This window comes from Somniosus microcephalus, unplaced genomic scaffold (assembly GCF_052327205.1).
Source record: "Somniosus microcephalus isolate GS21.2 unplaced genomic scaffold, FLI_Smic_1.0 unresolved_chr8, whole genome shotgun sequence".
In the NCBI taxonomy this organism is placed as follows: Eukaryota; Metazoa; Chordata; class Chondrichthyes; order Squaliformes; family Somniosidae; genus Somniosus; species Somniosus microcephalus.
This window is the reverse complement of record NW_028225186.1, coordinates 36,365,286-36,437,374: the sequence shown is the minus strand read 5'-3', so window position 1 is coordinate 36,437,374 and position 72,089 is coordinate 36,365,286. Positions and strand designations below refer to the sequence as shown.

The window sequence follows — 72,089 nt, the reverse complement described above, 5'->3', positions numbered from 1 at the left end:
ACAGACAGCTCAATTCACAGACTCAGAAAGTTCCATTCACAGAGAAAGGGAGCTCCATTCACAGACCAATATATCTCAATCCACAGACTCAGAAGACCCATTTCTCAGAGCCAGACAGCTCAATTCACAGACCCAGACATCTCAATTCAAATACCCAGACTACTAATTTCACAGACTCAGATATCTCCATTCACAGATAACTCCATTCGCAGACTCAGAATGCTCCATTGACAGACCCAGACATCTCCATTCACAGACACAGACAACAGATATCCCAGACCCAGAGAGTTCCATTCACAGACTCAGACAGCTCCATACACAGACTCCGATAGCTCATTTCACAGAACCAGGCAGCTCCACTCACAGTCTCAGAAACCTCATTTCACAGAGACAGGCATCTCCATTCACAGACACAGACAGCACCATTCACAGACACAGACAACTCCATTCACAGACCCAGACAACGCTTTTCACAGACAAAGACAGCTCCATTCAAAGAATCAGGCAGCTCCATTCATAGACCCAGACAAACCATTTCACAGATTCAGATATATCCATTCACAGACCAAGACAACTCAATTCAAAGAGCCTGAAAGCTCATTACACAGACCCAGTCAGCCCCATTCACAGCCCCAGACAGCTGCATTCACAACCCCTGACAGCAGCATATACAGACCCAGACAACTCAAGTCAGAGAGGCAGGCAACTCTTCTCACAGACCCAGACAGCTCAATTCACAGACACAGACAGCTCAATTCAAAGAATCAGAAAGCTCCTGTCACAGATCCAGACAGCTCCATTCATTGACCCTGACAACTAAATTTCACAGACTCAGACAGCTCCATTCACAGACCCAGACATCTCAATTCAGATGCGCAGACAGCACCATACACACTCAGAAAGCTAATTTCACAGACTCAGACAGCTCCATTCACAGTCTCAGAAAGCTCATTTTACAGATCACGACAGCTCGATTCCCAGACTCAGATTCCCATTCACAGAGCCAGACAGTACGATGCACAGACTCAGATAACTCATTTCACAGGTCCAGGCAGCATAAAGGCTCCAGACCAAAAGTTGGAAAGTGGGGTTAGGCACAAACACGATGGCCAGAATGGGCTCCTGTGCAGCAAATTTCTAAAATTATATGGTTATGTTGTACACGATATTCCTATGTTGCGATCCCAATTATTATTGACACAGTTTTAATCATTTCAAATCCAGCGCAGGACTCAAAGTTCTCAAAAATAACACTCGTGTACACATACATAGAGAAAACAATTAACAGACTTAAAACCGAATATGCTTCTGGATACTGAAACCGGAAACATACATCAAACAGACATTTTTACAGAGATTTACAAACAAAACAAATGAAGTAGAAACATTCTTAGCATTCTTAATGTTAATCAATCAGCTATTTACACATCCACACACACTGTCCTACACACTAAAACCACAAACAACAGCCTTTGCCTTCTGTTACAGGACTGATGTTAATCTTTGTTTCTAACCCATTTCTTCCTTCTACCTCACTATCTTTAGCCGATCTTCTAACATGTGCACCTACTCATCAGCACATGTTCAAAGTGCGTGGTCTGTTGGACAGTTTCCGGGTGCTTGGTCAGTTTCTGGACAATTGCTCATTTGCTTGCTGCTTGGTAAGATTTTGGTCGGTTTCCGGGAAATCAGTTATGTGATCGTCAATTGGTTAATTTCTCAGTGATCAGTCAGGTTGTGGTAAATAGGTCAGTTTCTGGGGACTCGGTCAGGCTGTCATCAGTTAGTCAGTTTCTGGATGGTAGTCAGGTTGAGTGCAACTGGTCAGTTTCTGAGTATTCGTTCATGTAGTGGCCAAATGATCGGTTTCTGATTGCTCGATCAGCTTCTTGTTAGCTGGTCAGTTTCTGTGTGCTTGGTCTCGATGTGGTCGTTTGGTCAGTTTCTGTGTGCTCAGTCACGATGTGTTGAGTTGATCAGTTTCTGTGCATTTTGTCAGGTTGTGATCAGCTGGGCACTTTCTCTGTGCTCAGCCAAGATATTGCCAGTTGCTCATTTTCTTGGTGCTCGGTCAGGTTGTGGTAATAGGTCAGTTTATGGGTGTTCGTTCAGGTAGTGGTCAATTGGTCAGTTTCTAGCTGTTGGGTGATGCAATAGGAACTTGTCTGGATGTTCCATCAGATTGTGGTCAGTCGGTCACAGTATGGATGTTCGGTCAGTTGTTCAATTTCTACTGCTTAAGCAATTTCGAGACAGTTGATCAGTGTCTGGACATTCCAGTTAGTGGACAATTGGTCAGTTTCATGGTGTTCGGTCAGTTTGTGGTCAGTTGACCAGTTTCTGGGCGCTCGGTTAGTTTGTGATCAGACTTTCAGTCAATCGGGGCTTGGTTAGATTGTGGTCAATTGATTAGTCTATGGGTGATCGGTTTGGTTGTGGTCTGTTGGTCAGTTTCCGGGTTTTAGTTCAGGCTGTTGTGTATAGGTATGTTTCTGGGTGTTTGGTAAGATAGTGATCAGTAGGCCAGTTTCTGGGAGCCCAGTCAGGCTTCATTAGTTGGTCAGTATCTTGGTGCTCGGCAGTTTGTGGTCAATTTGCAAGATACTTGGTATAGGATTAGATTTGGTCAGTTAGTCAGTTTGTGTGCGCTTTTTCAGTTAGTGGGTCTTTTTTCTGTTTGGCAGGCAGTGCCTAATGGTTTACCGCAGGAATCAGTGCTTGGGCCCCAGCTATTCACAATATATATCAATGATTTGGATGAGGGAACCAAATGCAATATTTACAAGTTTGCTGATGATACGGAACTTGGTGGGATTGTGTGTTGTGAGGAGGAAGTCAAGAGGCTTCTAGGCGATTAAGACAAGTTGAGTGAGTGGGAAAATACATGGCTGATGAAGTATAACGTGAATAAATATGAAGTTATCCACTTCGGTAGCAAAAACAGAAAGGCAGAGTATTATATAAATTGTGATAGTTTGGGAAATGTTGATGTACAGAGAGACCTAGTTGCCCTGCTACACCAGTCACTGAAAGCAAACATGCAGGTGCAGCAAGCAGTTAGGAAGGCAAATGGTATGTTGGCCTTCATTGCAAGAGGGTGTGTGTACAGGAGGAAAGAAGAATTACTAGTTATACAGGGCCTAGTTGAGACCACACCTGGAGCACTGTGTGCAGTTTTGGTCTCCTTACCTAAGAAAGGATATACTTGCCATAGAGGGAGAGCAGCGAATGTTCAGCAGACTGATTCCTGGTATGGCAGGACTGTCATATGAGGAGAATGGGTCGACTAGGCCTGCATTCACTAGTGTTTAGAAGAATGAGAGGGATCTCATTGAAACGTGCACAATTCTGACAGGGTTAGACATACTGGATGCAAGGAGAATGTTTCCCCTGGCTTGGGGTCTAAACAAACAGTCAGAGTCTGAGGATACGGGTTAGGATATTTAGGACTGAGATGAGGAGAAATGTCTTCACTCAGTGAGTGAAACTGTGAAATTCTCTTTCACAGAAGGCTGTGGATGCCAATTACTGAATAGATGTAAGATGGAGATAAATAGATTTCTAGACACAAAAGGCATCAAGGGATATGGGCAGAGAGCAGGAATATGATATGGGGCCAGAAATTCCAGGCCAGAAGCGTGAGTACGGTCGGGTTACTCACGCATCTGGCCGTTGGAAATGCCGGCGTTCAGCAGGAACAGCGCATGCGGGGAACGCCGGCATTTCCAGACCCGAGGTCTATTCACAGCGCATGCGGCTGCACAGGCAGCGCTTGCGCAGTGAACTTTGTAGATTTCACTGATGGATTCAGTGAGGGTAAGTCCCTAGAACTTGCACTTAAAAAAAGCAAGTGTAAAGTTTTTCATTGGCTGGGGAAGGAGATATATTTTATGGAGGAGCTTATGAAATGCAATATTTAGGTTTGGGAAAGGGAGGGAAGTTATTTTAAGAAATTTTAACTAAGTTTTAAAAATTTTTTTTTTTTTTTTAAACGGGTTTTCAGAACGGTAGGTAGAAGGAGCAATTGTGGCTGTGTGAATGGAATGTGAGAATGAGTTATGTATGTATGTCCACATATATTCCTTTACGTATATGTATGTATGTTTTATATTCCTTTACTAATGTGTATGAATGTATATTTTTAATTATGATTTTCCAATAAGTTACTTTCTCTGAAAGTCATAATTAAATAATACATTCATACACATAAGTAAAGGAATATATACATAACACGCAAAGGGATATATACAGACATACATACTTTCAGAAGCTCCACGATAAGAAATATCTTCCTCCGCAGCCTCTGGAGCAACTGTACCCATGCTTTTCTCATGTGTAAGTTGTAATGACTGGACCTCACTGAAAGCATTAATGAAAGCGGCGAATTATACTGCGCACGCTGTGCCTGTGCAGTCGCACGCGTTCTGCCTCTGAACCCCTTCGTTCAGAGGACAGGAAATGCCGGTTTTCCCCACATGCACTGTGCATGCTGAAAACCGGCATTTCATCCGGCCAGATGCGTAAGTACCCCGACCGTACTAGCGCATTTGGAAGGGAATTACTGGGCCAACATTTTACATGTCAATAAAATAAAAAATTTAACAATTGCACAACTTGCCCCCTCGCATCTGCGACTGAGGGTCCAAGGAGGTGCATTGCGCAAGAGGCCATCATCGTACGTATCCTCACACTGTTCCCTTTGGGGAACTGTATGAAGTGGTGGAAGGATTTATGGCCGTGATTAAAGCTCATTCCATGACCGCAACCATCTTTGAACCAGCCAATAGGGTGGTTAGTCCTATGGCGGGTGTGTTTTACGGGCTCCCACAACTCATGTGAGGGGGTGGGGCCACCAACACCCACGGACGCAAGCATCCCGCTGGATGTCCACCCAGAATTTAAAGTTGGAGCTCCGACTCCACTTGCTGGGACTGTCTGGAGTGCGGTTCAAAACCCTACTCCTTCTGGCCCAGCGGCGGGGATGCTTACTGCTACGCAAAAGGCCCACTCCGCACAAAAGGTGACACCCATACGTTTCCTGCGCCTTATCCCTCCCCGTGACTGGAGCCCTATGCTGCCATTTCACGTTGCTAATTGGATTGGGCCTTTGTCATAGCGGTAGGATCCCCGCCGCTGGGCCAGATCAGGGTAGGGTTTCGAACCCCGCTCCAGACAGTCCCGGCAAGTGGAGTCGGAGCTCCGGCTCTAAATTCTGGGTTGACATCCAGTGGGATATTTGCGTCCGTGGGTGTGGGTGGCCCCCCCTCCTTGTATAGCTTGTGGGAGCCCGTAAAACCCTCCCACCATAGGACTAACCGCCCTAATGGCTGGTTCAAAGATGGTTACGGTCACGGAATGAGCGTTAATCGTGGCCATAAATCCTTCCACCACTTCATACAGTTCCCCAAAGGGAACAGTGTGAAGACACGTATGACGACGACATTGCTAAATAAATAAATGGAATTAAAAAAATTCTGTTAGGGCTTTTAAAAGTCTTTAAATTGCTTTAATTCTCTTTAAAACTACTTCAGATTACTCAAAATAATGTAAACATTTAAAAAAGTTTATGAAAGTTACCAAAATATTCAAAAAACTTCCAAAAACCTATTTAAACTGCTGCTTTGCATGTAAAAATGGTTAGCAGCTTGACAGAAACATTGGGGGCGTGTCCAGTGAAACTGAGACCTCAAGGGGCGCGTCTCACTTGCACTGCATGCTCCTGACTTCGCGCTGGCTGCACTCCTGGGCGGCGTGACGTCATACGCTGCCCGGGATTCTTCTTCTGGAAACACCAATTTCAGGCGTCCCTGGAGCTGATCGGCAGTAGTGCGGGATAAGTGTAAATACGGGGCTTGCACGCGCTGCAAGCCCCGTTCTGGAATTTCTGGGCCATTGAGACAGCAATAGCAGCGGCGGCGGCAGCGGAACTAAGTGGAACGAGGCAACAGCGGTGAGTTTAAAGAGCGGGTGAGGATCGAGAGGCTTATCAATCTTCGAGCTCAGAGGGAGGGAGAGAGAAGTAAAACGTAATCGACGTGTGATGGCACCAGAAAGCAGGTAATTGATTGGTTGGTGAGCATTTCTCTCCTTCTCCAAACTTAAACTCTCTGGTTTATAGTTTCTAAACTCTGTGGTGTAGCGGGGGCTGTTGGTACACCAGGGCCCTTAAGTATATCAGATAACTATAGTGTAATTGGTGTGATTGATTCAATTTAATTCAATTTGAATTAATTAAAGGGTAAGTCATGGCAGGGGAGCTCGGCCCGATGGTATGTTCCTCCTGCACAATGTGGAACACGGGGACAGGTTTGCAGGAAGTGTATCCAGCTGCAGTTTCTGGCAGAACGCATTGCGGCGCTGGAGCTGCGATTGGATACATACTGGATCATTCATGATGCTGAGGAAGTCGTGGATATCACGTTTAAGCGGTTGGTCACATCACAGGCAAAGCTTGCACAGGCAGAAGGGCAATGGTTGACCAACAGGCAGAGTAGTAGGCGCAGGCAGGTAGTGCAGGAGACCCCTATGGACATCCCCCTCTTAAACAGATATACCGCTTTGAATACTGTTGAGGGGAATGGCTTATCAGAGGAAGGCAGCAGCAGCCAACTTCCTGGCAACAGGGGTGGTTCTGCTGCACAGGACGGAAGGAAAAACAGTGGTAGAGCTATAGCAATAGGGGACTCTACTGTAAGGGGAATAGATAGGTGTTTCTGCGCCCGCAAACGAGACTCCAGGATGGTGCATTGCCTCCCTGGTGCAAGGCTCCGGGATGTCTCAGAGCGGCTGCAGAACATTTTGGAAGGGGAAGGTGAACAGCCAGTTGTCGTGGTGCATATAAGTACGAACGATATAGCTAAAAAAAGGGATGAGGACCTAAAAGCTGAATGTAGGGAGCGAGGAGGTAAATTAAAAAATAGGACCTCAAAGGTAGTAATTGCAGGATTGCTACCAGTGCCACGTGCTAGTCAGAGTAAAAATAGAAGGATATTTCAGATGAATTCATGGCTAGAGGGATGGTGCAAGGGGGAGGGAATCAAATTCCTGGGGCATTGGAACCGGTTCTGGGGGAGGTGGGAGCAGTACAAACCGGATGGTTTGTGACTGGGCAGGGCCGGGACCGATGTCCTAGGGCTAGTGATCTGCGGGAGGGTTTAAACAATAATGGCAGGGGGTTGGGAACCTGAGCAGGGAGACAGAGGAAAGGGAAACAAGGATAAAAGCAAAACATAGGCCGGAGAAAAACAGAAGTGGCAGTCAGAGAAATCAACGGTTTAAATCAAACATGGCCACATTAAATAATAATTTTCTTAGGTCTAAGAGCGTTAAGAAAACAAGCCTGTAGGCTTTGTGTCTTAATGCGAGGAGCATTCATAATATAATGGGTTAATTAGCTGCCAAGTAGAGGTAAATGACTATGATTTGATTGGGATCACGGAATCATGGCTCCAGGTGGCCAAAGCTGGGAACTCAACATCCAGGGGTATTCGATATTCAGGAAAGATAGGCAAAAAGGAAAGGGAGATGGGGTAGCTTTGCTGGTTAAAGAGGGGATTTACACAATTGTAAGGAAGGATATTAGCTCTGATCATGTGGAATCTGTATGGGTAGAACTGAGGAATACCATGGGGCAAAAAACGTTAGCGGGTGTAGTAGATAGACCTCCAAACAATATTGCGGAGGTTGGGGATGGCATTAAAAGGGAAATTAGAGAAGCGTGCAATAAGGGCACAGTAGTCATCATGGGTGACTTTAATCTTAATATAGATTGGGCTAACCAAATTGGTAACAATACTGTGGAGGAGGAATTCCTGGAGTGTTTACGGGATGGTTTCCTGGACCAATATGTCGAGGAAACAACTAGGGATCGGGGCATTTTAGACTGGGTATTATGTAATGAGAAAGGATTAACTAGCAATTGTATTGTGCGAGGCCCCTTGGGTCGCAGCGATCATAATATGATAGAATTCTTCATTAAGATGGAGAGTGAAGTAGTTGACACAGAGACTAGGGTCCTGAATTTAAATAAAGGAAACAACGATGGTATGAGACGCGAGTTGGGTAGGATTGATTGGGGAATGTCACTCAAAGGGTTGAAGGTGGATAGGCAATGGCAAACATTCAAAGATCGCATGGATGAACTATAGAATTTGTTCATCCCAGTTTGGCTTAAAAATAAAGCAACAAAGGTGACTCAAACGTGGCTATGAAAGGAAATTAGGGATAGCATAAGATCCAAGGAGAGGACATATAAATTGGCAGAAAAAGCAGTAAACCTGTGCACTGGGAGCAGTTTAGGATTCAACAAAGGAGGACAAAAGGATTCATTAAGAAGGTGAAAATAGAATATGCGAGTAAGCATCCAGGGAACATAAAAATTGAGTGTAAAAGCTTTTATAGATATGTGAAGAGAATAAGATTGATGAAGTCAAGCGTAAGTCCCTTGCAGTCAGAATCAGGGGAATTTATAATGGGGAACAAAGAAACGGCCGACCAATTAAATACATATTTTAGTTCTGTCTTCACAAAGGACGACACAAATAGCCTCCCAGAGATGTCGGGGAACATAGGGTCTGATGAAAGGGAGGAACTGAAAGAAATCAGTATTTGTAGGGAAATGGTGTTATGGAAATTGACGGGATTGAAGGCCGATAAATCCGCAGTGCCTGATAATCTACATCCTAGTGTCCTTAAGGAAGTGGCCCTAGAAATAGTAGATGCATTGCTGATCATCTTCCAACATTCGATTGAATCTCTAACAGTACCCATGGCTTGGAGGGTAGCCAATGTTACCCCAATGTTCAAAAAAGGTGGTAGAGAGAAAACGGTGAATTACACGCCGGTAAACCTGACATCGGCAGTGGGGAAAATGCCAGAGACCATTATAAATGATGGAATAGTAGAGCACTTGGAAAACAGTGACAGGATCGGACAAAGTCAACATGGATTTACAAAAGGTTAATCGTGCTTAACTAATCTACTGCAATTTTTTGAGGATGTAACTGATAAAATAGATAAGGGAACCAGTTGATGTTGTGTATTTCTGACATGCCTTCGTCCGAAACTAGAGTTTTAGACTTTAGTGAAGCCAGTTAAGGTTATGAGGGTCGAGTAGGCTATGATAGGTTGGAAAATAGATTAAACGATATGTCGGTAGATAAGCAGTGGCTTGCATTTAAAGAAATAATTCATAATTCTCAAAACAAATATATCCCATTGAGAAACAAAAACTGCACTGGAAAGGTGATCCAACCGTGTCTAACTATATAAGTTAAGTGTAGCATTAGATTGAAAGAATAACCTTATAATGCTGAAAAGAGAAATGGTAAATCTGACGATTGGGAAAGTGTCAGAAACCAGCAAAGGTTGAACAAAAAATTGATTAAAAGGAAAAAAAAGAATGTGAGAGAAAACTAGCAAGAAATATAAATGCACATTGGAAGAGTTTCGACATGTATGTACAAAGGTAAAGAGCAGCAAAAGTAAACTTTGCTCCCTTAGAGGCTGAGAAAGGAGAAATTATTATGGGGAACAAGGAAATGGCAGAAATATAAACAAATATTTTGTATCTCTCGTCACAGTAGGATTCACAAAAAAATTCCTAAAATGGTGGGGAACCAAGGGTCTGACGAAGTTGAGGAATTTAACGTAATTAATATAAGTAGTGAAAAATTACGAGAGAAACTAATGGGATTAAAAGCCTACAAATCGGCTGGACCTGATGGCCGACATGTCATGGTTTTAAAGAGGTGGCTGAAGAGATAGTGGATGCATTGGTTTAGATCTCCCAAGATTCCCTTGATTCTGGAATTGTCCCAGTGGATTGGGCTGTTGCAAATGGAGCACTGCTTTTCAGGAAAGGAGGGAGAGGAAAAACAAGGAAATACAGGCAAGTTAGCCTAACATCCGTCGTCGGGAAAATGCTGGAATCCATTTTTAAGGAAGTGTTATCAAGCCACTTAAAAATCACAACATGATTAGGCATGGTTTTATTCAAGGGAAATCGTGTTTGACTCATTTATTAGAGATTTTTGAGGATTTAACTAGCAGGGCATAAACGGGAACCAGTGGATGTCGTATATTTGGATTTCCAAAAGGCATTCGATTAAGTGCCACATTAAAGGTTATTGCACAAGATTAGTGCTCATCGAGTTGGGGGTAATATATTAAAACGGGTAGAGGATTGGTTAACGGAGAGAAAACTGAAAGTAGGGATAAACGGTTCGATTTCAGGGTGGCAGACTGTAAATAGTGGGGTGCCACATGGATCAGTGTTGATGCCTCAGCTATTTACAATCTATAATAATGAGCTAGGTGAAGTGACGGAATGTAATCTATCCAAGTTTGCTGATGATACAAAGCTAGGTGGGACATTAAGCCGAGAGGAGAACAAAGAGAGTCTGCAAAGGTATATATATCAACTAAGTGAGTGGGCAGTAAGTTGGCAGATGGAGTATAATGCAAGGAAATGTGAGGTTATTCACTTTGGCAGGAAGAATGCTGAAATAGAATATTTTTCAAACGGTCAGAAACTTTCTAATGTTGGTGTTCAGAGAGATTTGGGTGTCCTCGGGCAAGAAACACAGACAGCTTGCATGCAGGTACAGCAAGCAATAAGGAACGCAAATAGCATGTTGGCCTTTATTGCAAAGTGGTTGGAGTATAAGAAATAGGAAGTCTTGCTACAATTACACAGGGCCTTGTTGAGACCACAACTGGAGTACTGTGCACAGTTTTGGTCTATTTATCTAAGGAAGGATATACTTGCCTTGGTGGCGGCGCAACGAACGTTCACTAGATTGATTCATGGGATGAGAGTGCTGTCCTATGATGAGAGATTGTGCAGAATGGGTCTATACTCAGGAGTTTAGAAGATTGAGAGAAGATCGCATAGAAACATACAAGATTCCGAAAGAGATTGACAGGGTAAATGCTGAGAGGTTGTTTCCCTGGCTGGAGTTTCAAGAAGTAGGGGGCACATTCTCAGTATAAGAGTTAGGCCATTTAAGATTTAGATTAGGAGGAATTTCTTCACTCAGAGAGTTGTGAATCTTTTGACTTCTCTGCCCCAGAGGGCTGTGCATGCTGAGTCTTTGAGTATATTCGTGGCTGGAATAGTTAGATTTTTGGACTCTCGGGGAACTATTGGTTATGGATGTCGAGTGGGAAAGTGGGTTTGAGGTCGATGACCAGCCATGATCTTATTAAATTGTGGAGCAGGGGTGAGGGGCCGTATGGCCACTCCTAATCTATTCTTATTTTGTTCTTATGTCCTTTTGACACCAGTCTGTAGCAGGATGAATGCCTCATGCCTGCTGCCAGGATAGCGGGCATTGACGGCGAGGGTGATCTGCCTGTGGTCGCACACCAACTGAACGTTCAGAGCGTAGTGGCCTTGGCTTTTACGGAACACTTTGCATTGTAATCGGGTGCCCGCAATGCCACGTGGGTGCAGTCAATGGCGCCCTGACACATGGGGAAGCCCGCTTTCCTTGAAAAGCCACATGAGCATTAGTCCTGCTTATCTCTGGTGATGGGGAATTAGATGTACACGCTTCTCCTTCTGCACAGAGTGTCTGTTACCGCGTGGATGCAGCAACGGCCGGCGAAATGCGAAGCATTTGCAATATCCCCTGTTAACAACCAGTGTATCCATTATTTCCATGGCTACTTCTTTTAGTACGCTGGAATGTAGATTCTCAGGCCCTGGGGATTTATCTGCATTCAGTCCCAGTCATATCTCCAGCACTATTTTTGATTTCAACTAATTTCCTTTAATTCCTCCTTCTCACTAGACGCTTGGTTCCTCAGCATTTCTGGGAGTTATTTGAGTCCGCTTCCGTGAAGACAAAACCAAAGTATTTGTTTAATTGCCCAGCCATTTCCTTGTTCCCCATTATATATTCTCCCGTTTCTGAGTGTAAGGGACCTACGTTTGTCGTCACTAATCTTTTTATTTTTACATACTTGTATAAGCTTTTATAGTCCACTTTTATGTTCCTTTCAAGTCCCCTCTCAAAATCGACTTTTCCCCTATTAATCAATCTCTTGGTCCTTTTTTGCTGAACGCTAAACGGCTCCCAGTCATCAGGCTTGCTACGTTTTCTGGCAACCTTATATGACTCCACTTTGGATCTAATATTTTCTTTAATTCCTTTTGTTAGCAATGTTTGTGCCACTTTTCCTTTTGTGTTTTTGCGCCAGAAAGAAATGTATAACTGTTGCAATTCACGCATTCGTTCCTTAAATTTTAACCATTTCCTATCTACCGTCATTCTTTTAATGAGGCTCTCCAATTTATCATAGCCAACTCCCACCTCATACCTTCGTAGTTTCCTTTGTTTCGATTTAGGATACTAGTTTCAGATTGGAGTACTTCACTTTCCATCTTAATGAAGAATACTATCATGTTATGTTGACATTCCCTGAAGCACCATGCACAACAAGATTATTAATTAACCACTTCTCATTGCACAATATCCAATCCAGTCTAGCCTGTTCGCTAGTTGGCTCCTCAAAGTACTGGTCTAAAAAAGCTATCTCGTACATACTCCAGAAATTTATCCTCCATAGAATTATTGCTAATTTGATTTAGCCAGTCTATATGTAGGTTAAAGTCACCCATGATTACCGTAGTACCCTTGTTACGTGCATCACTAATTTCCTCTTTATTACCTTCCCACACATTACCACTACTGTTTGAACACCTACACACAACTCCTACCAATGTTTTCTGCCCCTTGGTGCTCCTTAGCTCCAACCAGACTGATTATACAACTTGATTTCCTGAGCCAATATGCTCTCTCTATATTGCTCTCATTTCAATCTTCACTAACAACGCCGCCCCACCAACTTTTCCTTTTTGCCTGTCCATCGTAAATTTCGATTATCCTTGGATATACAGCTCCATGGTCAATGATTCACTCTCCAACCCAGCTCCCTATTTCTGGACTAGATATTGACCACACTCCCGGTTCACTGCTTCATTCTCCTACCCAGCTCATCAGGACTTGTTGTTCATCTTGGGCGTGGCGATAAATGTGTGGTGTCGCATCAACCGCCTTTTATATGTTTACTTTTAAACTCTAGGAATGGAGTCTTGTTACTTCAGGGCCATCATACCCGACACAACCCACCCGCATCAGTCAGCCACATCCACACTTTCCAAAGCAGCAACTGTGCAATGACTGACAGCTCAATCCTGGACTGATGTTGCGTCAGTACATAGAATCACCGAGCAGAGATCAAAAGGAGACACTTAGTCTGATTCTCTCCGTAACCCAGGTTCACTGAGTAAAGATCAGGATCAAGAACTTTGGCTGATTCCCCCAGACTAGCTCAGGGTCATTGTGTAATGCTCAGGAGCAGGAACCGGGGTTGATTCCCCCATACTAACCCAGGGTTACTGGGTAATGATCAGGAGCAGGAACCGAGGCTGATTCCCCCACACTAATCCAGAATTACTGGGTCATGATTTGTAGCAGGAACCTGGGCTGATGCCACCCAAACTAATCCAGAGTCGGCCGTTAATGATCAGTAGCAGGAACCTGGGCTGATTCCACCCGCACTAACCCAGAGCCATTGGGTATTGATTAGGAGCAGACTGAATCCAGCACACTAACACAGGGTCACTGGGTAATGATCAGGAGCAGGAACCTGAGCTGATTCCACCCACACTAACCCAGAGCCATAGGGTAATGATCAGGAACAGGAGCCTGGTTTGAACCCACCAGCCCAACACACGGTTCCTGAGTAATGATGAGGAGCACAAACCTGGGCTGCTCCTGTACTAATCCAGGATCACTGGGTAATGACAATGAGTAGGTACCTGGCCTGATACCTTATAATATCGCCAGGTCACTGTTGTGATCAGGAGCAGTAAAGCTGGAATTAATCCCCCTCAATCACCCAGGGTTACTGGGTAATGAACAGGAGCAGTAATCTGGGCTGATTCCCCTACAGTAACCCAGTGTAACTGGGGAATAATCAGTAGCAAGAACCTGGTCTGATTCCCCCACACTAACTCTGGATCACTGTGTAATGATCAGGAGCAAGAACCTCGTCTGATTCCCCCACACTAACTCTGGATCACTGTGCAATCATCAGGAGCAGGAGCCTGGACTTATTCCCCTACACTAACACAGGATCACTGTGCAATCATCAGGAGCAGGAGCCTGGACTTATTCCCCACACTAACTTAGGGTCAATAGGTAGTGATTAGGAGCAGGAACCTGGGCTGATTCCCCTACACTAACTCAGGATCACTGTGTAATCATCAGGTGCAGGACCCTCGTCTGATTACCCCACACTAACTCAGGGTCAATAGGTAGTGATCAGGAGCAGGAACCTGGGCTGATTCCCCTACACTAACTCAGGATCACTGTGTAATCATCAGGAGCAGGACCCTCATCTGATTACCCCACAGTAACTCAGGGTCAATAGTTAGTGATCAGGAGCAGGAACCTGGGCTGATTCCCCTACACTAACTCAGGATCACTGTGTAATCATCAGGAGCAGAACCCTCGTCTGATTCCCCCGCACTAACTCAGGGTCAATAGTTAGTGACCAGTAGCAGGAACCTGGGCTGATTCCCCTACACTAACTCAGGGTCAATAGGTAGTGATCAGGAGCAGGAACCTGGGCTGATTCCCCTACACTAACTCAGGGTCAATAGTTAGTGATTAGGAGCAGGAACCTGGGCTGTTTCCCCTACATTAACTAAGGATCACTGTGTAATCATCAGGAGCTGATTCCCCCGCACTAACTCAGGGTCAATAGGTAGTGACCAGTAGCAGGAACCTGGGCTGATTCCCCCACACAGGCCCAGTGTCACTGGGTTGTGATAAGGGTCACAGAGCTCCGTTCTGCTTCCCTCAACAGAAGCTTGGCTCTTGTGGTCTTTATTAGTTGCCGAAACACTCCGCTCTGTTTACTGTAGCGTGAAAGAAACTCTCAGCTCAGAAGCGACCTTTATCTGATTTCTTATAAACGGCTATTCTGCGTGTGCTATTGCATCCCCAATATTAATAACCTTGTAATATTAGTTAAGTTGAATGCCAACCTCTTTCCAGCAGATAAACCTGTCACATTTACCATCATTTCAATAAATCACTGGATACAGTAACGCATTTGCAAATCTCAATAATTACTCTGGCAAACTGATAACTTTTCTCCCAGCCTGATTTATAATTTCCCTTTTTATTTCCCTTCCTCTCATATAACATCGTGACGGTTGTGATCCTTACTCGTGGAAAGTGCAGTCTCTCAAAATGGTGGCCATGGCAGCGGCGGATCTACTGGTCGTTATACTTGAACTGATATTGAGGCAGATTCCGACAGCTTTATTTCGTGCAGTGCATCCAAATGTGTAATATCCATGCCGCCCTGCTGGATGCAGCCACATACTGTTCGGTCACAGTCACTTTCACCTTTGATTGATTTGTGGCCATTTGTTGCCAGAAACTGAAAATTAAAAATTGCACCGAGAAAACGGCTGTCGTTGTTTTGGGAACAGTGAATGTGATGAGCTGTTTAAAGGACATTAGCTGGTATTTTATATACACAGGTCGATATTTGCTTATGGACTACGCCTGGTTTTCTGATGTAACAAGCGATGTTGTGGAATCACCGGTCAGGAACAATCGAATTCCTTCATAATATTCTCACTCTTTGTGTCCCATTTGTTCTGATTCTGTTCATCAATGTTTTAACCGCCAAACACAATTTAGTGGTTAGAAGAGCCCGCAGGATAGTCCGGGGTCCCAGCGGTGGGGAGAGTCCCAGAGACCCAGAGATGGAGAGTCGGAGGAAATCCATCATTTTACTTCTTGTTATCTCGGGGATTATCAAATTGTTATGGTCATTGCTGATGGTGTATTCCATGTGGTAGCAAATGTGGATTTTGCAGTATAGGTCTTTGTCTCTACCACATTTTGTACAAGAAATAGCATTGATGCTCCAGCTCCTGAGCTGCTACACAAACAATTGTTTTTATTCCGTGCCCCACAGCGGTTATGCTAGTGGAATAATATTCCAGAGGCCTGGATAAATGTTAATTAAATAAATCTGAAATAAAAATATTGTATCATTAATGGTAATCATGAAACAATCAGAATTTTGTAAAATAATCTGCCATACTTACCTGGTCTGGACTGTATGTGACTCCAGACCCCCAGCATGTGGTTGACTCTTAACTGCCCTCTGAAATGGTCTAGCAAGCCATTCAGTTGCACACAACCGCTATGACTAATCACAATAAGATTAACATCTGATGGAACACGCGGCATCGACCTCAACACCGGCTACGGACACAAAAATGGTACACCCAGCCCAGTCGACAATGCAAAGACTTCCTCCCTAACATGTGGGGCCTTACGAATTAATTGGGAGATCTGTCAAACAGACTAATCAAGCAACAGCCTGACATAGTTACACTCACAGCTTCATATCTTTCAGCCAATGTCCCAGAGTCCTCCATGCGTGGGTATGTACAGTCCCAGCGTCAGGGCAGAAAAACCAGAGATAGTGGCACAATGGGTGGGGACTTCAAAGTCCATCAGCAAGAGTCACTCGGTAGCAACACTACTGACCGAGCTGCCCGAGTCCTGATGGACAAAAGTACCAGATTAGGACTACGGCAGGTAGTGAAAGAACCAACAAGAGGGAAAAATCTTACTTGAGCTCATCCTCCCCAATCCACCTGTCGTACCTGCAGCTGTCCATTAATGAATTGGTAGCAGTGACTACCGCACGGATCTTGTGGAGACGAAGTTCACTTTAAAACTGAGAACCCCCTCCATCGTGTTGTGGGGCACTACCACCGTGCTAATTGGGATAGATTCTGGACTGATCTAGCAGCTTAAAACTGCGCATCCATGAGATGCTGATGACCAACAGTACCTCACCATTAAATGGCTACCCACGGTTGCCCTTTTCCCTGCTGTGGGTGAAACCAAAATACATCCCAAGGCACAGCGACCGTGACTCGTGGTTTCTGAACATGGATCCGGGCTCCAGCTCCACGCCCAGATTGTGCCACCTGTGACACCTGACCCGAGGCTGCAAAGCACTTTCGGGAACTCCTAAGGTGTTCAAAGGCAGAACTATCCCATAAAGAAGAACAACAAATCTATAAAAATATGTGATAGAGTGGATAGCAAAGACCTATTTCCCTTAGCAGTGCGGTCTATAATCAGGTGACATAGATTAAATTAATTGGTAGAGGGATTTGAGGGGAGTTCAGTAGAAATGGGTTCACCCAGTTAGATGTTGGGGTCTGAAACTCACTGCCTGGAAGTGTGGTCGAGGCAGAACCCTTCAGTGCATTTAAGAAGTACTTGGATATGCACTTAAAGTGCTGCATTCTACAAGGCTATGGACCAAGAGCTTGAAAGTGGGACGAGCTTGATGGCTGTTTTTCGGCCGGCACAGACATGATGGCCTAGAAATTCAGTAAAGCCCCGCCAGGTCTTCAGCGCCCGAAATTTAGCGCTCGCCCGGATTCCCGCAGCGCCCGCCTGAAATTCGGTTGCCATGGGCGAAGACGGAGGTGGGCGCTACTGCAGGGTTTGGCCGCCTCGATTGGGGCATTGAACGTCTATTTCAGCCGTCCAGCTGCCGCTGCGCCACCCGATGCGGTGCGGCAGGCTGGAATACTGCAGGCCTCCTCCTTCTCTTAAAGAGGAGCTGCCTGCAGCCGTGAGATCGCCGTTGGATTCTCCCGGCAAATGAGCCCGGCACCACGGAGAAGTGCCGGGCTCGCGGGAGTCAGACAGCAATGCAGCGGGGGGGTGGTGCAGGAGTCTGGGGAGGGAGGTGCAGCCATGCGGCCGCCGGGAAAGTGGCCGGCCGCCCCTCCACCTTTATGCGCCGGCCTTTCGGAGCTGCAAGGCACCGTTTTCAAAACGTTGTTTGCGGCCGCTGCGGGTGAGGCGGCCGCAACTGAAGTTGGCTTCGGAGCGGAATCGCATTGTAACCGGGGCGCTGCTCACACCGATGACGTCATCGGTGCCGGCGCAGCGCTACCGGCTAACGCCGATGTTAGGGCCCAACTTAATTTCGGGCACTAAAAAACTTCTGGCTCAACCCACTCTTTCGCCCCTAGGTGGGCGCAAACGCAACTGAATTTCTCGGCCGATGTGTCGAATGTCCTCCTTCTGTGCCATAAAATTCTATGAGACTATGATTGCAAGTGGGGTTGTGGAGCAGAGGAATATTCTGCTGGGGTTGGGAGGAGCTGATGATATTTGGTGGGGGTTGGGTGGAGCTGCAGATAGAAGGTGTTAGGAGCCGTGGAAATTAGATGGACGTGAGGGTGAGTTGAAAATAGCAGGTGGTGGACGGGCTTAGCATATTCACTGGAGGAGCTAATGGTATTGGGTGTGGTTTGGAGAAGCTGATGTCATTATTTGGCATGGAGAGGAGCAGTGGATATTAGATGGGGTGGGGAGGAGATGAGGATATTAGGTGGAGTTTGGAGAAGCTGATGTCATTATTTGGTATGGAGAGAAGCAGATGATATTAGATGGGGTGGGGAGGAGATGAGGATCTTCGGTGGGGTTTGGAGAAGCTGGTGTAATTTTGTTGCATGGAGAGGAACAGAATATATTAGGTGGTGTAAGAAATAGCTATTAGATTCATAGATGAAGTTTGACTCTTAGAACAGAAATTAAAATGCATTAAGGAGCAGATGGTTGAATTGTCAGCAAGATGAATTAAAAAACACCAAAATACAAATGGAAATGTTAAGAGAATCGTTAAATGCAAGGAAACACAGTATAATAAAGGCGTAGCTAGACAATAAGGAGCCACGAAGTCATGAAATGACATTACAGACACATCACAAAACATTCCTCAGGAAGATAAGAGAAAGGTCTCGTCAGCCATGCAGAAAGGGACAGTGAGAAATGTATTACCACAACACACTTTGATTATAGATGATTGACACTAGATAGATCAAAGCCCTCCAAACTATCTATAAAGATAGAGGGCTGAGAGCGCGTATAAGACAGCGAGGGGCCAAGGCTTCTTTGAGGTGGAAATCAATGTTGGCTCGGGCCAAACACCTTGACTAATTTTAGCCTCTGAGGTGGATCATTGCTGGCCCATGCCTAACACCTCCAACAGCTCGAGGGACGCATTAGCAGAAGGGACTGCTGTTACTGGCAGCGGAGACCCGCTGACCCGACACCTTCACGCTGTCTCATTGGGCATCTATCCAACCTTCCATCCAGTCGGGCATTCCAATTCGGGAGTTGAAGACCGCTCTCTACTGTCACGGGTTGTATGTCTATTATACTTAGCTTAAACCATATGTAATATCTGATTATGCTTTAAAACTGTAGCTCTTTAATATAAAGCCTTGCAACTCCTAAGACTCTTTGGATAATCTGTGTGTGACCTGTGAACCTAAACAGGGGTGGGGAGTAGCTGAGGATATTAGGTGTGGTGGGGAGGAGCTGAAGATATTAGCTGGGTTGGGGGGAGCAGAAGATATTCGTTGTGGGTGGGGAGGAGCTCAGGAAATTAAGTGGGGAGTGAGGAGCTGTGGACATTAGTTGGGATGGGAGGAGCTGGGATATTAGTTGGGGTGGGGAGGAGCTCAAGATATTCGTTGTGGGTGGGGAGGACCTCAGGAAATTAGCTGGGGAGGGAAGAGCTGATGATATTAGGTGGGGTGGGGAGGAGCTGATGATAAAAGGTGGGAGTGGGGTCGAGCTGAGGATATGAAGTGGGCGTGGGGAGGAGCTGGGAACATTAGCTTGGGTGGGAGCGGCTGAGGATATTAATGGGGGGAGGAGCTGGTAACTTTAGGTGGGGTGGGAGGAGCTGGGGACATTAGTATGGGGGAAGAGCTGAGGATCTTAGGTGGGCTGGGAGGAGCTGAGAATATTTGGTGGGGTGGGGTGGAGCAGACGGTATTAGGTGGGGTGGGGAGGAGTTGGAGTATTAGGTGGGGAGTGCTGAATATATTAGGTGGGGTGAGCTGGAGCTGAGGGTTTTAGGTGCAATGGGGAGGAGCTGACGAAAGTAGGTGGGGTGGGGTGGAGCTGAGCATATATGAGTTGTGGGTTGTAAGGAGCACAGGATATTAAGTGCGGAGGGAGGTGCTAAGGATGTTATATCGAGTTGTAGAGAATCTGATGACATAAGTTGGGTTGGGGAGGAGCTGAGGAAATTAAATGGCATGGGGAGGATCTGTGGATATTTGTTGGGCTGTGCAGGAGCTGAGAATATTAGGTGCTGTGGGGAGGAGCTGAGGATGTTAAAAGTGGGTGAGGTGGAGCTGAGGATATTAGGTAGGGTTGGAAGATACTGAAGATAGGAATTGATGTTAGTCGGGGTAGGTAGGAGCTAATGAAATTATTTGGAATATAGTGGATCGAGGATATTTGATATGGGTTAGGAGTAGCTGAGGATATTCGGTGGTCATGGGGCGTTGTTGTCTCTGTTAGATGGGGTGGGTGGAGCTGAGGATTTTAAATGGGGTGAGGAGGAGCTGTGGATACTTGGTGGGTGTGGAGTATCTGAGCATGTAAAGTGGGAGTGGGGAGGAGCTGAGGATATTAGTTGGGGTGAGGAAGAGCTGAGGATATTAGGTGGGGTGGGGAGGAGCTGAGGAGATTAGGTGGGGTGGGGAGGAGCTGAGGATATTTGGCGGGTTGTGGTGGAGCAGAGGATATTGGTGGGGTGGGGAGGAGCTGAGGATATTAGGTGGGGTGGGTAGGTGCTGAGGATATTAGGTGGGGTGGGGAGGAGCTGAGGATATTTGCTGGGGTGGGGAGGAGCTTAACATATTTGGTGGGGTAGGCAGGTGCTGAATATATTAGTTGGGGTGCGGAGGAGCAGAGGATATTGGGTGGGGTGAGATGAGCTGAGAATATTAGGTGAGGTCGGGAGGAGCTGATGATAATAGGTGGGGTGGAGTGGGGTGGGCCAGAGGATATTTGGTGGGAGGGAGGAGCACAGGATATTAGGTGGGGTCGGGAGGAGCTGAGAATATTTGGTAGGGTGGGGAGGAGCTGAGGATATTAGGTGGGTTCGGGAGGAGCTGAGGATATTTGTTGGGGTGGGGAGCAGCTGATGATATTAGGTGGGGTCGGGAGGAGCTGAGAATATTTGGTAGGGTGGGGAGGAGCTGAGGATATTAGTTGGGTTCGGGAGGAGCTGAGGATATTTGTTGGGGTGGGGAGCAGCTGATGATATTAGGTGGGTTCGGGAGGTGCTGAAGATATCAGGTGCGGTGGGGAGGAGCTGAGGATATCAGGTGCGGTGGGGAGGAGCTGAGGATATTAGTTGGGGCCGTGGAGGAGCAGAGGATATTTGATGGGGTGGGCAGCAGCTCAGGATATTAGGTGGGATCGGGAGGAGCTGAGGATATTAGGAGGGTTTGGGAGGAGCTGAGGATGACAATGTTGGGTGGGATGTTATGTGCTGTTGTGGTGGTGCTGACGAAGTTTTGTGGTATGGGGAGGAGCTGAGGATTTTTGATGGGTGTGGGGAAATGATGAGGATATTGAGCGAAAGTGGGAGGTGCTTTGTATGATAGATGCATAATTAGACACCGAAAGACACAAAGAGAGGCTGAAGAGGGACAGCGCTCCTGTTAGTTGACATAATTAATAACTTCACCCATTTTATCGAAAAGCTGTAGGACAAAGTGACAAGAAAAGTGTTTCCTCTGCAATGAATCTTCAGATTTTCTGATAAAATTCAAAACCTCACAAAGTTTGAGATGGCTGCATTTATTAATTATTATTGCTCATTTTTAATTTGGAAGCAAGTCATCCTCGGTTCCTAGGGACTGCCTAAGAAGAAGACAGACAAGATTACTGCACAAGATAAAAAATCACGGGATTGGGGGCAATATACTGGCATGGGTGGAAGATTGGCTATCAAACAGAAAACAGAGAGTTGGGATAAATGGTTCATTCTCGGGTTTGCAATCAGTAATTAGTGGTGTTCCACAGGGGTCAGTGCTGGGACCCCAACTCTTTACAATCTATATTAACAATTTGGAGGAAGGGACGAAGAGCAACGTATCCAAGTTTGCTGATGATACATAGATAGGAGGGAAAGCAATGAGTGAGGATGACATAAAAAACCTGCAAAAGGACATAGACAGGCTGGGTGAGTGGGCAAAAATTTGGCAGATGTAATATAGTGTTGGAAAGTGTGAGGTTATGCACTTTGGCAGGAAAAATCAAAGAGCAAGTTATTATCTAAATGGAGAGAAACTGCAAAGTGTTAAAGTAAAAAGGGATCTGGGGGTCCTGGTGCATGAAACACAGAAGGTTAGTATGCAGGTGCAGCAGGTGATCAGGAAGGCCAATGGAATCTTGGCTTTTATTGCAAGGGAGATGGAGTATAAAAGCAGGAAAGTCTTGCTGCAGTGAGGCCACACCTGGAATACTGCATACAGTTTTGGTTTCCATATTTAAGAAAATATATATTTGCTCTCGAGGCAGTTCAGAGAAGGTTCACTCGGTTGATTCCGAAGATGAGGGGGTTGATTATGAGGAAAGGTTGAGTAGGTTGGGCCTCTACTCATTGGAATTCAGAAGAATGAGAGGCGATCTTATCGAAACATATAAGAGGGGACTTGATCGGGTGGATGCGGTGAGGCTATTTCCACTGATGGGTGAGACTAGAACTAGGGGTCATAATCTTAGAATAAGGGGCTGCCCTTTCAATACTGAGATGAGGAGAAACTTCTTCACTCAGAGAGTAGTAAATCTATGGAATTTGCTACCTCAGAGAGTTGTGGAAGCTGCGACATTAAATAAATTTAAAACGGAGATAGACAGTTTCCAAGCTGATGAGGGAATAAGGGGTTACGGGGAGAGGGCAGGGAAGTGGACGTGAGTCTAAGTTAGGATCAGCCATGATCATATTGAATGGCGGAGTAAGCCCGACGGGCCATATGGCCTACTCCTGCTCCTACTTCTTATGTTCTTATGTTCTTACAGACGAATTGGTCCGAATGGCCTGTTTCGCTGCATATTCTACGTTATATAATCATCTAAACTACAGATCAGCTCTTTTTGCTTAACTATTTTGGACGCTCTTACTCTTCAAGCTGCAAAAGAGTTGCTGCACTAAATAGCTGAATTGACGCTTTACAGAAGAGCTCAGACGGAGTGCAACAAACTAGTGGTCCTGACACGAAAGGCAATGCATGAACTGTCTATCAGGAATAGTGCCATGTCCTAAACACAGTGGTTGCCCTGCCGCTGGTTGTATTTTCAAATTAAAAGCGATTCCCAGCGTAATTCAGTTGATGGTACCTTTGTCTAAATATTTCATTCATGGACTCGAAACCCTGGGACCCACCTATGGGCTGCGCTCAGTTGTTTTGTTTATTAATGAATTGAATAATTGAGGTAACCGGATATTTTACCGCGCTCTTGACCTGCCCTCTGAACTTCGACTGGGTCACCCCATAAATAAATGTGTTTGTGCAGCAATTAAAAATCTGCAGCATATATCCGACATGTTGAAAGATATACAAATAATTATCGGAATCTCCGGGATCTGTTCTGGAAATGTTATAGTACAAGAAAAACATAACGTTTGATAATAACAGAAGTATTAAGCTGCCGGATATGCTGAAGAGTAAAATCACAGACTTCCTTCTACTCTCCATCTCTGGGTCACTGCGAGTCTCTCCCTTGCTCTGACCCCTCAGTCCCTTACGGACTCGACTGGCCACTAAAATATTTCTGACTGTCAGAGTGTTGAGCAACAAAATTAACGTGAATGGGAGCAATGGGGTTATAACCGTATCAATCCAATCAAATCCCACCCATCCAGGCTCAGTATAATAGCTTGGGATTGTAATACAGAGCAATGGCACATTGTCTATAATCTTTCCAGGTTCATATGCGATGTAGTGGGGAACATTTTTTAAACAGAGCACAAGGCAGGTTGTTGTCAGAACCACATGGTGCAGGATGATCCATTGAATATGTAGGCAGGTGAGGAAAAGAGGAACCGTATCATGGTTCTGGGAAGGAGGGGAAAGGTGAGAGCAGAAGTGCAGGAAATGGAACGGATACGGTCGAGGGCCGTGTCAACCATGGTAGAGGGAATCCCTCATTGAGGAGCAAGGAAGACACACTGGAAGTACTATTATGGAACGTGGCATTATCAGAACAGATGCAGCGGAAATGGAGAACGTGGGAGAATGGAATAGAGTTGGTACAGAAAGCAGGGTGGGAGGTAGTTTAACCCAGGTAGCTGTGGGAGTCAGTGGCATTATAGTGTCAGAGTTCTCGCTCAGGCCAACATCCCTAGCATCGAAGCTTTGGCCACGCTCGATCAGCTCCAATGGACGGGTCACATCGTCCGCATGACCGATACGAGAGTCCAAAAACAAGTGCTCTAATCGGAGCTGCAACACGCCGAGAGAGCCCGAGGTGGGCAGAGGATACGCTGCAAGGACACCTCAAATCCTCCTTGAAAAAGTGCAATATCCCAACGACATCTGGGAATCCCTGACCCAAGACTGCACAAAGTGGAGTAAAACATCCGGGAAGGCACTGACCACCTCGAGCCTCTTGGCCGGAAGCAATTGGAAGCCAAACGCCAGCAGCGCAAGGAGCGCACGTCAACCCAAGCACCCGACCCACCCGCCCCTTCAACCACCGTCTGCCCCACCTGTGACAGAGCCTGTAGGCCCCGCATTGGACTCAGTCACTTGAGAACTCATTTTTAATGTGCAAACAAGTCATCCTCGGTCCCGAGGTTCTGCAAAAGAAGAAGAAGAGTGGATGTTGGTTGAAAGCCTAACCCCAGAAATGGAGACAGAGAAGTCGAGAAAGGGAAGGGCAGAGTCGCAGATGGGCCATGTGAAGGTGAGGGAAGGGTGCAAATCGGAAGCAAAGTGATAGAAATTATCTAGATAACGGCGAGAGCAGGAAATGGCACCGATACACTCAGCAACGTGCCAGAAAAAGAGGTGAGGGAGGGGACCTGAGTAGGACTGGAACAAAGAATGTTCCACATAGCCCATGAAAAGGCAGGCATAGATAGGACCCATGCGGTTACCCATTGCAACACTGTTAATTTGGAGGAAGTGACTGGAGTCAAAGGAGAAGATGTACAATGTGAGAACAAGTTCAGCCAGGCAGAGCAGGGCGCTGGCAGACGGGAACTGGTCAGGCCTCTTTTCAAAGAAGAAGTGGAGCGGCTTAAGGAAAGGATTAACAGGCTGGGTCCGTTTTCTCTTGAAAAAAGAAGGCTGAGGAGTGACCTAATAGAGATCTTTAAAATTATGAACGCTTTTGAAAGAGAGAATACAAAGAGAATGTTTCTAATTGTGGGGGAGGGCATAACTAGACGACATGAATATAAGATAGTCACCAAGAAATACAATAGGGAATTCAGGAGAAACTCATTTACCCGAAGAGTGGTGAGAATGTGGAGCTCGCTACACCAGAGAGTAGTTGAAGCGAATAGTATAGATTAATTTAAGGGGAAGCTAGACAAACATATGAGGGAGAAGGGAATAGAGGGTTATGCTGATAGATTTAAATGAGGAAAGACGGGAGGAGGCTCGAGTGGAGCATACACGCCGACCTGGACTGGTTGACCAAGTGACCTGTTACTGTGCGGTTTGCTAATAATGAGTGATTATACCCAGGGATTGTATTGGTTTCAGTTCTATTCTTTGCACTCCAAACCGATTACCGGCTGTGAACCATTCACTGATTGTAACACGAGAATTCCCTTTGGATCTGGAATTGTGCATTTAACACTGGAACACTCCGCAGGTCAGAACTCAGTATTAACAGATTTGCTTCAAATTAATGCTGGTCCTGTGTGAATTTCAATCCAAACTTTTTAAGAAATAACAAAATTAAGAAACTACCCTCCCCCCACAAAATCAAATAGCCCGTATGAGGATCGAACCTGCATTGTTAACACCACGCTGTATGCAGCTGAGCTACCCGGCCTTCATGATTTGCTCTTTCCGTCAAACTCTACCCAAGCTTATATTTTCGAGACAATATCTGACAATTTCCTGCATTAATCTTTCAGCATACAACCTGCGGTTGTCAATCATACACTATCCGATCAGCAAATACTGTACATATGTCACTGTGTGCCACACATAACCACAGCTAACACAAGTGCCAGACAATGGCTAGCTCCATAAAGTGAAAGTCTAACTACCGCCCCTGGACAGTCAACAGCATGACCATCACCGAATCCCCCATCATGTTAAACAACAACAACAACGTGCATTTATATAGTGCCTTCAACGTAGTAAAACTTTCCAAGTCGCTGCACAAGAACATTTTCTGAAAAAAATTGACAACATTCCACATAAGGAGAAATTAGTGCAGGAGACCAAAAGCTTCGGCAAAGAGGTAGTTTTTAAGCAGCGTTTTAAAGGAGGAAAGAGAGGCGGACAGGTTTAGGCAGGGAAATCCAGAGCTTAGAGCAACAGAAGGCACGGCCAGCAAAGGTTGAGTGATTATAATCAGGGGTGCTCAAGAGGGCAGAATTAGAGGAGCGCAGTTATCTCAAGGGGGGTTGTGGGGTTGAAGGAGATTACAGAGATAGGGAGGGGCGAGTCCAAGGAGGGAGTTGAAAACAAGGATGAGAATTTTGAAATCGTGGCGCTGCTTAACCGGGAGCCAATGTACGCCAGGCAGTGGTGATGTTTGAACGGGACTTGGTGCATTTTAGGACAAGGGCAGCTGAGTTTTGGATTACCTCAATTTACGTAGGGTGGAATGTGGGAGGCCAGCCAGGAGTGCATTGGAATACTCAAGTCTAGAGGTAACAAAGGCATGGATGAGGGTTTCAGCAACGGATGAGCTGAGCAATTGACGGAGATGGGTGATGTTACGGAGGTGGATGTAGGCAATTTTTGTTAAGCTGCGGATATGTGGTTGGAAGCTCAAGTCAGGGTCAAATATGGCAACAAGGTTGCGAAAAGTGTGGTTCAGCCTCAGACAGATGTTAGGGAAAGGGATAGAGTCAGTGGCTAGCAAATGTAGTTTGTGGTGGGGGCCAAAAACAATGGTCGAAAACAGTCGAAAATATCAACATCATATGGGTTACCATTGATCAGATCCCTAACTGGACCAGTCACATAAATAGTGTGGTTAGAAAAGCAGGTCAGAGGCTGGGTATACTGCGTCGAGTGTCTCGCTTCCTGACTCCCCAAAGTGGAATACTCTCCACTTGCTTGGATGAGTGCAGCTCCAACAACACTCAACAAGCTCGCAAACATCCAGGACAGAGCAGCATGCTTGATTGGCACCCCATCCACCACCATAAACATTCACTTTCTTGACCGCCAACACACCGTGTCTGCAGTGTGTGCCATCTACAGGATGCACTGCAGCAACTCACCAAGGTTCCATCGACAGCACCTCCCAATCCCGTGACCTCTACCACAACCAAATCTGCTGATGATACAAAGATATGTGGGAAAACAAGTTGTGAAGAGAATACAAAGAGTCTTCAAACGGATTTAGATAGATTAATTGAGTGGGTACACATTTGGCAGATGGAGTGTAATGTGGGAAATGTGAGGTTATCCACTTTTGTAGGAAGAATAGAAAAGCGAAATATTATTAAAACGGAGAGAGACTACAGAATGCTGCGGTAAAGATGGATATCCCTTACTCTGGCTCCAGGTAGGCAACACACCCTTCAGGATTCTCGTTCTTGGCTGCAGAGTATGCTATCTATCTCCCTAATTATAGAGTTCCCTATCACTATCACATGTCTATTCTGCTCTTCCGCCCTTGGACAGCCTTCTGAGCCACAATGCCTTGGTTTGCATTGTGGCTGTCCTTCCTGCAGTCTTTCTCCTTGCCCTCACAGGTAGCGAGTATTTTGTACCTGTTGGACAGGACCAGTGTCTGCAGGACCTTCTTCTCGACCTCTCCTAAATTTCTGCTACCAGTCTCTCGAACAGTCACACCCCCACCTTTGCTGAACCTGTGCTATCCTCTGGGGTGTGACGATACACCTCCTGCAGACGTGCTCATGCGTGATAGTCTTGCTGTCCAAAAACTGCTACTCGCTGCAGTCCCGACAGAAACCCAGCCCCGCCATATATATTCTAGCCTTATTTTATTCATTTAATTCGTTGAAATCCTAAATCACCGATTATTTATAGTTATATATTTTATTTTACTAGGTAATATATATGAATTGAATACAATATGTTATTGTTACCTGCACCTCGTTTTAACCACTGTCCTAGGTTGGAAAAGAAAAAAACCTTAATACTCACCAACCAATCATGGATCTGCTGTCCTGCGACATCACACCTTGCTTTTTGGAAATCATGGACGGTCCCACCGGCACTGATACCGCCTCCGTTAAGGTCGGCGCTATTTCTCTGCTCTTTCCTTTATGACCCGCCACCACTAGTGTCTCTCAGAGCAAGTTTCAGCCGGGGAACATTTAGGCAACAGTGATCATAGTGCCTCAGATTTACATTTGCAATGGAAAAAGACAGGGAGCAATCTCGAGTCAAATTACTGGGCAAGTTCAGTGGATTGAGATTAGATCTGGCCCGGGTGAACTTGAATCAAGGATTGGCAGGTTAAACTGTAATCAAGCAATGTGCTGCATTAAAGAGGAGATGGTTCGGTACACTCAAGGTACATTCCCAAAGCCAGACTTCTCTGGATCAAGAAAGAGATAGAGAGAAAAATGAAGTAGAAAAAGGGCGTGTATGCCAGATGCCAGGTTGAAAATACAAGTGAGCACAAGTTTGAATATTTAAAGTTCAGAGCAGAAGTGAAAAAGGAAATAAGAGCGGAACGGAGAGATTATGGGAATAGATTGGCAGCAAACATAACAGGAAATGAATAAGTCTTCTTTCAGCTTATAGATAGTAAACGGGTATTAAGAGGGGGGGTGGGGACGATTAGGAACAAAAATGGAGACCGATGCATGCAGGCAGTGGTCATATATGAGGTACTATACGAGTGTTTTGCCTCTGTCATTACCATGGAAAAATATGTTGGCAAAGTCACTGTGAAAGAGGAGGTAGTTAAGATACTGGATGGGATAAAATGTGATTAAGTGGAGATACTGGAAAGGCTGGCTGTACCTAAAGTATATAAATCAGCAGTAAGAAGGAGATGCATCCTATGATGCACCGTCACCGTCACCGTATAACCAAGGGTATCTGGGATTTACCAGTATCACTGTCACACCAGGAGTATCTGGGCATTACCTGTAATCACCGTCACACCAGGTGTATCCTGGCATTACCACTAATCACTGTCCCACCAGGGTTATCTGGGCATTACCTGGAATCACCTTCACACCAGGCGTCTCCGGGCCTTAATAGCAATCACTGATACACCAGGGGTTTCTGGGCATTACCTATAATCACCTTCAGACGAGTGGTATCCAGGCATTACCTGTAAGCACCGACCCAACAGGTGTATCTGGGCCTTACCTGTAATGACAGTCCCACCAGGGGTATCCGGCATTACCTTTAATCACTGTCCCACCAGGGTTATCTCGGCATTACCTGTAAGCACTGTCCCACTAGGGGTATCTGGGCATTACCTGTTAACACTGTCCCACCAGGGGTATGTGGGCATTACCTGTAATCACTGCCCCACCAGGGGTATCTGGGCATTACCTCCAAGCACTGTCACACAAGGGGTATCTGGGCATTACATGTAATCACCGTCCCACAATGAGTATCCGGGCATTACCTGTAATCACAGTCCCACCAGGGGTATCCTTGCATTACCAGTAATCATTGTCCCACCAGGGGTGGGTGGGCATTACCTGTAGTCACGTTCCGGCCAGGTATATCCTGGAATTACCTGCAATGGATAGCACCAGGGCTATCCTGTCATGGGAGCAAGTATTTATCAAAATTAGCAGATAATATGAAAGGTTTGTTAGCTAGATTTATCACACTGGCCAATCCTGAGGCCACTGGGAATGTCACTGAGATCTACTGTTGGGCTGCAGTGTGGACAGTCTTGTGCTGTGGATTAATGTCCACCAGTGTCAAATTACCACGGACCGAGGAGTCGTTCACGCCATCAGCCTGGCCCAGATTCAAGCAGATGTTGGATGGATAGACGACTGTGAGCCGACTTGCGGGGCCAGATGATTAAGGCTTTACTCTGTGCTTACATTGTGTGTCTGTACCTTTGCCTTATCCTGGGTCAATAGCAGCAATGACAGGATTAACGATGAGGAGGGACTGTGTCAGAGGTGGAAGGAAGCTCGTGGCAGCGGGTTCCGAGATGAGTGGGAGCCCTGCCATTAGAAACAAAGGGGCTTTGAGGAACTAGGGCCAAGAAATCGGACATGGCCCGAAAACTGGCGGAGTCATGGCTCAGCACTACTTATCTGTGTCTGGACAAAGTAGTCTAAGAAGCACGCAAACTTCATGCTGGGTGCTCTTTTACATGATTATAGTGCAGATCTCTGCACTAAATCCGCTGCTCATTGGTTTACCGCTCAACAGATGGGCCAATATCGGGTGCAGTTTAACTGCAAGTCATGTTTGGCCTCTGCTTTCTCCACTACTTAAATGGGAGGTTCTTTAATGCAGCAGCACCTAATTATCATTCCATTTGGAGCGCCACTTGGAAGGTCTCGCTATATCAGAGTGCTCTCCTGCAACCTCAGCTTGCTGACACCCACGCTCAGACTGCTGCCACCAGTATCGAACGGGGATTGCAGGGTGTCACAGTCGCCCAGCCATCTGGTCTCCAACAGATTGCTAGGAATGTTGAGGCACCGTCCCGGGGGGAGTAGCAGTTGGTCTGGGGAGCAGGAACCTGCTGCCCTCTCTCAGGATGACAGCATTCCTACTTCCACCTCTGCCACTCTACCATTGCCATTGCTGCTGCCTGTCAGCCAGCCTAGGCTGCTGCCGCCCATGCCGAGGTGGTGCAGTCTCAGCCAGGCCTAGGGCTAGAGCTGCTCGAGGTCGTCCTGCAAAGCCATTTGCAGTCACCCCACTGAAAGTCAGCAGCATTCCACCGGCCATTCTGCAGCCACTGGGGGAATTGTTCACAATTAACACAGGGCGGTAGGTTGAGCGGCGCACTCCAAAACACGTCAGAAGTGCGGCGGCCACCATATTTCCCCGAATCGTGCCTTAAGAGCCTCCGGTAAGACTGCGGATTTCTAGGCCTCGAAGCTTAACATTCAGCAGCGGGATTCCCCTCCTTGGCCCAGTTGAAGCCTTTAATCGCTTTTCTCACTTGAACCAAAACAAGTTTTGAGTTTCTATATCTGATGGCCACTGGATGTCAGTCTTCTTTTTCATGACCTTTCTCATCTTGTGGTAGGTTGAGAGTTCAGCATCTTGAATCTTCTCCAAGAAGATCAGGATGATGATATCTTTCAGCTCGTGGAAGAACCTGTAGCTCGCTAGCTGCAGTTCCATGGAGCACCACTCGCTGTACAGGTAGTTGCGGCTCATCACACAGATGGTCTTCCTGCTCTGGTAGATGCTGTCTACGATGTTGTCGATGATATATTTGCCCAGCTCAAAATCTCTGTGGTGGAGGCAGAGTTTGAAGCTTTGAGGTCCTCTCGTTTCCAGGTTTGGCACCAACACTTGCAGAACCCAGTCTTCGTCCTGAGAAATATTGGAGATAAATGCATCATACCTGTAGGACTGCTGACTCTCTCCTCTCCCTCTGTGGTCATTCAACCACGATCTAAAAATAGAAAACCCATACTTGATGAGCCAGTACCCTTTGCTGTAGATTATAGGGATGAACATGAACAAGATCAAGACCGGCACAGTTATATGGAACATGATCTGGTCAATGTCCAAGTAACAAACTCGAGCATCAAACTTGCACAAGTATTCGGTTGGCCGATCTGCACAGGCTTGGTTGTAAAAATAGATAACCTGCACCCTGGGGTTGGACAGGGACCAGTTTTGGAACCAACTGATGTCACAGGTGCAGGGGGACGGGTTCTTCCGTAGATTCAGGTAGGTCAGGGAGGGCAGGTGTTCTGCAACCGTGCTATTGATGATCTGAATGGCGTTCTTCCCCACGAACAATATCCTGAGGTTGGAAAGGTTTCCAAAAATGCCAAGAGACATGGATTGGAGGCCGACATTTTCAAGGTTGAGTCTCTTTAGACTCTGGAGTTTCTTGAAAATCCCTGGATTCAGACTGTGGATCCCGTTGCATGCAACGGGCATGGGGAGAATTCTCAAATTGATCAGGTCTTCAAATCCGTCTTTGGACAGCGACATTTTATTCTCTCCTATATACAGGTCTCTTGAAGAGATGAATCCATTGAAAAACTTTGGAGGAATAATGTTGATGCCGTAGGTTTGCTGGGCTTGTAGTTTGAGAATGTAAATCTTTGTGAGGTTAACAAAGGGAGATGCTGCAATCAGGACAGTGTTGTATCTGATCCGATTACTGTCCATGTCCAACACTCCTAATGATGGGAGGATGTCGAAGATCTCCCTGCTGATACGGGTTATACAGTTCCTATCGAGATAAAGCTTGGTCAGGTTGTGTAATCCACAGAAAGACTGGCTGGTGAGGCTTCGAATTTTGTTCCCTCCCACGTCCAATGTGTCCTGATTATTGAGATTTGCAAACACCTTGCTGAAAAGAATTGAGATCCTGTTGTTTCTGAAATTGAGATTCCTGAGACTCCCAAGGTTGCTGAAGGTGCGCTCATAGATGTCAGTTATGAGGTTGTTGTCGAGTCGGAGCTCCTGCAAGTTGGTGAGGTTAGAAAAGGCAGCCTTATTGATGACAGCAATGTTGTTAATGTTCAGCTTTAGGGTCCGGAGATAGGGAGCATAACAGAAGGCGTGACTATAAATGGTGAAAATCCTGTTGTAGCGAAAGGTTAGAAGCGACAGCTTGGGAAACACCGCGACTGCCTTCCTGTCCTTGTAACAGGAAGGTAACTTGTTGATTCTGTTGTGCTCGATAATGAAAGAAACAGTTTGCTTGCTTTTCGATGCAAATTCAAAGCACTCCACAGATGTGAGGAGATTGTGTGATAAATCCCAGCTGGTGATGGGTGGGCACTGGGATAGGGAATGGGCAGTGCGGATTGAGATCTGATTGTTCTGCAGGACCAGGCGGTTCATAATCCTGTGACCCAGATAGTGGCACAGGTTGGACAACTGACTCTGGTTGTGCAGCCTTAACCAAGAGTATTCAACATTCTGTAGATCCAGGTTTGCAGATTTGAGAAAATCGGTGATATTTAAGGGGTTGTTCTTGATGATCAAACACGAGATGTTCCTCAGGTAAACTTTAGAAAATTCCAAAGCATCGGAGAGTTTGTTATTGGACATATGCAACTTGAGAAGGTTGCTGAGGAAGTCTCGTTGGCTGTCAAAGGTTGTGAGAGAGTTGTTAGAGAGGAAGAGGTTTCGGAGGGAGGGCGGAAGGGTGGTGCGATGTTGCAGGGAGGCGAGTTGATTGTTGCCCAGATCCAGGATCATCAGATTACTGAGCCCAGAGACAGCGCTCACCAGATGGGAGAAATTCTGGAATTTATTGGAGCTTAAGACAAGTGTTTGAAGATTTTCCAACGCAGCGAAGGTTTGGGTTCAACTGTGATCAAGAAGTTGTGATGGAGCAGGAGGTGATCTAACTTTCCAAGTTCTTGGAAGCCCGAAGATTTCAGACGAGAGATACTGCTGTAGGACAGGTTGCGTGTCAGTAGGCTGGTGAGGTTACTGAACACACTGCAGCAAACACTCTCAATCCGATTGTAATCCAGCCGCAGGGTGAGCAGCTTGGGCAGGCTGCGGAAGCTGCCCGCTTTCAGTTGGGTGAGCCAGTTGTGGGAGATGTTCAAGTGCACGGTGCTGGCCTAGAGGTCGGACACGGCACTAGAGACCTGTGTCAGGAAGCGGCGGACGCACTGAAAGGTACCATTGTGGTTGGCATCCTGCATGCAGTTATTGAAACTGTACCCGGGGACTGTGGGCACCAACACATTGCAGGAGAGGGCACAGAGAAGTAGCAGCCAGTCAACGCTCAGTCTCAACATCACAGCCTCCTTCTTCCATCCGAGAGTTCAGATGTTTTGCAGGACCTCTCTCAAGAAAAATTCCGTGAGTGTGAGATGTTTTTTCTCTGTCGCTGCCAGAACAGCCTGTAAAGTCAGAGATGGATTACATTGTCAGTTTAGTAGAAATTAAGCAAATCAGTTAACCTGCTGCCACGGATACTCTGTTCTCCACTGCTCTGAAAAGCCATTCCCATGTTTAATATCTGTGATATGCGGAAGGCTCATTTCTGTCCAGATATTACCAGCTCCCTGAAGACCCGTTATTCCTCTGAACACCTCACGCTCTCGCATACCTCTCCCATTCCATCATCACCTGTGGCTCTCCCAGGCCACGGCTACTTTCTCCTTAAGATTTACTTCCTCTTTGTATTGAAGTGCCAAAGGCCCCAGTCCCTGATGACTGTGTTCTCGAATACTGAGGGAAGACAGAGAGGAGATAACAGAGGCTTTGAGGACAATGCTCCAATCACCCTGTGTACAGTTCTGATCCCCATATTACAAAAAAGATATAGAGGCACTGAAGAAGCTGCACAAAAGGTTTGTACCAGAACTGAGAGGTTTCAACTATCAGGAAAGATTAAACAGGCTGGGGCTCTTTAGAAAAGAGACTGAGAGGTGACCTGATAGAGGTCTTTAAAATTATGAAGGGGTTCGATATGGTAGGCAGAGAGAAAGTATTTCTAGTTGTGGGAGGAGACCAAAACTGGGGGCCATACATATGAGATAGTCACTAATTAATCCAATAGGGAATTCAGGAGAAAGTTCTTTACCCAGAGAGTGGTGAGAATGTGGAACAAGGAGAGTTTGAGGCGAATGTCATTTGAGGGGAAGCTAGATAAGGACCTGAGGGAGAAAGGAATAGAAGGATGTGGTGATAGTGTGAGATGAAGTAGGGTGGGAGGAGGCTCGTGCGGAGCATAAACGCTGGCATGGACTGGTCGAGCCGAATGGCCGGTGTCTGTGATGTAATATTCTATCTAAGCCTTGGATATGGAAGTTGTGCCACATGCCTGCAGTTGCCAATATAACAACTCTCTTCAATCAGAGTGAAAGGGATAAATCAAATAACTACAGACCACATCATTGGTGGTGGGTGAGCTCCCAGAGAAAGAAAAAAGAAAGACTTGCGTTTCTACAGCGCCTTTCATGACCTCAGGACGTCCCAACGCTTTAGCACCAATGAAGTGTAGTCACTGTTGTAATGTAGAAAATGTGGTAGCCAATTTGTGCACAGCAAGCTCCCACAAACAGCAGTGTGATAATGACCAGATAAATTGTTTTAGTTGTGTTGATTAAGGGATAAGTATTGGGCCAGGGCCCAGTGGAGAACTCTCCTGCTCTTCTTCGAAATAGTGCCTTAGGATTTTTACGCCCACCTGAGAGGACAGACACGGCCTCGGTTTAACATCTCATCTGAAAGACTGTGCCTCCGACAGTGCAGCACACTCTGTGTACTGCATTGGAGTGTCAGCCTGGATTTTTATGCTCAAGTCACTGGAGTGTGGAGAGCGAGAGTGACTCAGGGCAAGGGTGCTTTCCACTGAGCCACGGCTGACACATAGGGTCTGGTGAAAGGGAGGAACTGAAAGAAATCAGTATTTGTAGGGAAATGGTGTTAGGGAAATTGACGAGATTGAAGGCCGATAAATCCCCAGGGGCCGATAATCTACATCCTAGGGTACTTAAGGAAGTGGCCCTAGAAATAATAGATGCTTTGCTGAACATCTTCCAACATTCGATGGAATCTGGAACAGTACCCATGGATTGGAGTGTAGCTAATGTTACCCTACTATTCAAAAAAGGTGGTAGAGAGAAAACGGGGAATTGCAGACTGGTAAACCTGACATCAGTAGTGGGGAAAATGCGAGAGTCCATTATAAATATGTAATAGCAGAGCACTTGGAAAAGAGTGACAGGATCGGACAAAGTCAACATGGATTTACAAAAGGTAAATCGTGTTTGACTAATCTACTTGAATTTTTGAGGATGTAACTGGTAAAATAGATAAGGGAGAACCAGTGGATGTGGTGTATTTCGACTTTAAAAAGGCTTTCAATAAGGTCCCGCATAAGAGATTAGTGTGTAAAGTTAAGGCACATGGGATTGGGGGCAAGGTATTGACTTGGATAGAGAACTGGTTGGCAGACAGAAGGCAAAGAGTTGGAATAAATGGGTCTGCTTCTGAGCGGCAGGAAGTGACTAGTGGGGCACTGGGGGCACTACGGGGGGAGGAACCAAATACGATTAAAATCACTAAGGAAGTGGTACTTGGTAAAATAATGGGACTTAAGCCGGATAAATCCCCTGGACCTGATGGCTTGCATCCTAGCGCCTTGAGGGAAGTAGCGGTAGGGATTGTGGATGCATTGGTAATAATTTTCCAAAACTCACTGGACTCAGCAAAGGTCCCGGCAGATTGGAAAACTGCTAATGTAACACCCTTATTTAAAAAGGGTAGTAGGCAGAAGGCTGTAAACTATAGACCTGTTAGCCTAACATCTGTGGTTGGTAAAATGTTAGAGTCCATTATTAAGGAGACAGTAACGGGACATTTGGATAAACATAATTTAATAGGACAAACTCAGCATGGTTTCATGAAGGGGAAGTCATGTTTGACAAATTTGCTTGAGTTTTTTGAGGAAGTAACATACAGGGTGGATAAAGGGGAACCAGTGGACGTAGTGTATTTAGACTTCCAAAAGGCATTTGACTAGGTGCCACACAAAAGATTATTGCTCAAGATAAAAAATCACGGGATTGGGGGTAATATTCTGGCGTGGGTGGAGGTTTGGCTCTCTAACAGAAAGCAGAGAGTTGGGATAAATGGTTCGTTCTCAGATTGGCAACCAGTAACTAGTGGTGTTCCGCAGGGGTCAGTGCTGGGTCCCCAACTCTTTACAATCTATATTAACGATTTGGAGGAGGGGACCGAGTGTAACATATCAAAGTTTGCAGATGATACAAAGATGGGACGGAAAGTACTGAGTGAGGAGGACATAAAAAACCTGCAAAGGGACATAGACAGGCTAAGTAAGTGGGCAGATATTTGGCAGATGGAATACAATACTGGAAAGTGTGAGGTTATGCACTTTGGCAGGAAAAGTCATCGAGCAAGTTATTATCTTAATGGCAAGAAACTGGAAAGTACTGTAGTACAAAGGGATCTGGGTGTCCTGGTGCACGAAACTCAAAAAGTTAGTATGCAGGTGCAGCAAGTGATTAAGAAGGCCAATGGAATGTTGGCTTTTGTTGCTAGGTGGATGGAATATAAAAACAGAGAGGTATTGCTGCAGTTGTACAAGGTATTGGTGAGACAGCACCTGGAATACTGCATACAGTTTTGGTGTCCATACTTAAGAAAAGACATACTTGCTCTCGAGTCAGTACAAAGAAGGTTCACTCGGTTAATCCCGGGGATGAGGGGGTGGTCATATGAGGAGAGGTTGAATAGATTGGGACTCTACTCATTGGAGTTCAGAAGAATGAGAGGCGATCTTATTGAAACATATAAGATTGTGAAGGGGCATGATCGGGTGGATGCAGTGAGGATGTTCCCAATGATGGGTGAAACTAGAACTAGGGGGCATAATCTTAAAATAAGTGGCTGCTCATTCAAAACTGAGATGAGGAGAAACTTCTTCACTCAGAGGGTGGTAGGTTTGTGGAATTTGCTGCCCCAGAAAGCTGTGGAAGCTACATCATTAAATAAATTTTAAACAGAAATAGATAGTTTCCTAGAAGTAAAGGGAATTAAGGGTTACGGGGACCGGGCAGGAAATTGGACATGAGTCTAGGTTCGGAATGGTCATGGCCCTGTGGATAGTGAAGTGGGCCCAGGGGCCGTCTAGCCTTGTTCTGCTCCTACTGTGTTCTAGTTCTGTGTTAGATTTCAGGAGATGGTTTTATTCCTGTTCCTGGCTGGGGTGGAGATCGCCTTTACAGAAGCTAAGTACTGTAGAAAATATAGGGACAGAGTGATCTCCTGGAAGAATTTCGATCGCCTAGATGGGTCGGAGAGGAATTTCCCAGATTTTTTTCTCCCAAATTGGCCATTGTGTCTTTATCTGGTTTTTCGCCTCACCCAGGAGATCACATGGGTTCGGGTGGATGCAGAGTGATAGAAGATTTGAGGTTAGGATCATATCAGCCATGATCTTATTGAATGGTGGAGCAGGCTCGAGGGGCCGATTGGCCTACTCCTGCTCCTATTTCTTATGTTCTTATGTTCTTATGTTCACTGCAGGGATCGGTCCTTGGACCCCAGCTCTTCACAATGTATATTAATGATCTAGACAAGGGAACTAGATGTAATATCTCCAAGTTTGCAGATGACACAAAGCTGGGTGGGTGTGTGTGCCGAGGATGCCGAGAAACTCCAGTATGATTTCGACAGGTTGGATGATTGGGCAGAAGCATGGCAGATGCAATATAACGTGGATAAATGCGAGGTTATCAATTTTGGTGTCAAAAACAGGAAGGCAGATTATTATCTGAATAGCAATAGATTGGGAGAAGGGGAAGTGCATCGAGACCTGGGTGTCCTTGTACAGCAGTCGCTGAAGGTAAGCATGCAGGTGCAGCAGGCAGTTAAGAAGGCAAATGGTATGTTGGCCTTCGTAGCGAGAGTGTTTGAGTACAGGAACAAGGATGTCTTGCTGCAGTTGTACAGGGCCTTGGTGAGACCACATCTTGAGTATTGTGTGCAGTTTTGGTCGACTTATCTGAGGAAGGATGTTCTTGCCATGGAAGGAGTTCAGCGAAGATTCACCAGGCTGATACCTGGGATGGCAGGAATGACGTATGAGGAGAGATTGGGTCGATTGGGCTTATATTCACTGGAGCTTAGAGGAATGAGAGGGGATCTCATTGCAACTTATAAAATTCTGACAGGACTGGACAGACCAGATGCAGGAAGGATGTTTTCGACGGTTGGGGAGTCCAGAACCAGGGGTCAGAGTCTAAGGATAAGGGGTAAGCCATTTTGGACAGAAATGAGGAGGAATTTCTTCACCCAGAGAGTGGTGAATCTGTGGAATTCTGTACCACAGAAGGCAGTCGAGGCGAATTCATTAAATCTATTCAAGGAGTTGTATATATTTCTTAAAGCTAAAGGGATCAAGGGGTATGGGGAGCAAGCAGGGACCGGGTACTGTATTTGGATGATCAGCCATGATCGCATTGAATGATGGAGCAGGTTCGAGGGACGGAATGGCCTACTCCTGCTCCTAACTTCTATGTTTCTATGTTTCTACGACCTTATATGGGATAAAATTAATACTCAACTAGAAACCGTTCTAGAAACCAGGAAGCTGGTTAAAAGACAGAAGCAGAGTGCTGTAGTTATTGGATGGTTTTTTGACTGGACGATGTAAAGAGTGGGCCCCCCTGCATCACTGCTGCGACCGTTGCCCTTCTTGCTATTTCAACAATCTGGACTTGGGTACAGGAGGCAGATGTATCGACATTTGCTGCTAACCCGAAAAAGAGGGAGCCTGGGCAGCTGTGAAGGAACCGTCAGTGAACATTTAGAGAAGAATATGGAGAGGAAGTATACAGCAAATGGTGTGTTAAAAGCTGTCGAGGAGTCCCCAACAATAGATATTTACTGAGCAGAGGAGACCATTCGGCCCACTGTGTTAATTCTGGGTCTTTGCCACAGCAATACTAAACTAAATCCACTGACCCACTATCTCCATATTGACCTGTATCAATCGCAGACCAATCCCACTCTCCTGCTCTCTCTCCAGAGCCCTGTAACAATCCCAAACTAATCCCACTCTCCCGCTCTCACCCCATAGCCCTGTATCAATCCCAAACTAATCCCATTGCCCCACTCTCTCCCAAAAGCCATGTAACAAGCCCAAACTAATCCCACTGCCCCGCTCTCACCCCATAGCCCTGAATCAATCCCAAACTAATCACACTGCCACGCTCACGCCCCATAGACCCGTATCAATCCCAAATAAATCCCAGTGCCCCACTCTCTCCCCATAGCCCTGCGCCGGCACTTTGAAAGAGCTATGCAATTAATTTCATTCACCTGCCCTTTCCCCATAGCCCTGTAATGTTTTTCCTTCAAGTATTTATTCAACTGCCTTTTGAAAGTTACTATTGAATCTGCTTCCACCGCCCTTTCAGGCAGCGCATTCCAGATCACAACAACTTGCTGCTTAAAAAAAATGTTTCCTCATGTCACCTCTGGTTCTTTTGCCAATCACCATAAATCTGTGTTCTCTGGTTACCGAACCTTCTGCCAGTGGAATCACTTTCTTGCTATTTACGCTATCAAAACTATTCATGATTTTGAACATCTCTATCAAATCTCCTCTTAACCCTCTCTGCTCTAAGGAGAACAACCCCAGCTTCTCCAGTCTCTCCACATAATTGAATTCCCTCATCCCTGGTACCATTCTGGTAAATCTCCTCTGCACCCTCTCTAAGACCTTGACATCCTGTGTTGACTTTAATAACATAGCACTGGTTTGACACGTTCCTGTGAAAGGTCATTGATCATTAAGAGATCGTAAATCTCACCTGCTTGCTGCTGGGGTTTGCCGATGTTGAGCTGAGACTGTAAGTGCAATGGTTTTGAAATGACTATCAGAGGGGATGTGGTTTAGGCGTCACATGAATGAAATGGCAGTTTCATCTTAAGTAGGAGAAGTGTAAGTGAAGGCCGTCCACGAGGAGGCTGGATTGGCTCGTGTGTGTCATGGGCTGTGGTATCCCACTGTCCAAACAGCCTACTGTGGGCAGCAGCATCTGTAACAGTTGGGAGCCCCTTTCTTTATCTTTACAACTTCCCTTCTCCACCTCTGCCCTCCTGCTGAAACCCATCACAACTGTTCCTCTGCTCAGCCATTGCCCACAGCCAGCAGGGCGAGTGGACAAGAAGCCAGGCTCATTCACCCTCTCCCTAACACAGGGCCACTGACACCAATTGTAACTGCTGCCCAGGCTCAGGTCAGCTCCCTCAGCACAGGCCGGGAATGGAGCCTGGAGCTTTCCAAATGCAAGGAAGTAAGAAACAAATACTGGCCAGCAAAGTCTCAGCGACTTCGAGAAATCTGTGCGTTTGTTTGATTGAAACCAAACGGCTTCGAACCCGAGGATACTTCACACAGGTGGAGAAATTCAGTTCAATTTTTCGACACAATTCAAAGCAGCAGAAGCAATGAACACGTTGAAACCGGCAAATATGAACACATATATCACTAAGCAACATTAGAATAGGGAGCATATGGCACAGAAAAGGAAGAAATGAAAGAAAGAAAGAAAGTACAAGGTCTTGGGGATTTTATACACTGGCACTGTTTTTCTTTCTGTGCCGGGGCAGCAGAGGGCACAATCGGAACATCAGCCACATCAGTGCCTGAAACATGTTTCAATCGGAACAGGAGGAGGCCATTCAGCCCCTCGAGCCTGTCAAACCGGAACTGGAGGAGGCCATCCAGCCCCCGAGTCTGTCAAACCAGAACAGGAGGAGGCCATTCAGCCTCTTGAGCCTGTCAAACTGGAACAGGAGGAGGCCATTCAGTCCCTCAAGCCCGTTACACTGGAATAGGAGGCCATTCAGCCCCTCGAGCCTATTACACAGGAGGAGGCCATTCAGCCCCTCGAGCCTGTTACACAGGAACAGGAGGAGGCCATTCAGCCCCTCGAGCCTGTTACACAGGAACAGGAGGAGGCCATTCAGCCCCTCGAGCCTGTTACACAGGAACAGGTGGAGGCCATTTATTCCCTTGACCCAGTTACACAGGAACAGCTAATTTATTATTAATGTTTCATGTGATGTGTTTGCTCTGAAATAAATTGTTAAAAGTTTTAACGTGCTTTGGTTGGGAATCGAACCCAGGTCTCCAGCGTGGCAGGTGAGAATTCTACCCCTGAATCACCAATGCTCCCATTAACAATAATTTCCATTTTCCGGTAGCTACAAATTATTTTTAACTTTTGTTAATAGAAGCGAGGACACTGCGGTAAAATAAAAAGCGAAATGCAGCAGATGCTGGATCTGAAATTGTTCAATAAATGTTGGAAGCACTCCACAGGTCAGGGAACATCTGTGGACAGAAAAACACAGGGTTAACCTTTCAGGTCCATGAGCTCTCGGTAGAACTAAGATTTTGCAGCTTTGTTGGTCCCGTGTGAGATTCCTTCTTAACTTTTTAAACTTTTAAACTGCTCAAAAATTACAAAATTAAGAAATTAACCTGCCCCCGAAAAAGAAATGGCCCGTACAGGAATCGAACACACGACCTTGGCATTATTAACACCACACTTTAATCAAATGAGCGAACCGGCCCATCCATAAAGCTTACCTATAGTACCATCCCTGTTTCCGGTCTTTGCTAGCTAAGTCACTGTCTTTGAAGGCTGTAAAAGAAAGACTTGCATTTCTACAGGCCTTTCACGACATCAGGACATCCCAAAGTGCTTTACAGCCAATGAATACTTTTTTAACTGTTTTGCATCTGTGACAGGTAGATTGGTCAGGAGGTGGTCAAGTAGGTGTTCCCCTCGTGTTGGTTCCCTCACCACCTGCTGCAGGCCCAGACTGGCAGCCATATCCTTCAGGACTCGACCAGCTCGGTCAGTAGTGCTGCTACCGAGCCACTCTTGGTGATGGGCATTGAGGTCCCCACCCAGAGTACATTCTCTGCCCATGCTGCCTTCAGTGCTTCTTCCAAGTGGTGTTCAACATGGAGGATTAATGTTTCATCAGCTGAGGGAGGGTGGTAGGTGGTAATCAGCAGGAGGTTACCTTGCCCATGATTGACCTGATGTCCTGAGACTTCATGGGGTCCGGAGTCAATGTTGAGGACTCGCAGGGCCTCTCCACCCGACTGTAAACACTGTGCCACCTGGAGGCTCTGTCCTGCTGTTGGGACTGTATACCCACCTCCTGTTCCTCTGTAACAGGCTTGAAGGTCTGAATGGAATCCTCCTATTTCTATTGAACATATTTGAGGGGCTGAATGGCCTCCTCCTATTCCTGTGTAAAAGACTCAAGGGGCTGAATGGCCTCCTCTTGTTCCTGTGTAACAGACTCAAGGGGCCAAATGGCCTCCTCCTGTTCCTGTACATTAGGTTCGAGGGGCTGAATGGACTCCTCCTGTTCCTGTGTAACAGGTTCGAGGGGTTAAATGGCCTCCTCCTGTTCATGAATAACAGGCTGGAGTCGCTGAATGGCCTCCTCCTGTTCCTGCATAACAGCATCGAGGGGCTTATTGGCCTCCTCCTGTTCCTGTGTAACAGGCTCGGGGGGCTGAATGACCTCATGCTGTTCATGTATAAGAAGCTTAACAGTGTGAATAGTCTCCTCCTGATCCTGTATAACAGGCTCGAGGGGCTGAGTGGACTCCTCCTGTTCCTGTATAATAGGCTCAAGGGGCTGAATGGATTCCTGTACCTGTGTAAGAGGCTCGAGGAGCTGAATGGCCTCATCCTTCTCATGAATAACAGGCTTCAGGGGCTGAATGGCCTCCTCCTGTTCCTGTCTAACAGACTCGAGGGGCTGAATGGACTCCTCCTGTTCCTGTATAACAGACTCGAAGGGCTGAATGGCCTCCTTCTCTTCATGTATAACAGGCTTGAAGGGCTGAAAGGCCTCCTCCTATTCCTGTGTATCAGGCTTGAGGGGCTGAATGGCTTCCTCCTTTTCCTGTATAACTGGCTCGAAAGGCTGAATAGCCTCCTCCTGTTCCCGTATAACAGGCTCAAGGGGCTGAATGGCCTCCTCTTGTTCCCATCTAACAGGCTCGAGGGGCTGAATGGCCACCTCCTGTTCCACTGATACAGACTTGAGGGGCTGAACGGCTTCCTCCTTTTCCTGCATAACAGACTTAACAGGCTGAATAGCCTCCGCCTGTTCCTGAGTAAAAGGGTCATTGGACTGAATGGCATTCTCCTGTACCCGTGTCAAAGGGCCTTGGGACTGAATGGCCTCCTCATGTTCCTTTGTTAAAGGGTCATGGAACTGAATGGCATGCTCCTGTTCCTATGTAAAAGGGTAATGGAACTGAATGGCATGCTCCTGTTCCTATGTAAATGGGCCATGGGAATGAACGGCCTCCTCCTGTTCCTATGTAAAAGGGTCATGAGACTGAATGGCGTCCCTATGTAAAAGGCAGCACGGTGGCATAGTGGTTAGCACTGTTGCCGCACAGCGCCAGGAACCCGCGTTCGAATCCGACCTCGGGCGACTGTCTGCATGGAGTTTGCACATTCTCTCAGTGTTTCCGTGGGTTTCCTCTGGGTGCTCCAATTTCCTCCCACAGTCCAAAGATGTGCGAGCTAGGTTGATTGGCTCGGATAAATTGATCCTTAGTGTTAGGGGGATTAAATACGTGGGGTTGCGGGGATAGGGTGGGATATGTGTGGGTGCAAGCTCGATGGGCCAAAAATGACCTCTATCTGCACTGTGGGGTTTCTGTGACTGAATAGCCTCCTCCAGTTCCTATGTAAAACGGCCATGGGACTGAATGGCCTCGTGTTCCTATGTAAATGGGACATGGGACTGAATGGCCTCCTCCTGCTCCTGTGCAACAGAGTCAGGGTTTGAGTAGGACTTAGAGGGAAAGTGTCGGGGCGGCAGTTTCCCTTCTCTGAATTACCGATTTACTGCAAAATGTACCGTTGGTGGAGGGAACCCTGACCCAAAATCCGACTCTGATCGGACTCAAACCCACAATCTGTCATACAACTAGAAGTCCATTGTGCCACAGAGCTAATTACATAGAACTGCATTACAAAAGCAAAATAGTGTTGATGCTGGAAATCTGAAATATAAACAGATGAAATGCTGCAAAAACACTCTGCAGGTCAGGCAGCATTCCATGTCTGTTTAAAAGGGATCTACTTTCAGTCCCGGATTATTCTGTGTCTGTTTAAAAGGGATGTACTGTCATTCTGTGTCTGTTTAAAAGGGATGTGCTTGTTAGTCCCGGATCTTTCTGTATCTGATTAAAACGGGTGTTACATAATATTAGAGTCTGCCCCACAGAAACAGTCCATTTGCACGAACTGGTCTCCAAACGAGGCTCCTCCTTCTCTATTTCTCCGCCGCGCCCCCCCACCCCCCCAAAAAAAAACTAGAATCAATATCGAGCCTGCACTGACACACATCCCACCCGATCCCCGTAACCCCTACCCTATCCCCGTAACCCCACGTATTTAAACCCCCCTAACACTAAGGGGCAATTTATTATAGCCAATCAACTTAACCTGCACATTTTTGGACTGTGGGAGGAAACCGGAGCACCCGGAGAAAACCCACGCAAACACAGGGAGAATGTGCAAACTCCACACAGACAGTCACCCGAGGTCCGGATTCGAACCCGGGTCCCTAGCGCTGTGAGGCAACAGTGCTAACCACTATGCCACCATGCTGCCCGTTCATTAATGTCTTTCAGGGAAAGAAATCTGCCGCACTTACCTGGTCTGGTCTTTGTGTGACTCCATTCCCATAGCAATGTGGTTGACTCTTAACTGCCCTCTGAAATGGCCTAGCAAGCCAGTCAGTTGTAACAAACCGCTACGAAACAAAATAATAAAAATGAAACTGTACGGACCACCTGGCCTCCTCCCGAGGTCCACACCATCACAGAAGCCAGTCTTCAGACAATTCCATTCACTCCACATGATATCAAGAAAAGGCTGAGCAAACTGGTAACAGCAATGGCTCTGGGCCCTGACAACACACCGGCTATCATTCGGAAGACTTGTGCTTCAGCCAAGCTGTTCTAGTACAGCTACAGCACTGGCATTTATCCAACAATGTGGAAGACTGCCCAGGTATGTCCTGTCCACATAAAGCAGCACAAATCCAATCAAGCCAATTACCGCCCCATCAGTCTACTCTCTACTCTCAATCATCAGCAAAGTGATGGAAGGTGCCATCCACAGTGCCGTAAAGAGGCACTTACTGACCAATAACCTGCTCATTGATGCCCGGCTTGGGTTCTGCCAAAAGCACTCGGCTCCCGACTTCATTAAAACCTTGGTCCAACATGAACAAAGGAGCTGACCATCAACATCCTGGGGGTTACCATTGACCATAAATACTGTGACAACAAGAGAAGGTCAGAGGCGAGGCATTCTGCGTCGGGTGTCTCACCTCCTGACTTCCCAAAGACTTTCTACCATCTACAAGGCACAAGTAAGGAGTGTGATAGAATACTCTCCACTTGCCTGGATGAGTGCAGCACCAACAACACTCAAGAAGTTCGACACCATCCAGAGCAAAGCAGCCCGCTTGATTGACACCCAATCCACCACTTTAAACATTCACTCCCTCCACCACTGGCGCACCGTGGCTGCAGTGCGTACCATCTACAAGATGCACTGCAGCAACTCACCAAGGCTTCTTGGGCAGCACCTCCCAAACCCGTGACCTCTTCCACCTAGAAGGACAAGCGCAGCAGGCGCATGGGAACACCCCCACCTCCAAGTTCCCCTCCAAGTCACACACCATCCTGACTTAGAAGTATATTGCCGATCCTTCATCGTTGCTGGGTCAAAATCCTGGAACTCCCTCCCTAACAGCACTGTGGGAGTACCATCACCACACGGACTGCAGTGGTTCAAGAAGGCGGCACACCACCACCTTCTCAAGGATCAATTAGGGATGGGCATTTAATGCTGGCCTTGCCAGCGCACCCACATCCCATAAACGAATTAAAAAAAATCCTATCAGCATATCCTTCTATTCCTTTCTCCCTTCCTCTTAAATGCATCTGTAGTATTCGCCTCAACTAATGCATTCTCAGCGCTCTTTGGGCAAAGAAGTTAACCCTGAATTCCCTGATGGATTTATCGGTGAGTATTTGTTACCTGTTTTCTCTGAGCTAGTTCCTGACTCACTCACAGTAGGAAGCATTTTCTCACTGTTAATTTGCAGCTGCGATGGCCGAGTGGATAAGGCGTTTGGACTCGAAATCTCAATGGGGTTTTCCTGTGCAGGTTTGAACCCTGCTCGCAGCGACTTTGAAATTAATTATTTATTTTATTTCATCGGCTCCCTGTGGCGATCACTGGCCCCGAAATTGATCAGAATTCCCTCCACTGCACTTTATTACACTGATTAACCCAAAGCTGTTGTTCCAATTGGAACACTAATAATTTATCGGCATCAATTAGATATTGTGGATTTGTTGGGAACTAGTGAGCAATACACACACAAAGCAGCATCAAAAATACTAATTAATAAAGAGCTCTGCAGTGTCTGGTAGGGAATCACCTTCAGCTACTAAGTGGGAACACGGTTTGGTTTTATAAAACTGAACACGAATTAAAAGTGTGTAAAAAGACCGCGGCAGAACTAGAACCTACAATCTTCTGGTAACCTGAGGATTAAGTAGTGGTTTGTAGATCAGCGACATCTGTGGACAGAGAAACACAGGGTCAACCTTCCAGTTCCTTGAACTCTCGGCAGAACTTTGCTTCAAATAATTACAGCTCCAATCTTTTCAGCAAATAGCAAAATTAAGAAACTACCCACACCATCAAAAAGTAAATGGCCCATACGGGGATCGAACCCGCGACCTTGGCGTTATTAGGAGCACGCTCGAACTTACTGAGCTAACCAGCCTAACTTCACTCCTTTTACTGTTAAATTCAATTTCTGTTGAGTTTTGGTTTTTGTCAGTTGACTTCGAAGGCTGTAAAAGAAAGACTCTGATTTCAACAGCGCCTTTCACATCAGGACGTCTCAAAATGCTTTACAGCCAATGAAGTTGTAGTCACTGTTGTAATGTAGGAAAAACAGCAGCAGCCAATTTGTGCACAGCAAGCTCCCACAAAGTGATAATCGAAGATAACCTGTTTTAGTGATGGTGATCTGCGGATAAATATTGGTTACAGGACACCGGGTAAACCTCATCACCCCCTGCTCTTCTTCCAATCGTGCCATGGGATCTTTAATGTCCACCCGAGAGGGCAGAGGGGGCCTCAGTTTTGGAGTTGTATTCCACCACAATCTGTAACCTTATGGACCGGCATATCTCTCACACTACCATTAGCATCAAGACAGGGGACCAACCCTGGTTCAATGAGGAGTGCAGAAGCGCATTTCAGGAGCAGCACCAGGCGTACCTAAAATGAGGTGCCAACCTCATGAAGCTACAACACAGGACTACACACATTCTAAGCTATGGAAACAGCATGTGTAGACAGAGCTAAGCGATCCAACAACCAACGGATCAGATCAATGCTCTGCAATCCTGCCACATCCAGTCGTGACTATTTTAATTTAATTTAATTTGTTCCTATGATTTGGCCATCGCTGGCAAGGCCAGCATTAATTGCCCATTCTTATTGCCCTTGAGAAGGTGGTAGTGAGAAGCCCTCTTGACCCGCTGCAGTCAATGAGGTGAAGGTCCTCCAATAGTACTGTTAGGGAGGGATTTCCAGGATTTTGACCTAGCGACGATGAAGTTATGGTGATATATTTTCACGTCGGGATGGTGTGTAACTTGGAGGGGAACTTGGAGGTGATGGTGTTCCCATGCACCTGCTGCCCTTATAAGAACATAAGAACATAAGAAATAGGAGCAGGAGTAGGCATTCGGCCCCTCGAGCCTGCTTCACCATTCAATAAGTTCATGGCTGATCTGATCTTGGCCTCAACTCCACTTTTCTGCCTGTTCCCCCTTAACCCTTGACACTCCGATAGTTCAACAATCTGTCTACCTCAGGCTTGTATATAATCAATGATTCAGGCTCCACAGCTCTCTGGGGTAGATAATTCCAAAAATTCACAACCCTCTGAGAGAAGAAATTCCTCCTCATCTGCGTCTTAAATGGACAAACCCTTATTCTGAAACTATGCCACCTGATTCTAGATTCCCCCATGAGGGAAAACAACCTCTCAGCATCTACCCTGTCAAGCCCCCTCAGAATCTTATATGTTTCAATGAGATCACTTCTCATTCTCCTAACCTCCAATGAGTATAGGCCCAACCTGCTCAACCTTTCCTCATAAGACAATCCCTTCATCCCAGGAATCAACCTAGAGAACCTTCTCTGAACTGTCTCCAATGCAAGTTTATCCCTCCTTAAATAAGGAGAACAAAAATGTATGCAGTACTCTAGGCGTGGCCTCACCTGTACAGTTGTAGCAAGACTTCCCTGCTTTAATACTCCATGCCCCTTGCAATTAAGGCCAACATTCCATTTGTCTACTTAATTACTGCATGCTAACTTTTTGTGTTTCATGTACGAGGACACCCAGATCCATCTTAACCGCAGCATTCTGTCGTCTCTCTCCATTTCAATAATATTTTGCTTTTCTATGCCCTCCATGGCCTCGCCCCTCCCTATCTCTGTAATCTCCTTCAGCCCCACAACCCCCTGAGATATCTGTGCTCCTCTAATCCAGCCCTCTTGAGCATCCCTGATTATAATCGCTCAACCTTTCTGTTGCCCTAAGCTTTGGAATTCCCTGCCTAAACCTGTCCACCTCTCTTTCCTCCTTTAAGATGCTCCTTATAACCTATCTCTTTGACCAAGCTTTTGGTCACCTGCCCTAATTTCTCCTTATGTGGATTGGTGTCAAATGTTTTGTCTGAAAATACTCCTGTGCAGCGCCTTGGGACGTTTTACTACATTAATGGTGCTATATAAATGCAAGTTGTTGTTGGTAATGGTGGTCGCTGATTCGGTGATGGTCTTGCTGTTGAATGTGAAGGGGCGGTGGTTAGACTTTCGCTTGTTGGAGCTGGCCATTGCCTGGCACTTGTGTTGGCTGTTGTCATGTGTGGCACACAGTGACATATGCACAGTATTTGCCGATAGGATAGTGTATGATTGACAACTGCAGGTGTATGCTGAAAGATTAATGCAGGAAATTGTCAGCTAGAGTCTCGAAAATATAAGCTTATACACATGAACCAAACCCAATGGCCGGTTAGCTCAGTTGGTTAGAGCGTGGTGCTAATAACGCCAAGATCGCGGGTTCGTTCCCCGTATGGGCCGTTTGATTTTTGGTAGAGAGGGTAGTTACTTGATTTTGTTATTTGTTGAAAAGTTTGGATGGAAACTCACACGGGACCTGCAATACTTTGAAGCAAAGCTGGAAATCCTGAGTTATGACCTGCGGAGCGTTTCCAACATTAAATGAACAATTCCAGATCCATCGGACTTCTCGTATTTCAATCAGTGAACGGTTCACAGCTGCTGATTGGTTTGGAGTGCAAAGAATAGAACTGAAATAAATACAATCCCGGGGTTTAATCGCTCATTATTAACATACCGCCAGAAACAGACCGTTCGGTCCAACCAGTCCATGCCGCCGTTTATGCTTCACTCGAGCCTCCTCCAGTCTTTCCTCATCTAAATCTATCAGCATAACCCTCTATTCACTTCTCCCACATTTGCTTACCTAGCCTCCTCTAAAATGCATCTAAACTATTCGCTTCAACCACTCCCTGTGGTAGCGAGTTCCACATTCTCACCACTCTCTGGGTAAAGATGTTTCTGCTGAATTCCCGATTGGATTTCTTGCTGACTATCTTATATTGATGGCCTCTAGTTATGTTCTTCCCCACAAGTGGAATCATTCTCTCTGTATCCACTCTATCAAAACCTTTCATAATTTTAAAGATCTTTTAAACTGACCTCCCTATTCTTCCTAGCATAATGAAATACGTCACACTTATTTGTGTTCAAATTCATTTGCCAATGCTATGCCCATTCTGCAAGTTTATTAATGTCCTCCTGTAACTTGTTGCAGTCCTCCCCAGTATTGACTATTCCCCCCAATTTGGTGTCATCTGCAAATTTATAAATTGTGTTTCTGATCACTAAGTCTAAATCGTTAATATAAATTGCGAACAGCAGTGGCTCCAGCTCTGATACTTGTGGAACACCACTACCCACCTTCTGCCACTGTGAATAAACTACCCGGTAGTCGGACTATCTGCCTTCTCTCCTTAAGCCAGCCAGCAATCCATTCCACTACTTCTCGCCTGACTCTGAATTCTCTGCCCTTGTTCATCAGTCTATTATGGGGTACATTATCGAAGGCCTTCTGAAAATCCAGATAAATTACATCTACTGCATTACCATTGTCTACTCTCTCTGTTGGTTTGGAGTGCATAGAATGGGACTGAAATGACATCGGCGATCTCCAGTTCCCTGCTCCCCTCACCCACTCCAACCTAACTCCCTCTGATCTTGCAGCACTCCGTTCTCTCCGATACAACCCTAACATTGTCATTAAACCTGCTGACAAAGGTGGTGCTGTTGTTCTTTGGAGAACCGTCCTCTACCATCTGGAGGCTGAACGGCAACTCCCTGCCAGCTCCTCCTACCTGCCCCTGGACCATGACCCCACTACTGAACATCAAGCAATTGTTTCCAAGACTGTCACTGACCTCATCTCCTCTGGAGATCTTCCCCCCATGGCCGCCAATCTCTCAGTTCCTCAACACTGCACTGCTCACTTCCACATCCTTCCCAAGATCCACAAACAGGACTGCCCTGGTTGACCAATTGTTGCAGCCTGTTCTTGCTCCACAGAACTGATTTCTTCCTATCTTCACTCTATTTTTTCTCGACTTGTCCAGTCCCTTCCCACCTACATGCGCGACTCTTCCAACACCCTCCATACTTTAACAGTTTCCAGTTTCCTGGCCCCAAACGTCTCCTTTCCACTCTGGATGTCCATTCCCTCTACACCTCCATCCACCACCAGGACGGCCTTAAGCGGCTCCACTTCTTCCTTGAACAGTGGCCCCACCAGTCCCCATCCACCACCGCCTTTGTCCACCTGGCTGCACTTGTTCTCACATTGTACAACTTCTCCTTTGATTCCATTCACTTCCTCCAAATTAAAGGTGTTGCTATAGGTACCTGCATGGGCCCTAGCTATGCCTGCCTTTTTGTGGGATATGTGGAACATTCTTTGTTCAAGTCCTACTCAGGTCCCCTTCCACACCTCTTTTTCCGGTACATCGATGATTGTATTGGTGCTGTTTCCTGCTCTCGCCCTGAACTAGATAATTTCTTTCACTTTGCCTCCAATTTCCACCCATCCCTCACCTTCACATGGTCCATCTCCGACTCTTCCCTTCCCTTCCTCGACTTCTCTGTCTCCATTTCTGGGGATAGGCTATCGACCAACATCCACTATAAGCCCACTGACTCCCACAGCTACCTGGACCACACTTCCTCCCACCACGCTTGCTGTAAGGACTCATAGAAGCATAGAAACATAGAGACATAGAAGATAGGAGCAGGAGTAGGCATTTGGCCCCTCGAGCCTGCTCCACCATTCAATGCGATCATGGCTGATCATCCAAATTCAGTACCCTATCCCTGCCTTCTCCCCATATCCCTTGATCCCTTTAGCCTTAAGAAATATATCTAACTCCTTCTTGAATATATTTAATGAATTTGCCTCCACTGGCTTCTGTGGTAGAGAATTCCATAGGTTCACCACTCTCTGGATGAAGTAATTCCTCCTCATCTCTGTCCTAAATGGCTTACCCCTTATCCTTAGGCTGTGACCCCTGGTTCTGGAATCCCCGGCCATCGGGAACATCCTTACTGCATCTAGTCTGTCTAGTCCTGTTAGTATTTTATAAGTATCAATGAGATCACCTCTCATTCTTCTAAACTCCAGCGAGTATAAGACCAATCAACCCAATCTCTCCTCATATGTCATTCCTGCCATCCCAGGTATCAGTCTGGTGAATCTTCACTGCTCTCACTCCATGGCAAGAACATCCTTCCTCAGATAAGGCGACCAAAACTGCACACAATGCTCAAGATGTGGTCTCACCAAGGCCCTGTACAACTGCAGCAAGACATCCTTGCTGCTGTACTCGAACCCTCTCGCTACGAAGGCCAACATACCATTTGCCTTCTTAACCGCCTGCTGCACCTGCATGCTTACCTTCAGCGACTAGTGCACAAGGACACCCAGGTCTAGTTGCACTTCCCCTTCTCCCAATCTATTGACGTTCAGATAATAATCTGCCTTCCTGTTTTTGCCACCAAAGTGGACAACCTCGCATTTATCCACATTATACTGCATCGGACATGCTTCTTCCCAATCACCCAACCTGTCCAAATCATACTGGAGTTTCTCGGCATCCAATTCGCAATTCACAATTCAATTCACAATTCAAATCGCTTTATTGGCATGATAAGTTACATCTTATATCGCCAAAGCATCAAAATACATTTATGGTTGAGCACATAAACGCAGTTCTATTCATACAGTGTATAAACAGGTATATCCCTGAGTGTATAAATATACATTCGCATTGTTTATATATATTCATTTCTGAGTTTACTGGTTGTCCCTCTGTTCATGGCAAGCTGTAACATAGTGTGCCGCCAGTGTTACACAGCTTCTCTCCTCTCCCAGCACACATGCCCACCTAGCTTTGTGTCATCTGTAAACTTGGAGATATTACATCTAGTTCCCTCGTCTAGATCATTAATATATATTGTGAATAACTGGGGTCCTAGCACCAATCCCTGCGGTACCCCACTAGTCACTGCCTGCCACTCGGATAAAAGACCCGTTTATTCCAACTCTTTGCTTCCTGTCTGCCAACCAGTTGTCTATCCAAGTCAGTATCTTGCCCCCAATTCCATGTGCCTTAACTTTACACCCTAATCTCTTGTGCGGGACCTTCTCAAAAGCCTTCTGAATGTCCAAATACACCACATCCACATAGCATTTCCCCCACTACCGATGTCAGGCTTACCGGTCTATAATTCCCCGTTTTCTCTCTACCACCTTTTTTGAATAGTGGGGTAACATTAGCTACCCTCCAATCCATGGGAACTGTTCCAGAGTCTATCGAATTTTGGAAGATGACCAGCAATGCATCTACTATTTCTACGGCCACTTCCTTAAGTACACTAGGATGTAGATTATCAGTCCCTGGGGATTTATCCATTCCATTCTATTCCATTCTCCCAGTTTCTCTGTCTCTGTTGCATCTGTTCTGATGAGGCCACCTTCCATACCAGTGCTTCCGGTATGTCTTCCATTTTCCTCAACTGAGGATCCCCCTCTACCATGGTTGACATGACACTCGACCGAGTCTGTTCCGTTTCCCGCACGACTGCTCTCACCCCTTCCGCTCACTCCCAGAAACATAATAGGGTTCCCCCCTTGTCCTCACCTTTCACCCCACCTGCCTCCACATTCAACGGATCATCCTGCGCCATTTCCACCACCTCCAGCATGATCCCACCACCAAACACATCTTCCCCTCCTCCCTTTCAGCATTTCAAAGGGACCGCTCTCTCCATGACAGCCTGGTACACTCCTCTATCACCCCAACACCCCTTCTCCTTCGCCCGGCACCATCCCATGCAAGTGCAGGAGATGCAACACCTGCCCTTTTAATTCCGTCCTTCCCATCGCCCAGGGCACCAAACACTCCTTCCAGGTGAATCAGCGATTACCTGTACTTCTTACAATTTAGTTACTGTATTCGCTGAATCTACATTGTGACACCAAATGCAGATTGGGTGACCGCTTTGCAGAACAGTCGGCAAGTGTGACCCCGAGCTTCCGGTCACCTGTCACTATAATTATCTGCTCCACTCCCTCTCTGATCTCTCCTTCCTTGGCCTGTTGCACTGTTCCAATGAAGCTCTACGTAAGCTCGAGGAACAGCACCTCATCTTTCTATTAGGCACTTTACAGCCTTCTGGACTTAACACCGAGTTCAACAATTTCAGACTATAAATTGGCCCCTGTATTTCTTTAATTTTTTTAATTTGTTCTCATTTTTCCTCACATGACAGTTGTTAATGTTTCTGCCATAATCATTCACACCTCATCTTGAGCCATCTTTTGTTCGTTAACTTGTCCTATTACCTCTCCTTTTGCCTTGCACCATCATCCCTTTTGTAAGTCAATCTCTCCTGCCGTCCATTCTATCACAGACATTTCCTTTGTTCTTACCTCGCCTCCACCCACCCCTGCTTAAATATCTGTCTTCCCTAACCTTCTCCAGTTCTGACGAAGGGTTCGACCTGAAAGGTTAACTCTGTTTCTCCCTCACTCGATGCTGCCTGACCTGCTGAGTGTTTCCAGTATTCTCTGTTGTTAATGAAATGAACACAGTAACGGAGTTTAATCACTCATTATTAGGATTTGTTGAGTCTACTTTTGTGTGGCCACGTGGCCTAATGGATAAGGCGTCTGACTTCGGTGTAAATTCTGAATGCTATCAGAAGATTGCAGGTTCGAGTCCTGCCGCGGTCGTTTTACACACTTTTTAATTCGGTTTCAACTTTAGAAAACCAAACCGCATTTCCACTCTTTTCCTTCCAAACATTGCAGGGTTCTTTATTAAATGGAATTTTTACGTGCTGTCTTATGTGTAAATTTCTCACTGATCTTTGCAAATAGTTTCAAACAAATCCACAATTTCTCATTGATGACAATTTGTGTTTCCAATTGGAACAACAGCTTTGGGTTAATCAGTGTCATAACGTGCAGTGGAGGGAATTCTAATCAGTTTCGGGGCCAGTGATCTCCACAGGGAACCGATGAAATAAAATAAAAAATTTGCAGTAGAATCGCTGCGAGCAGGATTCGAACCTACACGGGAAAACCCCATTGGATTTCAAGTCCAACACCTTAACCACTCGGCCATCGCAGCTGTGCAAATGTAACTTTTCAACAGTGAAATGACCTATGCAAACTATTAGACAACTTCCCTGCACAATATAAATGGAAGGAAGTTGTGTGACAGCTGCACAGAGGCCTGGTTAGGTCACTGTGTACAGTTCTGCACACTGCACCTTAGAAAGGATATATTGACCTTGGAGGATGTGCGGTGCAGATTCACGAGTGTGTTACCAGGGCTCCAAGGGTTAGGCTATGAGCAGAGATCACATAATCTAGGCTTGTATTCCCTGGAATATTGAAGATTAAGGGGCAGAGATCATAGAAATACAGAAATTTACGCCAGAGAAGGAGGCCATTCGGCCCATCGTGTCTTTGCCGGACGAAAAAGAGATATTTTGCCTCATCCCACTTTCCAGCTCTGGGTCCGTAGCCCTGTAGCTTACAGCACTTCAAGTACATGTCCATACTGCTTTCTATTAATGTGATCGGTAGTGACTTCCAGGTCCGCTCCACTCTCTGTGTGAAAATGGTTCTTGTCAACTCCTCTTTAATCATTTTACCAGTTACTTTAAATCTCCGCCCCTGATCATTGACATTTCTGCTAAGGGAAATAGGTCCTTCCTGTCCACTGTATCTTGGCCCCTCAGAATTTTATGCACCTCAATTATGTCTCCACTCCATCTCCTCTGCTCCAAAGATAACAACCCAACCCTATCCAATCTTTACTTACAGCTAAAATTTTCCAGTCCTGGCAACATCCTAGTAAATCTCCTCGGTACCCTCTCTAGTGCAATAACATCTTTCCTGTACTGTGGTGACCAAAGCTGTCTGCAGTACTCTAGCTGTGGCCTAACAAGTGTTTTATACTGTTCAAACATAACCAGACCGTTCTTGAATTCTATGCCTTGGCTAATACAAACATAGAAACATAGAAGATAGGAGCAGGAGTAGGCCGTTCGGCCCCTCGAGCCTGCTCCACCATTCAATGAGATCATGGCTGATCATCCAAATACAGTACCCGGTCCCTGCTTTCTCCCCATAACCGTTGATCCCTTTAGCCTAAAGAAATATATCCAACTCCTTCTTGAATATATTTAATGTATTGGCCTCTGCTGCCTTCTGTGGTAGAGAATTCCACAGGTTCAGCACTCGCTGGATGAAGAAATTCCTCCTCATCTCTGTCCTAAATGGCTTATCCCTTATCCTTCGTCTGTAACACCTGGTTCTGGATTCACCGACCATCGGGAACATCGTTCCTGCATCTAGTCAGTCCAGTCCTGTCAGAATTTTATACTTTTCAATTAGATCCCCTCTCATTCTTCTAAACCCCAGTGAGTATAAGCCCGATCGACACAATCTCCCCTCATACATCATTCCTGCCATCCCAGCTATCTGCCTGGTGAAACTTTGCAGAACTCCTTCCATGGCAAGAATGTCCTTCCTCAGATAAGGCGACCAAAACTGCACACAATACTCAAGATGTGGTCTCACCAAGGCCCTGTACAACTGCAGCAAGACATCCCTGTTCCTGTGCTCAAACCCTCTCGCTATGAAGGCCAAGATACCATTTGCCTTCATAACCACCTGCCGCCTAATAAAGGAAAATATTCCCGAGGACGTTTTAACCAATAATAAAGCAGAAACTGCTGGAAATATTTGTTAGAACGGATTCTTTTACCCTCAGTCTGGTTCAGTAAACACTGAGTCGAACAACTGGAGAATTCAAACGATTTATTATCCGCGGAGTCTTACTCTGATATATCGACACCGACTCCTGCAAGAGTCTGCGAATCCAACAGAGCAAGCAGTTTGTCCTACAGTGTGTTACATTATTATACTTGCATTTGAGAAGACATTAACACATCGTACAGTCTGCACCAATCCCGAGCTGTGCACGTATACAGTTAATTTGATTTCCTGGCCTGGCAGTTTGAAATAAAGAAGTCACATTTTACTGAATGGGTTACAGTTAAGTAAATATCCTGGTAATGGGTTCCGGATCACCTAAACATTATGGTAATGCGTTTGCAATCACGATAATGTGTTTTCTGATCGCCTATTGTCTGTATAACTTCTGCACTCTGCCTTACAGTGTTTCTAACAGCAAGGTGTAACATTGTGGGCGCCAGCCATATTAGCAGCCAAAGATCAGTTTAGCCTTTTTATTTTACTTCTTGCTGCCTTCACAGTTTCTTGTTTCTATTTCTTTGACCTTGGTATTCTCAATCCCTCCTTTTATCATTCTATGATAACCAACCGTTATTCGGTTACGTCCAACTTATTTAGTCGATCAAATTCTTCATTGTCATCGTACTTTACTTCCTTCATTTCATATTCATTGGCCAGTCTTACCATTAACATCTTCGGTCTACCTATTTTTTTCCAAAGCTAGCTGCATTCTTCCGAGCACACATTTCATGATTGCTAGTCCAATAAAAATACAGGCGATTGCAACTATTAGGTACATAGCCATATTTATCAACCAGTCATACCATCCTCCAAATCCCCAATCTCCCCAGTTACTTGCTTCCTTCATATTATCCATTTGTTCCCTTATCTTTGTGATAAAGCGGGTGATGTTCTTTGTCTGGTCTCGGACTCCCATAAGGCATTTACCTTTTACTATTGCACAGACACCACCTTCTCGGGCCAGCAGGTAGTCTAGGGCATATCTGTTTTGCATAGTGAATAACCTGAGTTCCGACAATTCTTTAGTGACTGCGTCGAGGGCCCCCATGGTAGCATTACCCAGGATGGTGAGGCCACAGATAAGGTAGTTCCAGTTATTGGCGGCCAGATAGGCTCCAATATAGCCTATAGAGAACAGGCCAGCAAATCCATATCCTATAGAGGTTCTGTGTCCTCCTAGGGATTCAGGATTTTTCCACTTGGAGCAAAACTCTTTCGAGGCTGCCCTGACTACTATTTTTCGGTGGGATGTCCATTGGGAGGGGCAGGGTACTGTGGTAGGGGTTAAGGTAGCGATGGCTACCGTCTAGGGGTGGTATCTACTACCATGAAATTAGTGGCTTTTCCTTGGCTCAAGAAAAAGTAGCCTGGTTTGGTATATATCACAGATACGTGTTTCTGCCTTGTGCTTAAATGTCTCGGGGGAAGGAAATAGTCAAAACCTTGGATCTCACGAGTATCAGTAGGCTGGGTATTAGCTATTTTTACTAGCATAAATGTTTCCCCCCCTACCTTCAGAGTTGCCCCATCCCCTTCTCCACATAAAACTTGTACTCCTTCGGTTATTGACACACATACGGATTGCTCACATGTGCAGCTATCGGTGTCTGGTCCTATCGTACACTGATGGTGGAGGCAGCGTGTCATCAAGCAGGTGTAGTTCTGCTTAACCCATACTGACCTACAGCCATAGCCCGTCCCATTCCAACAATTCTCATAGCCACCAGGGTTCCTGCTTAGTTTCAGGCAATTGGCGGGCGGGGTTAAGGTGTAGGGTATTGTTATATTGTTTGTGGGAGGGAGAAGGTGAGCACCTAAAAGAAAGTCCGGGGGAACAATAACCGGGGTTGGGGTAAACACCCCCTCAACAGATATCAGGGGCGGATAACAAACAATTGACTCTGGTGAGTATAGGGCTGCGTGAGTCTGGAGGAATAGGTTGCCCGTCGGGGTTTCTTCAGGGAAAGTGTGTTGGAGATCTCGTTTACGTCTCTTTGTGAGGGTACCTTCTACCCTCGAATAGTCGAAGCTGCTCATAGGGGGCAGTCCATTTCTTTTCTTTTCCTGGTTGGACTTTGGATAACAGTTTTGTCCTTTGGCATCGGTAATTCTGTTGCATGGTCCTGCAGTAACAGACTTGGTCACCTGGCGTCAACAGACGTAATCAAATTTACACTTGGTCCAATGGCATGGCAATGTTCCTCTGTGTATGTATCTCAGCATTAGCGAGCGGTGGGGCTGTCTAATAAGCGGTAGGTGTCCCAGTTGATCGCGTTCCATTTCCCGAACCCGCCTGGGTTATCATCATTGCACCGAAGCACGTCTCCGTGGCATAGGTGGTGTACCCGCTTGGGTTGGTTCCCCCGGCATGTCCACCTTCTGGGCCGTTGAGTTATTCCAAGGGTGATCAGGGCACTGATAGAGAGGATCCACAGCGACGTCTGCATGGCTGGTCGGCGCGGCACGTCTGTTTAGGGAGAGATTTCTTGGAAGCAAGAGAGGTTAGCATTCTTTAATTTTAGGCATAGCATTACTGACAATTTTACAGTGGTGGAGGCGGACCCAAGCACTCTTTCCCTCTACTTTGGCAGCAGTTGGGGTGGCACCAGCCGGGATAGTAAGTATTTGGAACAAGGCCACGGGGAGTAATTTGAGCCATGTAGTTCCCGTCTCGGCCTGTAATTTGGCAAGTTTATTTTTCAAGGTCTGATTAGCCCGCTCGACCAGTCCGGCGGCCTGTGGCCTGTAGGCACAATGTAGCTGCTGTTGGATGCCCATTTGAGTGCAGAACTCCTTGTTTACCAGACCCACAAAGTGAGGGCCGTTGTCTGAACTTAATCGGTTTGGAATTCCGTACCTTGGAATAATTTCTCTCATTAAAACTTTTACAACAGTGGAGGCTTTGATATCCGTAGTCGGGTAGGCCTCAATCCACTTACTAAATACATCAACAATAACCAGTACATATTTATAACACTGACACCTTTCTAACTCAATATAGTCCATCTGGAGGGTCTCAATGGGACCCGTGGGTAAGAGCGTCTTACCCATTTCACAAGGTATGCCTTTTCCCGGGTTATGCTGCTGACAAATGAGGCAGCGACTGCTAATACCTTGAGCCAGAGCTTGTAATCTAGCATGCCACCATGTAGCTAATAACGTGTCACTAGTTGCTCTGGTACCACAATGAGTTGCAAAGTGTATACATTCAATAACCCATAATGCTAGCTCATCTGACGTACAGGTTTTGCTCGGCAGGGGTGACCCATAATTTAGACACACAATCATATGTACAACCGAGCTGTTTCCACAGTCCCTTATCACGGTCAGGAGCGTCCTCCTGTAACTTAATGACGTCTTGGATGGTTGGCATTGGCTTTTCCGAGGGAGACTTGCTTTTATTTGAGCTTTTAGTCTGGCTCATCATTCTAGGCACAACCACTCGTTGTTCCTGGGACGCTTCCCTAGCTTCCTGGTCTGCACATCTATTCCCTGTATCTACAGGGATCTGTCCTGCTGTGTGTGCGGAGCACTTTATCACGGAGATCTGTTTTGGTAGCATGAGGGCTTGTAGCAAATCAGATACTAATTTCTGATGGGATATCTGTGTTCCTGCAGAGGTTAGGAACCCTCTGTTTTTCCATAATTGTCCGAAATCATGAACCACTCCGAAGGCATATCTCGAATCTGTATAAACGTTAACCTTTAAGTCCTTCCCTAAGATACAAGCTCGTATTAATGCGAACAGTTCTGCTTGTTGGGCGGAATACGGAAACTCAAAGGCGGCAGACTCCAAAGTATTACTGTCCTGATCTGCGATTGCATATCCAGAAAGTATTTTCCCAAGGGGACTGACGGACGCACTTCCATCTACATACATGGTTGTGTCAGGACTCTGCATTGGGGCATCAGATAGATCCTCACTGACGGAGGTATCTTCCGTGATTAAAAATAGACAATCATGTCCTGGGTCTGTTTGTTCGAGGGGTGGTTCTGTGAGAAAACATGCTGGGTTGATAGTAGTACAATGCTTTTTAATTGAAATGCACATAACAGGTCTCTGGCCATGAGATTGCAATCCAGCCCATTTGTGATCACGAATTGGTGTTTCACAGACTCATTTTGAAATGTTACTTCAACTGGTTCTGATATTGGGTACTGGCACACTTGTCCTTGGAATCCGGACAGGCTTTGTGTCTCCCCGGATTTAGGGAGATTGAGCTCTGATCGGACAGATGACATAGCAGCTCCGGTGTCTACCAGAAACGTATGTCGGCTCCCTTCAATCAGCAGGGATAGAAAGGGGCTCCTTGTCTGACTGGAACCCGTTCGCCACGAGGTTGGCTAGTCAGTACTGGGGAAACGGATTATTCTGGGAGAAGTCTGTATATCTTCCTCGTCCCCGATTTCCCTGTCAACCTCCCCGTTGTCCTTGCATGTGGCCCCCTCTTCCTTGTCTTCGGGAGGGACATTCCCTGCTCCAATGGCCTTGCTGGCCACAATTAAAACAGGTATCTGACCCTGCTTGCCTCCCTCCTCTTCCTCTATCGCCGAAATTTTGTCTTGGGGGAGCGTAGGGTGGGCCATAATTAGGGACGGTTGGTCCGTTGGGATCGCTGGTATCTCTGTACCCTTGTCTATCAACCCACCCTGGGACGCAGTACTGGAACTCCGTCTGATATCCTATCACATCTTGGGTGGGCTTTGGCTCTTCCTTTTTTATCACGTACTCAGTCTTGACCTTGACCTGGGGCTGACTCTCCTGACACTTCCTCTCTTTCCAATAATATTTCACTGCCCTGGCCATCTGGCTGGGACGATTCTCTGACCAATCCATATTGTTAGTCTTAATTGCTTCAGACACCGAGGTTGGTAGACAATTTATCAGGATAGCACAGTATTGCGGCGAGTTTGCTCCGTTCCGGTAATTAGCATCTCCTGACTGACTCCGATATACCTCAGAGAATCTCTCTAGGAATTTTTCTGCTCCCTCGCCCTTTCGTGGTTTAGTATCCAACACCTTGGATATATCAATGGGTTTCTGCAGGGTGGTGGTTAAAGCAGTGTGTATGGCGCGTTCACGAGCGGCACTCTGTGCGTTTTGAGCCTCTAATGTGGCATGATCCTCAAAGCCTAGGTTAACCTTGCATGTTCGGCGGGATTCAAGATCTGCTGTGCTAACGCCCATAAATCTCTTGATTCAGCATTATAGACGAGTATAGTAGTCCGGAGGAATTCTACAAACAAGGTGGGGGATTTCTTCCTATCTGGCATCCCGGCTAAGATAGCCATTATCTCGTTAGGTTTCCAGGGGTAGAAGATACCTATGGTTCGGGGGTTATCGGCGGCCACTGGAATATTTGCGTTAAAGGCAGGTTTAGGCATTTGTCTCACCGGCAACTGCCGGGGTGTCGGTTTATGTCTGGCGGGTCTCTCGGTATCGGATCGTGATTCCAGGGATGACAAGTCATCTCCTGAATCTCCACTGTCAATGTCACTATGGTCCCGGCACTCTAAAAAGGACCTTAAAGCCTTGAGGGTACTCTGGCTCTGATTCTCTAGTCTCTGACTTTGAATCATCTGCCTTTGATTTCTCCGTTTTCGTGACCTTGATGGACTGGGTTGGGGTGGGGAGGGTGTCGTCGGGGGCCGATTATTCTTAGTCCTGAGTCGGGTGTAAAAGGCAACAGGGTCGGTATACTGGGGACCCGGTTGTTGGTCTCCCATCTGGACCGGCGGGGGATTATTTACTTGAACTGTGACTGACGGCGGCGGGGAAACGGCACTGGCAGATACTTGAGGTGTCGGCGCGGTGGTTTGTACAGCTGGTGCGGGTGCCACCGGGGGATAAATGTTAACGTACGGGGGGGGAGCGTGGGGAACAACCTGAGCCCTGTGATTCCATTCGTCCAAATCATCATCACCATCTCCCTCTGTCAAGGCAAGGCCAACCATTGGATTACGTAATCCACTATTATCAGCCTTTCCAGGCTCGCTCGTGGTCTTTTCAGACTCCTGTTTTGAGCGTTTCTCATGAGCGCATTCCTTTTTCAATACCTCTACTGATTTGACTACCCCTCCCCCTGTAAGTGCTATTCCTAATTTTAAGGCATTATCCTGCCAGCTTGCTAACAAGGAAGTTTCTTTCAGTTCCTGACAGTACTGTCTCCATAGGGCAATTAGTTCTTTGGCTGTGGTACCCCTGTTACTTTTCCAAATTAGTTCTTGAGCCTTTTTAGCGGCATCTAGATTCTTAGTTCCTCCTAGTGGCCATTGATCACTTCCTAATTTCTTATTCAATCCTCCCGACAACTGTCTGAGTTGCTTCACTTTGTCAGGATGTTGTTCACAAAGGGTCTGTAAGGCGCTACCCGATTCAGTCGTGGTATCTAAACAGTTGCCCATCTTACTCCCCTTGTGAACTTTACACAGTCGCGTTTTAAACTTGTTCAGAGCCTAGGCGGGCCAAGTGAGATACAAGGTCGACACTCTTTACCTGACACAAGTGTTATTTCAAAGTTTACACAGTTCCTAGTTATTCCCTCAGTACGTATACTGACCCTCAGTGATGTCCGATCACTGACCCTCAGCGATATCCGATCACTGACCCTCAGCGATACCCAATCACTGACCCTCAGCGATATCCGATCACTGACCCTCAGTAATATCGGATCACTGACCCTCAGTGATATCCGATCACTGACCTAATCACCTATCCCTTCCAGTATTCGCCAGACTGACCTGGATCTCGGCGGGACACCACACGGGAGTTAGCGATTGGCCGACTCATCGTCGGACTGGCGGAATCGGAGGAAAACCGAGGCAGTACAAAAGTTACTCACATCGGGGGCCCATTTCCTCCCTCCACGTCTGAGACGATTCAGCTCCTAGTTCGCAAACTCTCGGTGACTGTCCGTTGAGATCCCACTTCTGACACCAAATGTTAGAACGGATTATTTTACCCTCAGTCTGGTTCAGTAAACACTGAGTCGAACAACTGGAGAATTCAAAGGATTTATTATCCGTGGAGTCTTACTCTGATATATCGACACCGACTCCTGCAAGAGTCTGCGAATCCAACAGAGCAAGCAGTTTGTCCTAAAGTGTGTTACATTATTATACTTGCATTTGAGAAGACATTAACACATCATACAGTCTGCACCAATCCCGAGCTGTGCACGTATACAGTTAATTTGATTTCCTGGCCTGGCAGTTTGAAATAAAGAAGTCACATTTTACTGAATGGGTTACAGTTAAGTAAATATCCTGGTAATGGGTTCCTGATCACCTAAACATTATGGTAATGCGTTTGCAATCACGGTAATGTGTTTTCTGATCGCCTATTGTCTGTATAACTTCTGCACTCTGCCTTACATTGTTTCTAACAGCAAGGTGTAACATTGTGGGCGCCAGCCATATTAGCAGCCAAAGATCAGTTTAGCCTTTTTATTTTACTTCTTGCTGCCTTCACAGTTTCTTGTTTCTATTTCCTTGACCTTGGTATTCTCATACTCAGCAGCTCATCTGAAATAAAAACAGAAAATGCTGGAAAAATTCAGCAGCTCATCTGAAATAAAAACAGAAAATGCTGGAAATATTCAGCAGGCAATCTGAAATAATGACCTGCTGAATATTGCCAGCTCTTTTTGTTTTTATTTCAGATTCCAGCATCCGCAGTCTTTTGCAATTGCCTTCTTAACCACCTTTTCTACCTGCTCTGCTACTTTCATGGACCTGTGGACATGCTCTCCAATGTCCTTCTGTTCTTTTACGCTTCTCAATATCCTACCATTTATTGTGTATTCCTTTGTCCTGTTAGCCCTCTCCTAATTCATTACCTCTCACTTCCACGAATTGAATTCCATTTGCCACTTTTCTGCCCACCTGACCAAATCATTGATAACGTCCTGCAGTCTGGAGCTTTCTTCCTCACTAACAACCACATGGACAATGTTTATACAACATCGGCAAACTTCTTAATCCTACATTGAAGTCTAAATCAGTGATATATAACACAAAAAGCAAGGGACCGAGTACTGAGCCCTCCTAAACCCCACTGAACAGCCTTCCAGTCACAAACTCCCATCGACCACGACCCTTTGCTTCCAACTTGTCACTTTCCTTGGATCCTTTGGCGTTTACCTGTCTTACCAGTATGCCAAGTGGGCAGATTCTGATTTTTAGGATATTGAAGGTAATTGATAGAGTAGACAGAACGAAACGTTTTCCACTGGGGCGAGGGATGGGGGGTGGCGGGGGGGTGCAGGTGTGGGGTGCGGGGGGGTGAGGTAGAGTCTTGGTCAAGGGGACCAAACCTTAAAATAGGAACCAGGCCGTTCAAGAGAGAAATTAGGAAACATTTCTTCATACAAAGAAAGGTCGAAGTGTGGAACTCCCTCCCACAAAAGGCAGTTATTGCTAGATCATTTAATGATTGTATATCTGAGTTCGATAGTCTTTTGCTAGACCAGGGTATTAGGGGGAAATAATAGACTTGTTTAACAAAAATTGCTATTAATATCAGTATACTTTAAAAATGATGGCGAATGTGCCCCACCTGGTGGGTTAACAGGCACGGTGCATGTAAGCAGGTCTGCAGTGTAAGTAAAGGCGATTGTGCGCCCCGGTGGGTGAATGTGCACGGTGCATGGTAGAAAGTCTGTTTCTTTACAGACAACTGAAGGTTGCCTGTGGTTCATCGATTCAGGAAATTCCTAACCATCAGCTTTTTTGGACTGAATGATACAAACGGCTTACTTGTCCCAGTACGAAAGTGATTCATTCTGTGTCTGTTTAAAGGGATCAACTGTCAATCCCGGATCATTCTGTGTCTGTTTAAAAGGGATGTTCTGTCAGTTCCGGATCACTCTATGTCTGCTTAAAAGGGATGTGCTGTCAGTCCCGTGTCATTCTGTGTCTGTTTAAAAGGGATGTACTGTCAGTCCCGGATCATTCTGTGTCTGTTTAAAAGGGATGTGCTGTCAGTCCCGGATCATTCTGTGTCTGTTTAAAAGGGTTGTACTGTCAGTCCCGGATCATTCCGTGTCTGTTTAAAAGGGATGTGCTGTCAGTCCCGGGTCATTCTGTGTCTGTTTAAAAGGGATGTACTGTCAGTCCCGGATCATTCTGTGTCTGTTTAAAAGGGATGTGGTGTCAGTCCCGGGTCATTCTGTGTCTGTTTAAAAGGGATGTACTGTCAGTCCCGGATCATTCTGTGTCTGTTTAAAAGGGATGTACTGTCAGTCCCGGGTCATTCCGTGTCTGTTTGAAAGGGTTGTACTGTCAGTCCCGGGTAATTCTGTGTCTGTTTAAAAGGGTTGTACTGTCAGTCCCGGATCATTCCGTGTCTGTTTAAACGGGATGTGCTGTTTGTACAGATCATGTCAGTCCCGGGCCATTTCAAAATCATGAGCGGCCTATTCAGAGCAGATAATGGCTCGAAGGTTCAAATGGCCTAGTTCTGCTCCTATTTCTTATGTTCTTATGTCAGAAGTGTCGAGAGCCAGAGGGCACAGATTTAATGTGATTTGCAGAAGAACCAAAGGCGACACGTGGAAAAACTTTTTTACGCAGTGATTGGTTAGTAACTGGAAATGGTGGCGGAGGCAGATTCAATCACGGCCTTCAAAAGGGACTTGGATAAGTACCTGAATGAGCAAAGATTGCAGAGCTACGGGGCACGGGCAGGTGTGCGGGTGGGACTAGCTGAAGTGCTCGTGCAGAGAGCCAGCACGGGCTTGATGGACCGAATGGCCTCCTTCTGTGCTGTAACCATTCTATGATTCTATGATCATTCTGCATCTGGGCCTGTTTCAAAGAGGAGTATTTTCAGCTGCGCTATCTGATTGGTTGCGGCGTTGGTCTTGAAGTTCAATATGATTTAGGCGTGATGGTTTGGACCCTGTTCGAAGCGGATCTGTTCATTAATTTGAAATATCAAACCCCTTCATAATTTAAATAATTTTAAAGGTCACCTCTCAGCCTCCTGTTTCCCAACGCGCCAAGGCACCCTGGATCCCATGGGCTCATCCACACACCTAGTCACCTCCTCGAAAAATTCAATCAGATTTGTCAGACATGATTTACCCTTGACAAAGCCATGCTGACTATCCCCGATTAATCCTTGCCTCTCCAAGTGGAGACTAATTTTGTCCCTCAGAATTTTTTCCAATAATTTCCCTACCACAGATGTTAGGCTCACTGGCCTGTAATTACCTGGTTTATCCCTGCTACCCTTCTTGAATAATGGTACTACGTTAGCTGTTCTCCAGTCCTCTGGTACATCCCCTGTGGCCAGAGACGTTCTGAAAATTTGTGTCAGAGCCCCTGCAACCTCCTCCCTTGCCTCAGACAACAGCCTGGGATACATCTCGTCCGGGCCTGGGGATTTATCCACTTTTTGGCCTGCTAAAACCGCTAGTGCCTCCTCCCTCCCGATGCTAATATGTTCAAGTATGTCACAGTCCCCTTGCCCGATTTCTATGTCTACATCATCTTTCTCCATAGTGAACACAGATGCAAAAAATTCATTTAAAACCCCGCCTACATCATCTGGCTCTACACACAGATTGCCACTTTGGTCCCCAATGGGCCCTACCCTTTCCCTGGTTATCCTCTTGCCCTTAATATACTTATAAAACATCTTAGGATTTTCCTTTATTTTGCTCGCCAGTGTTATTTCATGGCCCCTCCTCGCCCTCCTAATTTCTTTTTTAAGTATGCCCCTGCACTTTTTATACTCCTCTAGGGCTTCCTCCGTCTTCAGTCTTTTGTAACTGCCAAAAGCCCCCCTTTTTTTTCAAATGCATTTTTGTATATCCCTTGTCATCCAAGGTTCCCTTTGCTTGTTGGTCCCACCCTTGACCTTTACAGGAACATGTTGGCGTTGTACTCTCTCTAATTCCCTTCTGAAAGCCTCCCACTGCTTTGATGTGGATTTTCCTATAAGTAGCTGCTCCCAGTCCACTTTGGCCAGATCCTGCCTTTTCATATTAAAATCGGCCATCCCCCAATTTAGAACCCTTATTTCCGGGCCGTCATTGTCTTTTTCCATGACCACCTTCAATCTCACCGAATTATGGTCACTGTCGCCAAAATGCTCTCCTACTGACACTTCCACCACTTGCCCGGCTACATTCCCTAGAATTAGGTCCAGTACCGCCCCCTCTCTTGTAGGACTTTCTACATGTTGTCTCAAAAAGCTCTCCTGGATGCACTTTAAGAATTCTGCACCCTCTAAGCCTTTCACACTCTGACTATCCCAATTAATATTGGGGAATGTTGAAATCCTCCACTATTATTACCCTATTATTTTCGCACTTCTCTGAGATTTGCCTACATATCTGTTCCTCTATCTCCTCCTGACTGTTTGGGGGCCTATAGTACACTCCCAGCAAGGTGCTTGCCCCCTTTTTGTTTTTAATTTCTACCCATATGGCCTCATTAGAGGAACCCGCTAATATATCATCCCTCCTTACAGCAGTAATCGACTCCTTAATTAATATTGCAACACCCCCTCCCCTTTCACAACCCCCTCTGTCTCTCCTGAAGATTCTATACCCCGGAATATTGAGCTGCCAGTCCTGACCCTCCCTCAACCATGTCTCCGTGATAGCAACAATATCGTACTCCCATGTGTTCAACAACAACTTCAGTTCATCCACCTTATTTGCAAGACTCCTTGCATTAAAATAAATGCCTTCCAGCCTTGCCATATTCCCTTTTGCCCTCACATATTTTCTCTGCCTTCCCAGCTTACTTGTTTTTTCCTCTGTATTTGGCTGTAAATCACCCCCTAATATAGCTCCACTCTGTATCCCATCCCCCTGCCAAGTTAGTTTAAACCCCCCCCAGCAGTGCTAGCAAACCTCCCCGCAAGGATATTGGTCCCCCTCTGGTTCAAGTGTAGACCGTCCGACTTGTACAAGTCCCACCTTCCCCAGAAGCAGGCCCAGTGATCCAGGAAACTAAAGCCCTCCCCCCTGCACCATCCCTTTAGCCACGCATTCATCTGTTCTATCTTCCTATTCCTATACTCACTAGCACGTGGCACCGGGAGTAATCCAGAGATTACAACCTTTGAGGTCCTGCTCTTTAATCTTCCACCTAGCTCCCTAAATTCTTGCTGCAGGACCTCATCCCTCTTTTTACCTATGTCGTTGGTACCAATGTGGACCACGACCTCTGCCTGTTCACCTTCCCCCTCCAGAATGCCCTGCAGCCGTTCAGTGACATCCTTGACCCTGGCACCAGGGAGGCAACAAACCAACCTGGATTCACGTCTACGGCCACAGAAACGCCTATCTGTTCCCCTTACTATAGAATCCCCTACTACTATTGCTCTCCCACTCTTTTTCCTCCCTTCCTGGGCAGCAGGAGCACCCCCAGTGCCAGGAAGTTGGCTGCTGCTGCCTTCCCCTGGTGAGTCATCCCCCTCAACAGTATCCAAATCGGTATACCTGTTTGAGAGGGGAATGGTCACAGGGGTCTCCTGCACTACCTGCCTGCTTCTATTGCTCCGCCTGGTGGTCACCCATTTCCTTTCTTCCTGTGCAACCCTTCCCTGCGGTGTGACCAACTCACTAAATGTGCTATCCACGACCCTCTCAGCATCGTGAATGCTCAACAACCCATCCACCCGCAGCTCCAGCGCCTCAATGCGGTCTGCTAGTAGCTGCAGATGGATGCATTTCCTGCACACGTCGTCATCAGGGGCAGTGTCCCTGAATTCCCACATAGAGCAAGAGGAGCACATCACGGGGCTGGGCTCTCCTGGCATGATTTACCCTTTAATTAATTTAAATTAAATTCACTATCACCAATTAAAGATACCTCTAAGGCGCTTGTATAGTCTACCTACAGTCCCTGCTACACCAGAAAAGATCCTAGTCACTATAAACTACAGAGTTAAAGTTTAAAAAAGAGAAATACTCACCAACCAATCACTTACCTGCTCCCTGGTGACGTCAAACACTGATGACTGTTTACCTCTCTCCTCTGCTGCTCCGAGTGGTCGGGCCTCGCAACTGCCGCCGGTTTTTGAGCCGGGCTCCTCCTCGCTGCTCCCTGCTGCTCCGAGTGGTCGTGCCTCGCAACTGCCGCCGGTTTTTAAGCCGGGCTCCTCCTCGCTGCTCCCTGCTGCTCCGAGTGGTCGGGCCTCGCAACTGCCGCCGGTTTTTAAGCCGGGCTCCTCTTCGCTGCTCCCAGCTGCTCCGAGTGGTCGGGCCTCGCAACTGCCGCCGGTTTTTAAGCCGGGCTCCTCCTCGCTGCTCCCTGCTGCTCCGAGTGGTCGGGCCTCGCAACTGCCACAGGTTTTTAAGCCGGGCTCCTCCGAGTGGTCGGGCCTCGCAACTGCCGCCTGTTTTTAAGCCGGGCTCCTCCTCGCTGCTCCCTGCTGCTCCGAGTGGTCGGGCCTCGCAACTGCCGCCGGTTTTTAAGCCGGGCTCCTCCTCGCTGCTCCCTGCTGCTCCGAGTGGTCGGGCCTCGCAAATGCCACCGGTTTTTCAGCCGGGCTCCTCCTCGCTGCTCCCTGCTGCTCCGATTGGATGATCCGGGACTGAGAGTTAACCCATTTTAAGAAGACAGAGAATGATCGAGAATGACAGTAAACCCGTGTCAAGCAGCTTCAGAATGTTCCGTGACTGACAGCAAACCCCTTTAAAGCAGACACGGAATGATCAAAGAATGATTCACTTAATGTGACCTGAGACAAAGAAGTCGTTTGCAGCTGTCAATCAAAAAACATTTGGAAGGAACATTCTACATTTACTGAACCAGAAACAGCCTTCAGCTGTCAATCAACCCTGACCCGCCCACACCACCTACACCATTCAGAGAGACAGAGACTGTCAGAGAACTTCCAGCATTCAGTCCTGACCCTGTTAAACTCACCAGCTCCTCACACAGAACCCCGGTGTCATAAACACTGAGCATTTTTACTGAACCCCTTAAAATACAGTCTTTAAATTGAGAAAAACCTCAAATTTCATCACAATTCGGCTGAATGGCAGAAAAGTTAATAATGTTTTCAACATCACTCGGTAACCCCCTTAGACATTCCTTCCACCCATAGAATAAATTATCTGCTGTAAGAATTGCTCATTTTTTCCCTCTGTGTTGATTTATTTCAGTGTCAGGAACTTAATGTCTTCATAAACACTTTATTAAAAAAAAAAATAACTAACAAATACAAGCACGTTAATGGTTGAAGGCATCACACTGTCCGCATTAAACCACCAGAGGGCGCTCTTGCATTCGCACTTATACTGCAGACCGGCTAACGTGCACTGTGCACCTTAGACCAGCAGGGGGCGCACATTCGCGGTTACTTTTACTGCGGACCCGCTAACGTGCTCCGTGAGCATTAGACCAGCAGGGGGTGAACACTCTCCATTACCTATACTGCAGACATGCTAACATGCACCGGGCACCTTAGACCAGCAGCGGGCGCACACTCGCCGTTACTTATACTGCAGACATGCTAACATGCACCGGGCACCTTAGACCAGTAGCAGGCGCACACTTGCCGTTACTTATACTGCAGACCGGCTACCATGCACTGTTCGCATTAGACCAGCAGGGGGCGCACATTTGCGGTTACTTTTACTGCGGACCCGCTAACGTACACTGTGCGCATTAGACCAGAAGGGGGCGTGCACTCTCCATTACCTATACTGCAGGCCTGCTAACATGCACCGGGTCCCTTTGATCAGCAGGAGGCGCACTCTTGCCGTTACCTACACTGCAGACCTGCTAACATGCACCG

The 72,089-nt window shown here is 46.4% G+C and overlaps 2 non-coding genes across 2 annotated transcripts; one reads left to right on the top strand and one right to left on the bottom strand.

The window, feature by feature from the left end:
* Window positions 1–46,929: 46,929 nt before the first annotated feature.
* trnas-cga (transfer RNA serine (anticodon CGA)) lies at window positions 46,930–47,013 on the top strand. The gene has a single exon. It is a non-coding gene; the product is annotated as a tRNA-Ser (tRNA).
* Window positions 47,014–55,585: 8,572 nt separating this feature from the next.
* trnas-uga (transfer RNA serine (anticodon UGA)) lies at window positions 55,586–55,667 on the bottom strand. Its single transcript has one exon. It is a non-coding gene; the product is annotated as a tRNA-Ser (tRNA).
* Between the last annotated feature and the right edge of the window lie 16,422 nt (window positions 55,668–72,089).